General features: G+C 38.7%; 3 protein-coding genes and 1 non-coding gene across 6 annotated transcripts; 3 read left to right on the top strand and 1 right to left on the bottom strand.

Moving 5' to 3' along the window:
* Nucleotides 1–20,162: 20,162 nt before the first annotated feature.
* On the top strand, nt 20,163–20,270 carry LOC130964978 (small nucleolar RNA R71). Its single transcript, XR_009081040.1, has one exon. It is a non-coding gene; the product is annotated as a small nucleolar RNA R71 (small nucleolar RNA).
* A 13,306-nt stretch (nt 20,271–33,576) lies between these two features.
* Nucleotides 33,577–33,924, top strand: LOC130962734 (uncharacterized). The gene has a single exon (XM_057888906.1). The coding sequence runs from the start codon at nt 33,577–33,579 to the stop codon at nt 33,922–33,924; it is 348 nt and encodes a 115-aa protein (XP_057744889.1).
* A 21,648-nt stretch (nt 33,925–55,572) lies between these two features.
* On the top strand, nt 55,573–56,262 carry LOC130959948 (uncharacterized). Its single transcript, XM_057885348.1, has 2 exons — nt 55,573–55,790; nt 55,936–56,262. The coding sequence occupies exons 1-2, from the start codon at nt 55,715–55,717 to the stop codon at nt 56,112–56,114; spliced, it is 255 nt and encodes an 84-aa protein (XP_057741331.1). The 5' UTR covers nt 55,573–55,714; the 3' UTR covers nt 56,115–56,262.
* Nucleotides 56,263–58,097: 1,835 nt separating this feature from the next.
* On the bottom strand, nt 58,098–61,987 carry LOC130960219 (rRNA-processing protein fcf2-like). 3 transcript variants are annotated; one of them, XM_057885554.1, is made up of 6 exons: nt 61,454–61,987; nt 60,134–60,368; nt 59,774–59,834; nt 59,060–59,137; nt 58,784–58,899; nt 58,098–58,550 (listed from the first exon to the last, which is right to left on the bottom strand). In XM_057885554.1, exons 2-6 carry the CDS (start codon nt 60,364–60,366, stop codon nt 58,436–58,438), a joined length of 603 nt encoding a protein of 200 aa, XP_057741537.1. In that variant the 5' UTR covers nt 60,367–60,368; nt 61,454–61,987; the 3' UTR covers nt 58,098–58,435. The 3 variants fall into 3 exon arrangements, with proteins under 3 accessions (XP_057741537.1, XP_057741536.1, XP_057741535.1); XM_057885552.1 differs by having other exon boundaries at nt 58,099–58,550; nt 60,134–60,373; nt 61,454–61,986; XM_057885553.1 differs by lacking the exon at nt 61,454–61,987 and having other exon boundaries at nt 60,134–61,447.
* Nucleotides 61,988–72,089: the final 10,102 nt, after the last annotated feature.

Raw genomic sequence — 72,089 nt, 5'->3', positions numbered from 1 at the left:
GTCTTCTTGTTGAGCAATATTGTTCCATCCGGGTGGCAAGCAGTCTGAATTCTCACTGAAGCGGCTAAACAACATCCTAGACCCATTCAGTTGAGCTCTACACCAACCTTTGCGTTTAAACTTTGAGCACACAACCATGTTGAACCTTGCTTGACAACTCCAACCACTAACCATCTTCCTCTTGCTCTTAATGCCACAAAGAGCTCTAAGTTGATCATCCGTCTCTAGAAGCCCATATTCAAGTGGGAAAGTAAAAGTTAAGGATAAGAATTTTACCCACTTGAATGTTGTATTGGACGGTAATGACTTTGGGAGAGGTGTTTCTAATGATCTTGCAAGCTCCACTCCCTTGTGCTCTTCTTTGACATCTTCCACCTCTTTGCAAGCTTTTTCAATATCAACCTCTTCTTCTTGGTAGCTTTTTTTCAATTCGATTTCTTCTTCATTGTTCACCAAGAGCATGGGAGGTTGTGATTCTTCTTCTTTAAACTCCATATCAAGTCCAATGGGAGAGGATTCAAATGTAGATAAGAATTCATTAATGATTGAATCCATCTCTTGATCATTCCCTTCAAAGTCTTCAACCATGATATGCCTTGGAGGTTGTACGCCCTCCTCAACATCAAATTCAAACTCCTTAGAAGGGGGCTCTGTGACTTGAGTTTCCCATGAAGGTTCCGTATCTCCTAAGTCTTCAACCACTTCTTCCTCATCAACGATTACGGCTTCCTTTAATTGTTCTAATACAAAATCATGCTGCTCACTGTCCACTGGAGTTTCTAGCTTCTCCTTCATCCTGTGTTCTTTAGTAGATTCTCCACATGAAGCCGTGGGGGTTCCTTGAGTGTCCGAACGTCAGGAAGGTAATCGATTTACTACCTCGGTTAAGACAGTCGCAAATTCTAGTACATCCCTTTTCATCTTCGCTTGCCCTTGAAGAAGACCACGAAGGATGTCATCCATTGGAGATTAGGGTGGATATGAGGGTTCATTACTTGGGAGGAAAAATTCATGATAAGAGGGTGGTTCCTCACTCTCCATTTTTTCCACTTGTTGCACCACACACTTCAGTTCCTTGTTCTCAAATTGAGGTTCTTTAGCCATGAGAGCTTTGGGTGCCATTCGGCTTACCGCTCGGTCCAATTGACGAAGGGTTACTTGAAATTGATCCACTATTTACTTGAGACGATTCCTTGACTCTTGTTCTGCTTGGATATCATAAGTAGGACCATAAGGCTCTTGGATTGATGGATATGGATGTGGTGTATATGGAGGTGGTGGTTCATTGGAGTAATTGGGTTGGAATTGGGGTGGATCTATGTATGGCTCATATGGCTCATAGGGTGGTTGATATGGTGAATATGGATTAGGATCATATGGGGTGTTTAGTGGTAAGGGGCTTGTGAGTATGGTGGTTCAAAGCTATGTTGAGGAGGGGGTTCATGGGCGTATGGTGGTGGTTGTTGAAAATCAAAAGAGCGCTCACCATAGCCATTATCTTGATATGCTTCTTGGAATGGCTCTTGGTCATAGTATGTTGGCAGAGGCTATTGCCAAGAGGGTTGATCAAATCCCTATGGCTCTTTCCACCTTTGATTCTTCCATCCTTGATGAATATTTTTATTGTAATCTCCTCTTCCTGCAACATGATTATAACCAAACTCATAGCCAAAGGGGTGAGAGTTCATAGTAGTAAGAGAAAATAAAAACAAAACTAATAAAAATAAGCAACAAAGTCCTAAAACTAACAAAAACTAACAAACAAGCAAAAAAAAGCAAATATTTACAATAACCAATAATAAGGCACACGTTTGCGATTCCCCGGCAACGGCGCCATTTTGACGATCGGATTTCTATCGGTAAAGATATTTAAAAATATAATCGCGTTATAAGTATACTTTCTAAACCAACAAAAAATCCTTTCGTACAAAAGTTTGGTTGTCACAAGTAACAAAATCCAATAAAATTTATAATCGAAGTATTTAAACCTCAGGTCGTTTCTCAAAGAATTGCGGGAAGGTGTGTTTTATTATAGGTTATGGAAAAAGTATCTTTGTTTTGGGTTTTTGAAATAAGGAACAAGTCATTTAAATGATAAAAAAAATAAATTAGTTATTAGAAAATCTCTTAGCAAGGTATGAGAACTGAAAATCCTATCCTAGTTATCCTTATCAGATGTGATGAGAATTGGATTTTGCTCCCACTTAGTTGACCCTTACTAAATAAAAGAAAGTCAAGTGGACTAATTAACTTGATTCCTCAAATTGTACTCAACTCCTATGGAAAGACTAGCTTAGAGGGATCCAAATCAATCAGCAATCCCAATTTTCAATCAACTGCTGAGTTTGATAACTCAAGTGTCACCAATTACTCAACCAAAGCCAAAAGGAAAGAAAATCTACTTGAATGAAAATAATTTGGATTAATTAGAAGCATCAATAACATAAATTAAAGAAAGCAATCATAAATCTGAAATACCTCAATATGTATTAATTAAGAAAATCAAGCCTAACATGGAAAGTTCATAAACCAAATTGAAAAGATAAATAACAATTAAAGTAATAGAATAAATAAAAATAGAAAATAAATTAAAGGAACATTGAACCTGGAATGAAGAGAAGTAGCCTAATCATAATAAAAACCCTAAATCCTAATCCTAATCCTAAATCCTAAGAGAGAGCAGAGAGCCTCTCTCTCTATAAACTACATCTAATCCTAAAAATTATGAATTATGAATGTTGTATTCTGGTTGTATGAATTGATGGATTCCCCCACTTTATAGCTTATAATCTGTGTTTTCTGGGCCAAAAACTGGGTCAAAAACAGCCCAAAAATTGCCCCCAATGATTTTCGGTACGTACAGGTCGCTGCAAAGTCACGCGGAAGCGTCGTCCACGCGTTAGCGTGAATTGGGTTTTTGCCAGGTCACGCGTCCGCGTGATCCATGCGTCTTCGAGGCAGTTATGACAAATTATATATCGTTGCGAAGCCCTGGATGTTAACTTTCCAACGCAACTAGAACCGCGTCATTTGGATCTCTATAGCTCAAGTTATGGTCGATTTAGTATTAGGAGATCAGGCTGGACAGCTTTAGCAGTTTCTTTAGTTTCTTGTATTCCTTCCACTTTTGCACGCTTTCTTTCCATCCTCTAAGTCATTCCTACCCTGTAATTCCTGAAATCACTTAACGCACATATCATGGCATCTAATAGTAATAAGAGAGGATTAATATTAGCAAATATAAGGCCAAAGAAGCATGTTCTTAATCATAGTACAAAGTTAGGAAGGAAAAATGTAAAATTATACAAATAGTATGAATAAGTGTACAAAAGCTTGATAAAAACTACTCAATTGAGTATAAGATAAATCATAAAATATTGGTTTTTCACCGCTTATCGAAGAGATTGTGCTTCCCTTTTCGCTATAAAACCTAGACTTAAAGTACTTTTTATGTTTTGAAGACACTCAATGATATATAAAACTACGTAGTTTAGAGTATTTTCTCTCTCTCTCTCTGTTAGTATTTTTTCAGGGAAAAGACTTTACTAGACTAGATTCTAAGCTAGAGACTTTTTGAATAGGTAAGAATTTAGGGTGTCATACTGTCATATGTCTATAAGTTGTATTATATATATGTAATGTAATATATTAAAGGAATCTAAACTTAGGTTAATACGTCTTATGTTTATATGACTGGAGTTACTTTTACTCTGTTGATGTATATATGAAGTCCTAGCGACACTATATGAGATATATTTGCTTTTACTTTCTTATTTACTGCTATTAAATGATTAACTACTGTTCTTATTTCGTTTGATGTACATTATGAACTTAAACAAAAAACAAAACATATTGGATAGCGCTCACACTTATAACCGTGCAACAGGTTCATATTCATATTTGTATATAATAAATAAAGAGTCTAGAATTCGTAAATTGACAAATTAGTAAACTCAACGATTGACATTGGTCATAACGTGTTAAAAATTGCATTGTTATAGTTTTGTTTTAAATTTTATTTTTAGCTTTTAATTTTATTTTATTTTATTTTGGTTGGATCATTCTAAAAAAATTAGGTAGAATGAAAATTAAAAAAAATCTCTTTAAAAATTATTGTAATTTGTAAAATCAGTTTACTATAATTTAGTAATTTTGTCTAATTAATTAAATTTAAAAAGATAATTAATATTAATTAGGATGGTATAAATAAATTATTTTCAAAAACAATTGACTAAATCATATAGAAGGTACCTACCTCTTTAATTTTTGAAAAGTTGACTAGATATCACGTTAAAATTAAAATTGACAGCACATTTATAATTTGAAAAATAAAACTCTGATGAAATTAATAGTGTCATTCACCTAATTATTAAAAGAAATATAAAGTCGAATTTATAAGTAAACGTTAGCGAATTTTAAAATTTAAAATAAATAAAATAATTAAAAAATTAATTACTGTTAGCTGAAAAAAATAATTCTCAAATATTACTCTCGTTAAAATTTACAAGATTATTATATATATATATATATCAATATAAAATATAACCCTAAGATGTTTTTTTTTCTCTCTTTCATTTTGTTTGTTTCTTTTTATGGTGTGGTTAGGAATGTCAACGAGCTGCGTGGATGCGGAGAGCGGGGTCGGAAGATGCCTTCTATTCCTCATCTCTATCTTTAAATTTGTTTTTCGTCTTTGTTTCTATTTTTTGTTGTGGAGATTATTATTCCTCATCCTCATTTTTCGTAGGGCCTCATTTTTGTGGGAATTCTCTTCTCCATCTCTCTGATAATTCTGACTAATTATTAATTTTTATAGGATCGAGTTAAAAGTATCCATCATATATAAAAACAGCAAAATTTTATACAAAAAATCTAAACGATAAGATGATAACTTCTTTAAAAATGATGCAATGAGAGACACTACTGTGAGCCAAAACACAGAGTGGTGGATGAGGTGGGAGACATAGCGGCAGAGAAGAGAATGATTATGACGATAGAATTGTGGAAAGGAACGCCACGAATATAAAGAACGACGCGATGAGGGTGATAGAACGGTGAAGAGTGATAATGCGGTGAGATGCTCTCTCTCTCTCTCTCTCTCTCTCTCTCTCTCTCTCTCTCTCTCTCTCTCTCTCTCTCTCTCTCTCTCTCTCTCTCTCTCTCTCTCTCTGGAATATGAAATGACCAAAAACATATATGAGAAATAAATTATTAAGGATAATTAAGTAAATTTATGAATTTTGGGGACTAGTGGAGACAGAATGGGAATTGAAAGTCCAGAATAGATGCAAGGATGTAGCTGAGACTTGACACATTTTTTTTCATTCTCACTTAGTTAGTTTAGTTTTTTTAGAGAATTCTAGAAAAACACTTGCTCTCACAAGGTTCTTAGCTTTTCATAATTTTTATTAGTTTTGCTTGGATTGGATCTTGAGAGAGAGTTGCTACTATCTTCGGTGAAAGTCTTCGTCATTGTAGTTTGCCTTTCTCTTACTTCACTCTTGTGCTTTCCCATTCAATTGCTTGGATTCATGTTATGATTTTCTTAATTTTACGTTTATTAATATAATGAATCAATTTCAGTTTTAGTTTCATTACTTGTTGAATTCCTTTCAATTACTTATCATCTCTAATTTTAGTTTTATTAATTTTAATTTTAATTACCATGTCCTTTCTCTACTCCCTTTATATGTTTGTAGAAATGGCATTCATATCAATAGAGTAGGGTTTCCAAATTAACTTTGAAGTGGATTAATAGGGAACCCTTGAGTTGGAATACTCAAGTGTTAATAGGTAATTGGAAATTGCTGCCAATTGAAATATCACTAACTCTAATCCTTCCTTGGGAAGCGATTAGGACTTGTGAATCGAAGTTGGTTACCTACTTGACTTTCCTTTTTTAATTAAAGGATAACCAAATAGAAGCAATAACCATTTCTCTATTATACTTGGAAAAACCAATAAAGATAGAAATTCCTATTAATTTTCTCCTAGTCAAGGCTTCTTATTTTAATTACACAACACATCTTGTTATCATTCACTGCTTTGATTTTCAGTTATTTATTTATCTAATTTCAACATTAAAAAAATTCTCAGAAAAATTCCTGATCAATAATTCGCACCTTGTTTCAACTCGTTGGGAAACGACCTGGGAATTCTACTCCCAGTATTTCATTCTTAATTGTGACATCCTCTTCTAAATTGATAAGTGAAATTTTCGCCGGTTAAGAACTGTACTCGCAATGCTATTTTTATTATAAATTTTTAATCGGCAATTTTTCGTCCATCAATTTTTGGCGTCGTTGCCGGGGAGTTGCAACAGTGTGCTAAATTATTGATTGGTGTAAATATTTATTTCATTTACATAACTGTATTTTTTCTTTTTATATTTTATTACCATGATCTATATGTTTCTTTCATTGAATGGCACGATCATTACTGGATCCTAGCTTAGCCGCATTTGTTCCTGATATTGAAAGAACTATTTCACGTATTAGGCAAGCTCGGCGTCGGTTATTCTCTGAGGGTGGTGAAGGATTTGTACCCAATTCACCAGTCTTATCTGAGAACGGGTCTGACGAGTCATTCGAGGAGGAGACTAGTTCCTCTCTTGTTAATTTTATTGACGCTTCTTCTCTTGATTTGAGTGCAGGTACTATGGCAGAGCCTAAAAGAATCACGCTGAAGGAAGCGGGAGCTCCAGATTTTATCCTGCAACCATATCAAGCACGTCATCCAAACTTGGGTGCAGACTTCGAACTGAAGACCGCTCTGATCAATCTACTACCCAAGTTCCATGGCTTACCTGCTCAAGAGCCTATCAAGCACCTAAGGGATTTTCAGACAGTGTGCTCAACTACTAGACGGTATGGTGCTGATGAGACTACTGTCTGGCTATACGCCTTCCCATTTTCTCTTGAGGGAAAGGCAAAGGAGTGGTTCTATACTCAACCAGAAGTTGTTGTTACTAATTGAAATTTGCTCAGAAGGGAATTCCTGGACAAGTTCATTCCAGTAGAGGTTACAGATAGATTGAGGAAAGAGATTTCTTATATCATTCAAGGTGAATCTGAGACCCTCTAGGAGTACTGGGAGTGCTTGAGGAATCTCCTAGACTCATGTTCCCACCACAAGATTGAACAGTTAGTGTTGATCAACTATTTCAGCCAAGGCATGAAGCCTGGAGACAAGACCTTATTAGATGCTGCAAGTAATAGCTCTCTGATGAAGTACAAGATGGCGACAGAAGCGTGGCAACTGATCACCGATCTAGTTGAGTCTACCCGAAATGCAAACCAAAGGACTCATCACCTAAAGGCTACTGCAGAAGCTTCCTCTAGTGGTGAAACTGCTGCTCTCACCAAGACTTTGGGAGAGATGACCAGTATACTAAAGCAGCTCCAGCTGAATCAACAACAGTCTCCACCTCCTCCACAGTAACAGTGTCAACAGATAGTCCCTCAGAGAGTGTGTGGAATATGCGCTTGCTATTCACACTATACTGATGAATGTCCTCAACTCCAACAAGAAGAAAACACCTTGGCGACTATCCATAATTTTTACGACCGTTCGAATCAAGGATACTATCAACAAGGCGGTAATTTTGGCCAATGAGGTAACTACAATCAAGGTTGGCAGGACAACTATAACCAAGGTTGGAGAAACAATTCCAACCAAGAATGGAGGGACAATTACAACCAAGGAGGCAGAGACAACGGTGGAAATCAAAGGTTGAATAACAACAACTATCAGCAGAACCAAAATCAACAGAATCCTCCATATAGAGCACCTCACCAAAGACAAGCCCAAGCACCTCAATTCAACCAACCACAAGCCCCTCAAATCACTTACCATACCCCTTCCTCTAACCAAGATGAAACACTCTGTTCTATCCTTCAAGAACAAAAAGAGCTTTAGAATTCGCTTACCTCTAGCCTTACCAGCCTTACCTCTACTCTACAAGCTCTTATATCCCGAATGGAACCACCATCTACCCCCAACAACCAACCTTCAAGATCTAGTGTACTTCCTTCTCAACCTTTACCCAACCCCAAAGGTGGAATAAATGCCATCACCTTAGGGTCCGGAACTACATTGCAAGAGAGGAGTTCAGAGGCGCCGAGCTCAAAAGAAGATGTGCAAGTTGAGGATGCTATTGAGGTGGAAGACGTAGAGAAAGAGAATGAGGTACAAGATGCGGATGAAGAAGAAGCTGCTCAACCAAGGAGTGGAGTGCCTAAGAAAGATAGTACTGTGCGAGACGCCATCCCCATCCCTTTTTTGCACCTTGTTAGAAGGACAAAGAAGCAAGTGGAGCTGGATCCCAAAATGGTAGAAATCTTCAAAAAGGTTGAGGTAACTCTTCTCTATTTTGATGCCATTCAGCAGGTACCTAAATATGCTAAGTTTCTAAAAGATTTGTGCATGCATAAGAATAAAATTAATGATCTAGAAACTATTCCTTTATGTAGCTCTATTTCTGCTCTAATAGGTGCTATACTAGAAAAATGTGGGGATCCAGGTCCATGCATGGTTACTTGCATTATAGGGGGTGTACAATTTATTGATTGCATGTGTGATTTAGGTGCATGTGTGAGTATTATGCCATTATCTGTATATGATGCCTTGAGTTTTCCATCCTTGAAAAGGTCGGCATCACGTTTTGTTTTGGCAGATAAGAGCATAATTTCAGTGGTTGGCATAGCGGAGGACGTCCTGGTGAGCATCAAGGGGCTAACATTTCCTATAGACTTCTACATTCTAGAGATGCCCACTAGTGATTCTGGGAGACCTTCATCCATCTTACTTGGAAGGCCATTTCTAAAGACTTCGAAGTTCAAGCTGGATGCCTTCTCAGGAATGTACTCTTTTGAGATAGATGGCAGAGCAGTAAGCTTCAACCTTGATGAAGCCATGAAGCACCCACCGGAAGATCACTCCATCTCCCAATGCGATATTATTAATGAGATTGTAGCTGAAGTTCACCAAGAGACAGCAGATGAAACGACCATCGAGCAAGGTGCAAGTGTGGGGAAGCCCTCTAGTATATTGAAGACACCTTGCCACCTGCAGTGGTTCCAGATGATCAGGTGCCCAGTCATGAGCCAAAAATGGAGTTGAAGCCCCTTCCACCTCACCTCAAGTATGCCTATCTTGAGGACAATTAGAAGCTCCCAGATATTATTGCAAAGGAACTCATTTCCCAACAAGAGGAACAGCTGCTTAGTATGCTGAGAAGACACAAGAAAGTAATTGGGTGGAGTTTGGCGGATATAGTAGGTATCAGTCCTCAGGTCTGCAAGCACCAGATATTTCTAGAGGAGAGAGCAAGGCCTGTCCATCAACCTCAAAGGCGGCTGAACCCCACCATTCTAGAAGTGGTAAAGAAGGAAGTAACCAGACTGCTAGAAGCTGACATCATTTATCCAATCTCGGATAGTGAATGCGTTAGCCCAGTAAAGGTAGTCCCGAAGAAGTCTGGCGTTACAACATCAAAGAATGAGCATGGAGAACTCATGGCCACTAGAGTGCAAAAATCCTGGAGAGTGTGCATTGACTACAGACGTCTGAACCTGGCCACTCGCAAGGATGACTACCCACTGCCCTTCATCGATCAAATGCTTGATTGCCTGTCAGGTAAATTGCACTATTGTTTTCTAGATGGTTACACAGGATATTTTTAAATTCATATAGCTCTGGAAGATCAGGAGAAAACTACTTTTACGTGTCCCTTTGGAACGTACGCATATAAGCGAATGCCTTTTGACTTGTGTAATGCACCGGCTACGTTTCAAATATGCATGATGAGTATTTTCTCAGATTTTCTTGAGAATTGTATGGAAGTTTTTATGGATGATTTTAGTGTCTATGGTGATTCATTTGACCTTTGCTTGGATAGTTTATCTAGAGTATTAGAACGGTATACTAGTTCAAACCTTGTACTTAATTTTGAAAAATGTTATTTCATGGTAAAACAAGGTATTGTTCTAGGACATGTTGTTTCTAATACTGGTATATCTGTTGATCTAGCAAAGGTAGATATTATTTCTGGTTACCTTACCCCTCCTCTATGAGGAAAGTCCGTTTGTTTCTTGGTTATGCAGGTTTTTACCGGCGATTTATCAAGGATTTCAGTAAGATAGCATTGCCTTTACCCCATCTGCTACAGAAGGATGTAGAGTTCGAGTTTAGTAAAGATTGCATGGAGGCGTTTGATAAGCTGAAGGCTGCCTTGACCCAAGCTCCTATTATGAGAGGGCCTGACTGGAGTAGGCCGCTCGAGATCATGTGCGATGCATCAAACTATGCGGCAGGAGCGGCGCTGGCTCAGCGCGAAGGTAAGGACCCTTATATTATTGCTTATGCCTCTAAGACTTTAGACGGCGCTCAGTCTAATTATACTACCACTGAAAAATAGCTATTAGCTATTATTTTTGCTCTGGATAAATTCAGAGCTTATTTACTTGGAACTAAGGTGGTAGTATATTCAGACCATGCAGCCTTAAAGTATCTATTAGCTAAAAAAGAGTCTAAACCAAGGTTAATCCATTGGATACTGCTGCTACAAGAATTTGATTTAGAAATCAAAGATAGGAGTTGTTTCTAAAACTTAGTGGCAGACCACTTGAGTCGCCTGGAACATATTAAAAATGACTCCACTCCTATCAATGATGCTTTTTCACTTGATAGCTTGCAAGCAGTATCTGAGGTGGTTCTTTGGTGTGCACCTGTAGCTAATTATTTGGTTAATCGTACCTTTCCTCCTAATTTTACTAAGCATCAAAGAGACAAGCTGAAAAGCGAGTCCAAATTTTATATATGGCATGACCCATATTTATGGAGATGTGGTGTTGACCAAATAATTAGAAGGTGTGTACCACAATCAAAATTTCAGTCAATTTTAGAGGCTTGCCACTCTTCTGAGAGTGGTGGACATTTTGGACCTCAAAGAACTGCTAGAAAAATTTTGGACTGTGGATTCTGGTGGCCCACACTTTTTAAGGATGCTAGCATATATTGTGACTCTTGCTCCCAATGCCAAAGGTTTGGGAATATATCCAAGAGGGATGAGATGCACCAACAAGTTATGTTGTTCTGTGAGATTTTTAATGTTTGGGGTAATGACTTCATGGGTCCATTTACAAATTCTAATGGTTTCTTATACATATTGCTAGTTGTCGATGATGTTTCAAAATGGGTGGAAGCAATTCCTACCCGTACTAATGATGCTAACTGATTGTGTACTAAAAATATAAACCTTTTTGTACATAAATAATTTTAAGAATGACCTACAAACATGGTCAAACAAGAGTCAAGTTCCTTTTAAAGGTATTGGATAAAAAGGATGGAACCCAAAAGAACACATTGAGGAGTTGAATTTCTCTTCAGTGGAAACTAAATTAGTGGAAGTCGATTGGTTGGATTTGGAGTGTAAAGAGCATCATCTAGTTGAAAGAAAACCAAACTAGATTGTCCCTTCACTAATGTCACATGTCAGGAGCTTTAGTTTAACTTGTGGGAATCAACTTTCTCTATTGAACAGTTGAAAAGACTTAAAGTGACGGAAATACCAAAAGATATTTGGGATAAAAAAGAGTAAGCCAAATATCAGACTAAAACTATTGGATAATAGATTTCCTCTTCATCATGATTTTACACTATAAAAAAGACATGAAGCCACCTCTGTAAAGCACCTTTACCTTCACCTTCACCTTCACCTTCTTCTAGACCTTTCTTATTTCTGAAGCTAAGAAGCTAGAAAACCCATCTTTTTCTCTCCCCAAAATTTCTCTCATTGTTCTTTATTTCATTCATTCATCACCTTCACGAGTAAAAACTGGCATTCCGGTATTCTACCAGAACACTCGACAACCATTAACCAGCCCATGTCCACTTTAAACAAAGCTCATTCATCCTCTTGTGACATTAGTGGAAGTCTCAACACTTGTTCTCTACCTCTATTTCTCATCATTAGTTCTTGTATTGCTTATTCGTCATTAATTGAAGTATTTTTCTCACAAGTATACTTACCATGAATCTCTCATCTTAACCATTTTATTTTTCACTTAATCTATTTTTTACAAAATCACCCGAATCACTTGGCGACTCCACTGGAGAGGAACACTTCGACGTGATGGCTAAAGATCAAATGAGGTATAGAACCCCCTCACCACCTCCATTCGCGAATCTGGAGAATATGGAGGAAGATGAGAACACCCCAGTTACTCGTAGGGAATTGGCGCGTATTCTAAAAGGCAAGGAATCGTGAAGCTGAGTTGCAAGAGTTGGAAGGAAAAAGAGAAGTTGTGGGAAGCAAGATGGAAGAATATCACCAGAAGACCAGCATTAGCTTATGACAAGCACATTCGGCCCAGGGTGTTCTTAGAGGGAGATCTGGTACTAAAATCAGTAGACGCAGTAATGAGGAAGATCTCTTTGCCAAACTGAGATCTGCTTACAATGTTTCTGAAATACACCTCATCGGACACTGCATCTTGGTGGACCCGGATCATGGAACAACCACCGGCCCCATTAATTTCAAGTACGTTAAGAAGTACTATGCCTAATTTCAGCTTTAGTAGTTAGAATTTTAATTCCAAAAGGCTTCTTTATCAAGAACTAATGTTTATGTTACATTATTCTACAAGCATCCTGTAATGCATAAAAAAACTGCATTAGCAATCATACACTTAAAAGATGTGAATGATGCATCTTAAGAAATTTACAGTACAAATAGTTCCAAAAAAGTGAAGTGTCCCACCCTCCAAACTCCTAAAAAAGAGAGAGCATAAATAGGACAAGAAAGTTATGCGTACCTTCCTTTTTTGGCTTAAAATAGGGGGTAGAAGAAAAATAGCAGTAGATAATCCTGCTTAAAATCATACCCTCTATTCATACCCTAGGTCGAGCTGTTCGATCCGGAATGTTCTATAGACAAAAAGACCGACCTCTGTAGGTCAGGACAACCCGACCACTTCTCAAAGAACTCAGCCAAATCACCAGGAAGAGCCCAAAAAAGGGCCCAACAGAGGAACACGACCCAAATCCTAAGGCAGTCCAAGCCTATAGAGATAAGGGCAGTTCCCTTGAAGATAAGATGACCTCACTCAAAGATAAGATAAGATAAGATAAGATAACTATCTTATCTCCAGAAAGGCCACTCCACACCATTATAAATACACTGGAGAACCCAAGTATAACTCATACTCTGATTCTACTCAATACCTGCTTAATACCCTTGCTAACTTAAGCATCAGAGTCCCTTGCAGGTACCTCCCACCCTCCGGGGACAAAGGAATCAGCACCACCACCAAGTCGAACAAGTCGGACACAACTGTTCTGACCAAGCATAGAAGATCTCGTCCGAGATCGACCTACAATTTCAGGTAACCCCCAAAACATTGGCGCCATTACCGGAGACCTGGAAGTCATTCCATCATTATGGCGAACGACCATGACAACGATCACAATTCAGATCTAAAGGATAGAATGCCGCATAAAAATGCAGACACTACCCCAAAGGATTCTCCTCAACTTAACAACAAAAAGAATTCAAATGCGGGAGCCATGGAGATGCTTCAAGATCGTTTAAAACAACTTGAGGAAGACGCCCTACGTCAACGAGAGGCTGAGAAAGACCTACAAAAGAAAATAAGGCAACGCCATGAATTGGAGGACAAACTCCTAAAACTCGAAGCCGATCTCAAAACCAAAGCCAACCGATCCCCTCATGAGGACAGCTCCCGCAAGGAACAAGATCCATTCACCAAGGAGATTATGAAGACCGAAATTCCTAAAGACTTTAAACTCCCAGATATGACTCTGTACGGCGGCACTACAGATCCCAGCCATCATCTCAGCAATTTCAGAAGTAGAATGTACCTCACCGACGCCTTAGATGCAGTTTGTTGCAAAGCCTTTCCGACTACCCTAACAAAGACGGCAATTAGATGGTTCGACAATCTACCTCCTATGTCCATCTCTAGTTTCGACGACTTGGCCAAGAAGTTTTTGGCCAGATTCTCCATCCAAAAAGACAAGGCTAAGCACGCTCTAAGTCTATTAGGAATCAGGCAAGGAGAACGGAAAACTCTCCGTAACTACATGGAAAGATTCAACAAAACATGCTTAGACATACAAAACCTACCAACAGAGGCTGCCATTATGGGCCTCATCAATGGCTTGCGAGAAGGACCTTTTAGCCAATCTATATCGAAAAACTTGGTGGCACAAAATTGTGATCACTACAACTTCGCACAACTAACCAGCAAGTGCACTGGGTCGTCCAAGTAATACCTTACGCGAGTAAGGGTCGATCCCACGGAGATTGTTGGTATGAAGCAAGCTATGGTCACCTTGTAAATCTCAGTCAGGCAGACTCAAATGGGTATGGTGATGAACGAATAAAACATAAAGATAAAGATAGAGGTACTTATGTAATTCATTGGTAGGAACTTCAGATAAGCGTATGAAGATGCTTTCCCTTCCGTCTCTCTGCTTTCCTACAGTCTTCATCCAATCCTTCTTACTCCTTTCCATGGCAAGCTTATGCAAGGGTTTCACCGTTGTCAGTGGCTACCTCCCATCCTCTCATTGGAAATGTTCAACGCACCCTGTCACGGCACGGCTATCCATCTGTCGGTTCTCAATCAGGCCGGAATAGAATCCAGTGATTCTTTTGCGTCTGTCACTAACGCCCCGCCTTCAGGAGTTTGAAGCACGTCACAGTCATTCAATCATTGAATCCTACTCAGAATACCACAGACAAGGTTAGACCTTCCGGATTCTCTTGAATGCCGCCATCAGTTCTCGCCTATACCACGAAGACTCTGATCTCACGGAATGGCTGGCTCGTTGTCAGGCGAGCACTCGGTTGTCAGGCGATCAACCATGCATTGTGTTATCAGGAATCCAAGAGATATTCACTAGAGCTTTGATTGCTTGTAGAACAAGAGTGGTTGTCAGTCACCTTGTTCATGAGTGAGAATGATGATGAGTGTCACGGATCATCACATTCATCAAGTTGAAGAACAAGTGATATCTTGGACAAAGAACAAGCGGAATTGAATAGAAGAACAATAGTAATTGCATTAATACTGAGGTACAGCAGAGCTCCCACCTTAATCTATGGTGTGTAGAAACTCCACCGTTGAAAATACATAAGAACAGGTCTAGGCATGGCCGAATGCCTCCCATGATCTAAGAAGGTAGCTAAAAATAAATAGTATCTATTAGAAAACTAGTAGCCTAAGTGTACAAAAGATGAGTAATGAAAAAAAATCCACTTCCGGGCCCACTTGGTGTGTGCTTGGGCTGAGCAAAGAACATTTTCGTGTAGAGACCTCCCTTGGAGTTAAACGCCAGCTTTTATGCCAGTTTGGGCGTTTAACTCCCATTAGGTGCCAGTTCCGGCGTTTAACGCTGGAATTTCTTGAGGTGACTTTGAATGCCGGTTTGGGCCATCAAATCTTGGGCAAAGTATGGACTATCATATTGCTGGAAAGCCAGGATGTCTACTTTCCAACGCCGTGAGAGCGCGCCAATTGGGCTTCTGTAGCTCCAAAAATCCACTTCGAGCAGGGAGGTCAGAATCCAACAGCATCTGCAGTCCTTTTGAGTCTCTGGATCAGATTTTGCTCAGATCCTCAATTCAGCCAGAAAAACTGAAATCACAGAAAAACACATAAACTCATAGTAAAGTCCAAAAAAGTAATTTAACAAAAACTAATAAAATATACTAAAACTAACTAGATCATACCAAAACATACTAAAAACAATGCCAAAAGCGTACAAATTATCCGCTCATCACAACACCAACTTAAATTGTTGCTTCCCCAAGCAACTAAAAATCAATAAGATAAAAGAAGAGAATATGCAATGAATTCCAAAAACATCTATGAAGATCAGTATTAATTAGATGAGCGGGGCTTTTAGCTTTTTGCCTCTGAACAGTTTTGGCATCTCACTCTATCCTTTGAAACTCAGAATGATTGGCTTCTTAGAACTCAGAATCCAGATAGTGTTATTGATTCTCCTAGTTAAGTATGATGATTCTTGAACCAGCTACTTTATGAGTCTTGGCCGTGGCCCAAAGCACTCTGTCTTCCAGTATTACTACCGGATACATACATGCCACAGACACATAATTGGGTGAACCTTTTAGATTGTGACTCAGCTTTGCTAGAGTCCCAATTAGAGGTGTCCAGGGTTCTTAAGCACACTCTTTTGCCTTGGATCACAACTTTTTCCTTCTTTTCTTTCTTTTTCTCTTTCATGAATCACAAATTCAAAAGACATATGCACTGTTTAAGCATACATTCAGAAGACAAAAATATTGCCACCACATCAAAATAATTAAACTGTTATAAAATTCAAAATTCATGCAATTCTTTTTCTTTTCAATTAAGCACGTTTTTCTTTTTTTCTTTTTTTTTTTCATTCAAGAAAGGTGATGGATTCATAGGACATTCATAACTTTAAGGCATAGACACTAAGACACTAATGATCACAAGACACAAACATGGGCAAACATAAGCATAAATTTTCGAAAAACAAGAAAACAAAGAACAAGGAGATTAAAGAACGAGTCCACCTTAGTGATGGCGGCTCTTTCTTCCTCTTGAAGATCCTATGGAGTGCTTGAGCTCCTCAATGTCTCTTCCTTGTCTTTGTTGCTCTTCTCTCATGATTCTTTGATCTTCTCTAATTTCATGGAGGAGAATGGAGTGTTCTTGGTGCTCCACCCTTAGTTGTCCCATGTTGGAACTCAATTCTCCTAGGGAGGTGTTTACTTGCTCCCAATAATTTTGTGGAGGAAAGTGTATCCCCTGAGGTATCTCAGGGATCTCATGATGAGAGGGGTCTCTTGTTTGCTCCATCCTTTTCTTGGTGATGGGCTTGTCCTCATCAATGGGGGTATCTCCTTCTATGTCAACTCCAACTGAATAACAGAGGTGACAAATGAGATGAGGAAAGGCTAGCCTTGCCAAGGTGGAAGACTTGTCCGCCACTTTATAGAGTTCTTGGGCTATAACCTCATGAACTTCCACTTCTTCTCCAATCATGATGCTATGAATCATGATGGCCCGGTCTAGAGTAACCTCAGACCGGTTGCTAGTGGGAATGATTGAGCGTTGAATGAACTCCAACCATCCTCTAGCCACGGGTTTGAGGTCATGCCTTCTCAATTGAACCGGCTTGCCTCTTGAATCTCTCTTCCATTGTGCGCCCTCTTCACATATGACTGTGAGGACTTGGTCCAACCTTTGATCAAAGTTGACCCTTCTAGTGTAAGGGTGTTCATCTCCTTGCATCATGGGCAAATTGAATGCCAACCTTACACTGGCAAATTGAATGCCACCTTACACTTTCCGGACTAAAATCCAAGTATTTCCCCCGAACCATAGTAAGATAGTTCTTTGGATCCGGTTCACACTTGATCATGGTTCTTGGTGATCCATGCATTGGCATAGAACTTGAACCATCAAGATTCTGACTTGTTAAATGGGGTTGGTAAACACTTCCCAACCTCTTCTTCGGATCTCATGGCGGATCTCCGAATATTCACCCTTTTTGAGTGAAAAAGGGGACCTCGGGATCACCTTCTTCAAGGCCACAACTTCATAGAAGTGGTCTTGATGCACCCTTGAGATGAATCTATCCATCTCCCATGACTCAGAGGTGGAAGCTTTTGCCTTCCCTTTCCTCTTTCTAGAGTTTCTCCGGCCTTGGATGCCATAAATGGTTAGGGAAAACGAAAAAGCAACGCTTTTACCACACCAAACTTAAAAGGTTTGCTCGTCCTCGAGCAAAAGAAGAAAGAAGAGAGTAGAAGAAGAGAAATGAGGGAGAAGGGGATGGCTGTGTATTCGGCCAAAGAAGGGGAGAAGTGGTGTTAGGTTGTGTGAAAATGAAGGAGTGAAGAAGGGTATTTATAGGAGAGAAGGGAGATGGAGTTCGGCCATTATGGGTGGGTTTGGGAGGGAAAGTGGTTGAATTTGAAGGGTGAGGTTGGTGGGGTTTTGTGAAGGATGGATGTGAGGTGAAGAGAAAGATGGGATTTGATAGGTGAAGGGTTTTTGGGGAAGAGGTATTGAGGTGATTGGTGAATGGGAGAAGAAGAGAGAGGTGGTGGGTGGGGTTGGTGGGGGTCCTGTGGGTCCACAGATCCTGTGGTGTCAAGGAAAAGTCATCCCTGCACCAAATGTTGCTCAAATCACGTTTTGAGTCATTTCTGGCGTTAAACGCCGGGCTGGTGCCCATTCCTGGCGTTTAACGCCAGGTTCTTGCCCTTTTCTGGCGTTTAACGCCAGTCTGGTGCCCCTTTCTGGCGTTAAACGCCCAGAATGGTGCCAGACTGGGCGTTAAACGCCCAACTGCTAGCCTCACTGGCGTTTAAACGCCAGTGGGTTCTTCCTCCAGGGTGCTATTTTTCTTCCTGTTTTTCATTTTGTTTTTGCTTTTTCAATGGATTTGTGACTTCTTATGATCATCAACCTACAAAAAACATAAAATAACAAAGGGAAATAGATAAATATAATCATTGGGTTGCCTCCCAAACAAGCGCTTCTTTAATGTCAGTAGCTGACAGAGGGCTCTCATGGAGCCTCACAGATACTCAGAGCATGTGGGAACCTCCCAACACCAAACTTAGAGTTTGAATGTGGGGGTTCAACACAAACTTAGAGTTTGGTTGTGGCCTCCCAACACCAAACTTAGAGTTTGACTGTGGGGGCTCTGTTTGTCTCTGATTTGAGAGAAGCTCTTCATGCTTCTTCTCCATGGTGACAGAGGGATATCCTTGAGCCTTAAACACCAAGGATTTTTCATTCACTTGAATGATCAGTTCACCTCTATCAACATCAATCACAGCCTTTGCTGTGGCTAGGAAGGGTCTGCCAAGGATGATTCATCCATGCACTTCCCAGTCTCTAGGACTATGAAATCAGTAGGGATGTAATGGTCTTCAACTTTTATCAAAACATTCTCTACAAGTCCATCAGCTTGTTTTCTTGAATTGTCTGCCATCTCTAATGAGATTCTTGCAGCTTGTACCTCAAAGATCCCCAACTTCTCCATTACAGAGAGAGGCATGAGGTTCACACTTGACCCTAAGTCACACAGGGCCTTCTTGAAGGTCATGGTGCCTATGGTACAAGGTATGGAAAACTTCCCAGGATCTTGTCTCTTTTAAGGTAATTTCTGCCTAGACAAGTCATCCAGTTCTTTGGTGAGCAAAGGAGGTTCATCTTCCCAAGTCTCATTTCCAAATACTTGTCATTTAGCTTCATGATTGCTCCAAGGTACCATGGTTCCTCATTGGGGAACTCAGAGGAGGTGGTGCACCCATTGAGGTCTTCCTCAGTGGCGTCCACCTCCTCTCTTTCCTCTCCATATTCGGCCATGGTTATGGCTTTGCACTCTCCTTTTGGATTTTCTTCTGTATTACTTGGGAAAGTACTAGGAGGGATTTCAGTAACTTTCTTGCTCAGCTGTCCCACTTGTGCCTCCAAATTCCTAATGGAGGACCTTGTTTCAGTCATGAAACTTTGAGTGGTTTTGATTAGATCAGAGACCATGGTTGCTAAGTCAGAGGGGTTCTGCTTAGAATTCTCTGTCTGTTGCTGAGAAGATGATGGAAAAGGTTTGCCATTGCTAAACCTGTATCTTCCACCATTATTGTTGTTGAAACCTTGTTGAGGTCTCTGTTGATCCTTCCATGAGAAATTTGGATGATTCCTCCATGAAGAATTATAGGTGTTTCCATAGGGTTCTCCTAGGTAATTCACCTCTTCCATTGAAGGGTTCTCAGGATCATAAGCTTCTTCCTCAGATGAAGCATCCTTAGTACTGTCAGGTGCATTTTGCATTCCAGACAGACTTTGAGAAATCAAATTGACTTGTTGAGTCAATATCTTATTCTGAGCCAGTATGGCATTCAGAGCATCAATCTCAAGAACTCCTTTCTTCTGACTTGTCCCATTGTTCACAGGATTCCCTTCAGAAGTGTACATGAATTGGTTATTTGCAACCATCTCAATTAGTTCCTGAGCCTCTGTAGGCGTCTTCTTCAGATGAAGAGATCCTCCAGCAGAGCTATCCAAAGACATCTTGGATAGTTCAGAGAGACCATCATAGAAAATACCTATGATGCTCCATTCAGAAAGCATGTCAGAAGGGCACTTTCTGATTAATTGTTTGTATCTTTCCCAAGCTTCATAGAGGGATTCTCCATCCTTCTGTCTGAAGGTTTGGACTTCCACTCTAAGCTTGCTCAATTTTTGAGGTGGAAAGAACTTTGCCAAGAAGGCATTGACTAGATTTTCCCAAGAGTCCAGGCTATCTTTAGGTTGTGAGTCCAACCATATTCTAGCTCTGTCTCTTACAGCAAAAGGGAATAGCATCAGTCTGTAGACCTCAGGGTCAACCCCATTAGTCTTGACTGTGTCACAGATTTGCAAGAACTCAGCTAAAAACTGATGAGGATCTTCTATTGGAAGTCCATGGAATTTGCAATTCTGTTGCATTAGAGAAACTAATTGAGGCTTAAGCTCAAAGTTGTTTGCTCCAATGGCAGGGATAGAGATGCTTCTCCCATAGAAGTCGGGAGTAGGTGCAGTAAAGTCACCCAGCACCTTCCTTGCATTGTTGGCATTGTTGTTGTTTTCGGCTGCCATGGGTTCTTCTTCCTTGAAGAATTCGGTCAGGTCCTCTAAAGAGAGTTGTGCTTTGGCTTCTCTTAGCTTTCTCTTCAAGGTCCTTTCAGGTTCAGGTTCAGGATCAGGCTCAACAAGAATGCTTTTGTCTTTGCTCCTGCTCATAAGAAAGAGAAGGGAACAAGAAAATGTGGAATCCTCTATGTCACAGTATAGAGATTCCTTGAAGTGTCAGAGGAAAAGAAGAGTAGAAGACAGAAGTAGAAAATTCGAACTTATCAAAGGAGATGGAGTTCGAATTTTGCATTAAGGAATAGTGTTAGTCCATAAATAGAAGGATGTGAGGAGAAGGGAAGTAATTTTCGAAAATTAAGTGAAAGATTTTGAAAACATTTTTGAAAAATATTTCTTAATTTTCGAAAATGAGAGTGGGAAAGAAATAAGATGATTTTTGAAAAAGATTTTGAAATTAGAAATCAAAAAGATTTGATTGAAAACTATTTTGAAGAAGATGAGGTTAAGAAGATATGATTGATTTTAAAAATATGTGATTGAAAAGATATGATTTGAAAACAATTTTAAAAAGATTTGATTTTAGAAATTAGTAACTTGGCTATCAAGAAAATATTTCTTAATTTTCGAAAATGAGAGTGGGAAGAAATAAGATGATTTTTGAAAAAGATTTTGAAATTAGAAATCAAAAAGATTTGATTGAAAACTATTTTGAAGAAGATGAGGTTAAGAGATATGATTGATTTTAAAAATATGTGATTGAAAAGATGATTTGAAAACAATTTTAAAAAGATTTGATTTTAGAAATTAGTAACTTGGCTATCAAGAAAAGATATGATTCAAACATTAAACCTTTCTCAACAGAAAAGGCAACATACTTGAAATGTTGAATCAAATCATTAATTGATAGTAAGTATCTTTGAAAAAGGAAGGGAATTGTTTTTGAAAACATTTGATTGAAAAGATATGATTGAAAAAGATTTGATTTTGAAAAACTTTGAAAACTTGAAAAATTTGATTTGAAAACAAAATTCTCCCCCTTGTGCCATCCTGGCGTTAAATGCCCAGAATGGTGCACATTCTGGCGTTTAACGCCCAAAACTATACCCTTTTGGGCGTTAAAACGCCCAACCAGGTACCCTGGCTGGCGTTTAAACGCCAGTCTGTCCTTCTTCTGGGCGTTGTGAACGCCCAGCTTTTTTGTGCAATTCCTGCTGTATGTTCTGAATCTTCAATTCTCTGTATTATTGACTTGAAAGACAAATTAAAAATATTTTTGGATTTTTAATAATCAAAATGCAACTAAATCAAATAACAATGCATGCAAGATACCAAACTTAGCAGTTTGTATATACAGACACCAATATGAGAATGCATATGAGACACACAAAAACACTCAAGTCAATTGAATTCAAAGATTAGAAACACGAAAATCATCAAGAATATCTTGAAGATCCTTAAGACACATGAATGAATGCATGTAATTGACACCAAACTTAAGATGAGACACTAGACTCAAACAAGAAATTTTTGGATTTTATGATTTTTTTGATTTTTTTGTGTTTTTCAAAAATTAAGTGGAAAAAGATATCAAAATTCTTAATGAGAATTCCAGAATCAGTGCAATGCTAGTCTAAGACGGTCCAGGAATTAGACATGGCTTCACAGCCAGCCAAGCTTTCAAAGAAAGCTTCGGTCCAAAACACTAGACATGGCCAAAGGCCAGCCAAGCCTTAGCAGATCACTGCTCCAAGAGCAAGATTGATAAAAATCAACAAGTTCTTGTGATGATAAGTTGAAACCTCGGTGCAATGAGATTAGACATGGCTTCTCAGCCAGCCAGATTTCAACAGATCATCTTGAAACACTAGAATTCATTCTTAAGAACTCTGAAAAAAAAAATACCTAATCTAAGCAACAAGATGAACCGTCAGTTGTCCATACACGAACAATCCCCGGCAACGGCGCCAAAAACTTGGTGGCACGAAATTGTGATCACTACAACTTCGCACAACTAACCAGCAAGTGCACTGGGTCGTCCAAGTAATACCTTACGCGAGTAAGGGTCGATCCCACGGAGATTGTTGTATGAAGCAAGCTATGGTCACCTTGTAAATCTCAGTCAGGCGACTCAAATGGGTATGGTGATGAACGAATAAAACAAAGATAAAAGATAGAGGTACTTATGTAATTCATTGGTAGGAACTTCAGATAAGCGTATGAAGATGCTTTCCCTTCCGTCTCTCTGCTTTCCTACAGTCTTCATCCAATCCTTCTTACTCCTTTCCATGGCAAGCTTATGCAAGGGTTTCACCGTTGTCAGTGGCTACCTCCCATCCTCTCATTGGAAATGTTCACGCACCCTGTCACGGCACAGGCTATCCATCTGTCGGTTCTCAATCAGGCCGGAATAGAATCCAGTGATTCTTTTGCGTCTGTCACTAACGCCCCGCCTTCAGGAGTTTGAAGCACGTCACAGTCATTCAATCATTGAATCCTACTCAGAATACCACAGACAAGGTTAGACCTTCCGGATTCTCTTGAATGCCGCCATCAGTTCTCGCCTATACCACGAAGACTCTGATCTCACGGAATGGCTGGCTCGTTTGTCAGCGAGCACTCGGTTGTCAGGCGATCAACCATGCTCGTGTTATCAGGATCCAAGAGATATTCACTAGAGCTTTGATTGCTTGTAGAACAAGAGTGGTTGTCAGTCACCTTGTTCATGAGTGAGAATGATGATGAGTGTCACGGATCATCACATTCATCAAGTTGAAGAACAAGTGATATCTTGGACAAAGAACAAGCGGAATTGAATAGAAGAACAATAGTAATTGCATTAATACTCGAGGTACAGCAGAGCTCCACACCTTAATCTATGGTGTGTAGAAACTCCACCGTTGAAAATACATAAGAACAAGGTCTAGGCATGGCCGAATGGCCAGCCTCCCAATGATCTAAGATAGCATAAAACACGAAGGTAGCTACCAAGATATCTCAAATACAATAGTAAAAGGTCCTACTTATAGAAAACTAGTAGCCTAAGGTGTACAAAAGATGAGTAAATGACATAAAAAATCCACTTCCGGGCCCACTTGGTGTGTGCTTGGGCTGAGCAAATGAAGCATTTTCGTGTAGAGACTCTCCTTGGAGTTAAACGCCAGCTTTTATGCCAGTTTGGGCGTTTAACTCCCATTTAGGTGCCAGTTCCGGCGTTTAACGCTGGAATTTCTTGAGGTGACTTTGAACGCCGGTTTGGGCCATCAAATCTTGGGCAAAGTATGGACTATCATATATTGCTGGAAAGCCCAGGATGTCTACTTTCCAACGCCGTTGAGAGCGCGCCAATTGGGCTTCTGTAGCTCCAGAAAATCCACTTCGAGTGCAGGGAGGTTAGAATCCAACAGCATCTGCAGTCCTTTTGAGTCTCTGGATCAGATTTTTGCTCAGATCCCTCAATTTCAGCCAGAAAATACCTGAAATCACAGAAAAACACACAAACTCATAGTAAAGTCCAGAAAAGTGAATTTTAACTAAAAACTAATAAAAATATACTAAAAACTAACTAGATTATACCAAAAACATACTAAAAACAATGCCAAAAAGCGTACAAATTATCCGCTCATCAAAAACACCCCACATCTCTGAACGAAGTACAAGAACGAGAAGAAAAATACATCAACATGGAGAAAAACTCTCGACTAGGAGAGACCTCGAAATCTGGATTCACCTCCCGGGATAAGGACAAAGAATCCAAAAAAAAAGAAGATCGACATAGAGAAAAAATAAAAAATATCACAATTACACCCCCCTTCGGGTGTCTCTCGTGGATGTCTACATAGAGGTATGTAACACTGAAAGAATACCCCCAGCTCGACCACTCAAAGGCCAAAAAGGAGTAGGAAATCGAGCTGAATATTGTAAATACCATCGAATCCACGGGCATTCCACCAATGAATGTTTTGACCTGAAAAATGTCATCAAAAAGCTAGTAAGAGAGGGGAAGCTAGATCGGTTTCTAGCCACCCGGGACGATGAGCAAAGAAAAAGAAGAAGGGAAGAAGATGTTGGACGAGCCGAGAAGTCACCTCGTACACCAGAAAGACACGTCCACATGATACATGGTGGATTTGTAGGAGGAGGAGTCTCCAAATCATCTCGCAAAAGATATCTTAAAGAGGTATATCATATCGAGGGAAAGGGGGAAGCGCCCGACATCCCCCCGATTACCTTCACCAAAGAAGATGCATCCGGGGTAATCTCAGGACACAACGATCCCATGGTCATCACGGTTATACTGGCGAATGCAAACCTCCACTGCACACTGATAGACCAGGGGAGCTCCGCCGACATCTTGTTCGAAACTGCCTTCGTCAAGCTCGGTTTGGAAGAAAAGGAACTCAGAGCATATCCGAACAGCTTGTTCGGACTAGGAGACACCCTGGTTTAACCACTGGGATACATCTCATTGCACACAACCTTTGGAAAAGGAAACCTATCAAGAACACTCAAGATAGATTACATCGTGGTCGACGTAGGTTCAGCCTATAACGCCTTAATAGGCCGGACAACATTAAATCAGCTTGGTGCAATAGTCTCAACTCCACATCTATGCATGAAATTCCCAACTCCAGAAGGGATAGCTACAATAAAAGCAGACCAGAAGACGGCACGCCGCTGTTACAATGAAAGTCTAGACCTCAAAATCAAAGAAAAATAATTCCACACAATAGAGCTCAGTGGAGTTCAGAGGCGGGAAGAATTCCGCCCACAACCTGAAGGCGGAATAGAGAAAGTCCTGATTGGGGATACCCCGAACCATACGACCAGTATCGGCACAATCCTACATGGAGACATAAAGGAATCACTCATACAATTTTTACGAGATAACGTCGACCTCTTTGCATGGAAGGCCGCAGACATGCCAGGCATAGACCCCAAGTTAATGTGCCACAAGCTAGCAGTCTACCCAGGATCTCGGCCAGTGCAACAGAGGCAAAGGAAGCTCGGACCAGAACACTCTCAAGCTGTAGAAGAGCAGGTACAAGCTCTACTGGAGACAGGATTCATAAGAGAAGTCAAATACCCACTATGGCTGGCTAACGTCGTCTTAGTGAAAAAATCAAATGGGAAGTGGCAAATGTGCACCGACTACACTGATCTCAATAAAACCTGCCCAAAAGATCTTTATCCACTCCCAAGTATCGACGCACTGGTCGATGCCTCCTCCGGATATAAATACCTCTCGTTTATGGACGCATACTCGGGATACAATCAAATCCCAATGTATCCACCCGACCAAGAAAAAACTTCATTCTTAACCCCAAAAGTAAACTAGTGCTACATCGTCATGCCTTTCGGTCTTAAGAATGCGGGAGCTACATATCAGAGGTTAATGAATAAAGTCTTCTCATATCGAAAAAATCATGGAAGTCTACGTGGACGACATGCTCATAAAGACACAAAATGAAGAGATGTTATTGTCCAACTTGACCCAAGTATTCGACACTATAAGACGACATGGCATGCGACTCAATCCCACAAAATGCACCTTCGCAGTGGAAGCTGGCAAATTCTTGGGCTTTATGCTTACACAGAGAGGAATCGAGGCAAACCTGGATAAATGCCGGGCCATACTCGACATGAAGAGTCCGACTTGTGTCAAAGAGGTCTAACAATTCAACGGGAGGTTAGCAGCCTTGTCCAGATTTCTTGCCGGATCGACAATAAGATCTCTTCCCTTCTACGCTACTCTAAGGAAGGGAAAGAAGTTCGAATGGACAACAGAGTGCGAGCAGGCCTTCCAAGATTTCAAAAGATTCCTGGGACAGCCACCTATCTTAACTCGGCCACAGGAAGGAGAATCACTCATATTGTACCTCACAGTAGGAAGTCGGGCAATAGCCTCAGCACTAGTCCGAGAAGACGACAACGGGCAGCGACCCATATACTTCATCAGTAAAGCGCTACAGGGAGCCGAGCTGAACTACCAAAAAATAGAAAAGTTCGCCTATGCTCTCATACTAACATCTCGACGACTCCGTCCATACTTCCAAGCCCACACCATCAGGGTCCGGACCAAACAGCCTATAAAAGGGATCTTACAGAAAATAGACCTGGCAGGCAGAATCTTACAATGGGCAGTCGAGTTGTCTGAATTCGATCTTAAATACGAAACACGGACAGCCATCAAGTCACAATTCCTGGCCGACTTTATTGCAGAATTTACAGATACACTGGAAACCCCCACAGAATGGAATCTCTACGTCGACGGGTCCTCAAATAAAACTGGAAGCGGCGCGGGTGTGATAATTGAAAGCGACCAAGGAACCCAAATCGATCTCTCCCTCAAATTCGGGTTCCCTGCCTCAAACAACCAAGTGGAATATGAGGTACTTCTAGCTGGTTTGAAGCTGGCTAGGGAAGTTGGAGCGCAAAAGCTTATCATCTTCAACGACTCACAGGTAGTCACTTCGCAAATAGCAGGAAACTATCAAGTCAAAGACCCCAGTATGAAAAAATACTTGGACAAAACCAGGGAATAGCTTGGACAACTCGGAGAATATGAGATCCGTCACATACCCCGAGAATAGAATGCCCGAGCTGACGCACTCTCAAAACTAGCTAGCACCAAATCAGGGGGCAATAATAGAAGTCTCATCCAAGAAATTCTACAAAATCCATCAATCTCAGAAGAAGAAAAAGTCCTGACCATAACAGGTCAGGATCAAGGATGGATGACTCCCATAATTAACTACCTCAAAACAGAAGCACTCCCCGCAGAAGAAAAGGAGGCAAAGAGGTTGAAACGGGAGGCACAATACTACACTATCATAAACGATACTCTATACAAAAGAGAGATTTCAATACCATTGTTAAAATGTGTACCAACTTCTAACACAAAGGAAGTCCTAGAAGAAGTACACAGTGGCATTTATGGCAATCACCTAGGAGCACAGGCACTTATCAAAAAAGTACTTCGCGCAGGGTTCTATTGGCCAACTCTACAAAAGGAAGCCACAGAGTTCGTAAAGACGTGTCCATCATGTCAGAAACATGCCAACTTTCACATTGCCCCACCAGAGGAGCTCATCAGCGTAACCTCACCTTGGCCATTCGCAAAATGGGGACTCAACCTTCTCGGACCCTTCCCTCAGGAATCGGGACAAGTCAAATTCCTCATAGTGGGGATAGACCATTTCACAAAGTGGATCGAGGTAGAACCCCTAGCTAATGCCACTGCTCAAAGAAGTCGAAAATTCTTATATAGAAACATTGTCACGAGGTTCGGAGTTCCATACTCCATCACCACAGACAATGGTACCCAATTCACAGATGCAGGCTTCAGAAAGCTAGCAGCCGACTTGAATATAAAACAGCAATTCACTTTCGTAGAACATCCCCAAGCCAATGGACAAGCCGAAGCTGCCAACAAAATCATACTGGCTGGGTTGAAACGGAGATTACAGGACGCAAAAGAAGTCTGGGCCGAGGAGCTCCCACAAGTCTTATGGACATATCGAACAATGCCACATTCCACCACAAAAGAATCACCATTCCGATTAGCATATGGAATGGAGGCAATGATCCCAGTGGAGATCGAATAAAGGTCGTCTAGAGTGATCCATTATAGCGAAGAAGCCAACTCCCAACTTCAAAGGGAAGAGCTCGACCTACTTCCGAAAGTCCGAGAAGGAGCCCGGATTAGGGAAGAAGCATTAAAACGACGAATGGCTTCCAGATATAATCAAAAGGTAATACAGGTAGCTTTTGCTGAGAACGACCTCATCCTAATCCGAAATGACATCGGAACAACTCGACCTGGAGAAGGAAAGCTGGCAGTAAACTGGAAAGGACCCTACCGAGTCATAAAAGTACTTGGGAAGGGCTACTACAAACTGTCCGAACTCGATGGGCGGGAGCTTCCTAGGTCATGGCACGCCTGCAACCTAAGAAGGTACTATAGTTAGGGATGATAAAGGATCTTGGGATAAGACGTACTCTTTTTCCTGAAAGGGTTTTTTAACGAGGCGCCAAGCCAAGACCTACAAATCACCCGACTTAGGGAATTGACCCCCGCATGTATATATTTGCATTCTTTTTTTTAATAAAATCTGTTCAGATCTTCTACAAATGCTCAAGCCGCATTAATCTGAAACATTCATCGTCCGATTATAAAGCTATAGATCGACAGAAAGTAAAAGTCAAATTCACTACGCGATCACGATAAAGACCAAAAATGAAAACCAAATTCATTAAAAGGCCGACCAAACGAGGGTTAAAACCCAATCTCTACAAAATCGGCAAAGATGAAAACAGAATAATGCAAGAAGTTATAGAAAGTGATCCATAGAAAGAACCTGACGAGGTCCTAATAAAATGGATTGCTATAAAATAACTTAAAGGCTGACCGACATAAAGAAGTCAGACCATTCACATAAAAATCGAAGTTATAAGTAAAGCTTGGAAAGAGGTCTGGCCAGCCCTATAAAAGAGGATTACTATAACTTAGAAGAGCCCGACAGGATGAAGTCGGACTCCCACAAAACAAGTTATAAATGTAATCCCTGAAAGAGACGTGAACAAAGGTCAAAAAAAGAGGATTACAAAAATAACTTAGAAGAGCCCGACATGATGAAGTCGGACTCCCACAAAACAAGTTATAAAAGTAATCCCTAAAAGAGACCTGAACAAGGTCCAAAAAAGAGGATTACAAAAATAACTTAGAAGAGCCCGACACGATGAAGTCGGACTCCCACAAAACAAGTTATAAAAGTAATCCCTGAAAGAAACCTGAACAAGGTCCAAGAAAGAGGATTACAAAAATAACTTAGAAGGACCCAACGTAATGAAGCCGGCCCACAACATAAAGCTACAAAAGTAACCCCTGAAAGAGACCTAGATGAGGCCCAAAAAAGAGGGTTACAAACAACAACTCGGACAAAAATCGACCTGACGAAATCGGCAACCTCAGCGTTATGCAAAGTAATTCCTAAACAAAGACCTGAACAAAATTCAGATAAAATGAATTGCTGAAAACAGCATCAGGCAAAGGAATCAAGCCAATCAGGTCCGACAAAGTTCCAACACTCACAAAGTCTACGAAGGTACCAAGACAAGTGCAGACAGGCATGATATAAAAACTACTAGTTATGATAAATAACAAACTTCAGTGGCCACCAAAGTCAGCCCCAAAAGCTCGGAAACTACTTTATTTTTCAAATAAAGTTGCTAAACAAGCAACTAAAAAGGTATCAACAGTCAGCAAAACATCATTTACAAAATAAAGAGTTTAAAAGAGCCCACAGGACGGGCTATCTACACAAGCAGTTAGAAAATTTAGTTAACGTCCGAAGACTTCCCAGCAGCATCAACACGGGGTGAAGGAGGACGAGTCTGAAGAGGTACTGCATCCACCGTCCTATCATCCCGGTTCAAGATTTGGCAATCCGGTTCTGACTCAGGGCGGTCGATATCAGCAATGAAAGTCAGAGAAGTTGACGCAACAGAGGTTTTGGTGGCAGGCAATGAAGGACGATCATCATCATCATCATCAGGATCATCAGGAACAATCTTACCGTCCCTAACAATGTTGTCCAGGCTAAAAAGGGAAAGATCGAGCTCTGGCGCAAGAACTCGAACTTGCTCCTTCAGATTCTCATAAGCAGCAGTAACGCTTCCTACAAGATGACTTTGAAGTTCGGTATAATCGGCCCGGACAGATTCCAAACTATTTCTAAGATCCATCACCTCTCTGTAGGTGGTAACATAGCTAGCCTTATGTTTTAGCGCCGTATCCTCAGCTAGTTGCACAGCAGCCACCAGACCAATAGCCCGAGTCTTTTCCCCCTCCAGCTCCTTCTCTAGCTCGGTCACTTTCACCTTGAGCTCCTCTTTCAAACCCTTAATCCGGTCAAACTCCGATTTTACCTCCTCCATAAAGGCCTTTGTAGCATGGATAGGAAGATCCTGAGCGGTCCGGTATAAAGCCGCTCCCATGTGTGCCAGTTTAATGCCAATACGAGTAATAAAATCTAAATGATGAAGAATGGATACATCATCAATAGGCATGACACCATAGGGAGCAATCTGTTGATCTACAAACCCGACAGCATCAAAGTCGGAAGCATCCAGACTAAAAGGCTCGACAGTTCGAGGTCTTTTTGGAGGAGGAGCTGTGGAAGGAGAAGAGGTACCAGCAGAAGTTTGTGAAGAATCAACCAAACAAACCCGAGGAGTAGGGATAACTCTCCTTGGCCCAAGAGAACTCGTAACCAAAGGCTTTGACAAAACCTGAGAAGTCCCCTCTCCGGCCGCCTTGGCCGAGTCATTCTGAGCTGCAGTAGCCTTCCTCGCCCTTTTAAAAGCCTTCATGGATTCGTTGTTCTTAATCATCTTTGCAAACAAACATCACAGCAGGAAACCAAACTACAAGTCAGAAAAAGATCTCACAAGAGACAAACTCGACAAAATGATAAGCAAAACTAATAGAAAAATTGACCACTACCCAGCTCAACTCGGAGGAGAGAAGGGTTAACTAAAAATTTCTTTGTGTCGAGATGAGGAGGCTGCCCCCAGTTTTCTTCCAGCACAGTCACAAAAGCTTGTTCAGCCTCATCTAACATCTCCCACGAATATCTCGATACCACTACATTCATTTGCCATTCTAAAGGAAAGGTGGGCTCATCATTCTCATCCAGAAAAAAAGGGCCGAGCTCCTTCAACAGCTCGGACCCTAAAAAATTAATTTTTGAAATCGCAAAAAGACTCATCAAACATGGAGAAAACCTTTTTCCCCTGGGAAGCTCGGAAAGAAACCCAAGCGGCTTTCTTCTTCACTACACCAGGCTTTGTCAAAATGAAAAGATAAAAGAAGAGAGATTGCGAAGCAGGGATACCAAACTCACGACACAGCAACTGAAAGATTTTTATAAAACCCCAGGAATTGGGGTGAAGTTAGGATGGAGCTACATTACAGGACCATAACAGGTTGGTCTCAAAGGGGGTAAAAGGAAGAGTAATATTCATTTGACTAAAAAAGAAGTCATAGGCATAGAAAAAGGGGCGCTCTCCAACAATCTGGGTAGAAAAGCAAACCCTTTCGTCAGAAGTTGGAGATACGAGCTCATAATTCTTCTCATCACTATCGTTGCCACAAATCCTATGAAACTGCCTAAGTTGCTGACAAAACTCTGAGTCAACCAACGAGACGCACAAGAGGACTGATGAGCGGATAATTTATACGCTTTTTGGCATTGTTTTTAGTATGTTTTTAGTATGTTTTAGTTAGTTTTTATTATATTTTTATTAGTTTTTAGTTAAAATTCACTTTTCTAGACTTTACTATGAGTTTGTGTGTTTTTCTATGATTTTAGGTATTTTCTGGCTGAAATTGAGGGACCTGAGCAAAAATCTGATTCAGAGGCTGAAAAGGACTGCAGATGTTGTTGGATTCTAACCTCCCTGCACTCGAAGTGGATTTTCTGGAGCTACCGAAGTCCAATTGGTGCGCTCTTAATTGCGTTGGAAAGTAGACATTATGGGCTTTCCAGCAATGTATAATAGTCTATACTTTGCCCGAGATTTGATGGCCCAAACAGGCGTTCCAAGTCAGCTCAAGAATTCTGGCGTAAAACGCCGGAACTGGCTCAAGAACGGGAGTTAAACGCCCAAACTGGCACAAAAGCTGGCGTTTAACTCCAAGAAAAGTCTCTACACATGAAATCTTCAATGATCAGTCCAAGCACACACCAAGTGGGCCCGGAAGTGGATTTTTATGTCATTTACTCATCTTTGTAAACCCTAAGCTACTAGTTCTCTACAAATATGTCATTTACTTATCTTTAAGTTATGATATGTTAAAAAAAATTATTATAGCTAAGTTGAGTACAAAAAAGTTCAATGCAGCTTGAGGGAATACTTTGTACCCTCAAAGACTGCATGGGGGCTTATGATAGTGTACTAAAAATATAAACCTTTTTTGTACATAAATAATTTTAAGAATGACCTACAAACATGGTCAAACAAGAGTCAAGTTTCTCCTAAAGGTATTGGGTAAAAAGGATAGAACCCAAAAGAACACCTTGAGGAGTTGAATTTCTCTTCAGTGGAAACTAAATTGGTGGAAGTGGATTGGTTGGATTTGGAGTGTAAAGACCGTCATCTAGTTGAAAGAAAACCAAACTAGATGTCCCTTTACTAATGTCACATGTCAGGAGCTTTAGTTTAACTTGTGGGAATCAACTTCCTCTATTGAACAGTTGAAAATACTTAAAGTGACGGGAATACCAAAAGATATTTGGGATAAAAAAGAGTAAGCCAAATATCAGACTATAATCATTGGACAAGAGATTTCTTCTTCATCATGATTTTACTGTATAAAAAGGACCACAAGCCACCCCTATAAAGCACCTTCACCTTCACCTTCACCTTCACTTTCACCTTGACCTTCTTCTAGACCTTTCTTAATTCTGAAGCTGAGAAGCTAGAAAACTCATCTTTTTCTCCCCCCAAAATTTCTCTCATTGTTCTTCCCCACGAGTAAAAACTGGCATTCTGGTGTTCCACCAGAACACTCGATAACCATTAACCAGCCCCTGTCCACTTTAAACAAAACTCATTCATCCTCTTGTGACATTAGTGGAGGTCTCAACAGTTGTTCTCCACCTCTATTTCTCATCATTAGTTCTTGTATTGCTTATTCGTCATTAATAGAAGTGTTTTTCTCACAAGTATATTTACCCTGAATCTCTCATCTTAACTATTTTATTTTTCACCTAATCTATTTTTTCCCAAAATCACCCGAATTATTAACGTTGTTGTTTCTTTTATTAGAAATAATATAATTTGTTGCTTTGGATCATCACGAGCAATCGTGAGTGATCAAGGCACTCACTTTTGTAACATGAGAATGACAGGACTGTTGAAGAAACAAGGCATCATCCACAAGGTGGCAACAGCTTACCATTCCCAGACCAATGGGCAAGCCAAGGTGTCAAACAAGGAGATTAAGCCCATATTAGAGAAGATTGTGAAGCCTCACAGGAAGGACTGGAGTGCTTTGCTGGCAGATGCACTTTGGACTTATAGGACTGCATACAAGACACCTATCGAAATGAGTCCATTCCGCCTCGTCTATGGGAAGACTTGTCATCTTTCAGTGGAGGTGGAACACAAGGCATACTGGGTGGTGAAGGAATGCAACTTTAGATTGGAGAGAGCCGACATTGAAAGGAAGCTGCAACTACAGGAATTATAGTGCCTTCGACTGGAGGCATATGAAAACTCACGGCTCTACAAGAAAAAGGTGAAGGCGGTGCAAGACAATAATATCAAGAGAAGAGAGTTTAGAGTTTAGGATCTGGTCCTTCTCTATAACTCAAGGCTGAGATTCATGCCAGGAAAGTTGAGATCAAGGTGGGAAGGATCCTATAGGGTGGAGAAGGTTGAGCCTTATGCCGTTTTCCATCTGAGTCATCCGTCAAGCCCCAACTTCTTCAAGGTGAATGGTCACCGCTTGAAGCTATATCATGGTGAGAAGTTGAAAAGGAACAAGGAGCTGGAGATCTTTCTCTTGAAGGATCCAGCACATGAAGAGGACTAAGTTCATGGACTGTCCAACTTAAGGACGTTAAACAAAAGTGTTAGGTGGGAGTCAACCCACTATGGTATGATCTTCCCTTTTTATTAATTTCATTTCATTCGTACTAGTATTATTTTCCAGTTCTGCATATTTATTTATATGTACAAAAAAATAAATAAAAAAAAGCATCCACACGCAAGCGTCTATGATGCGTACGCGTCGTGCGTATGTGCGCAAAAATAAAAATAGGCAGAGAGTTGCGCTGAAACGGCGCAGAAACAGTGCCTCCCACATGAGCCATCCCACGCGTATGCGTGGGCAACGCGTACGCGTGGGTCAAAATCGGCATAAATGGCTGGTTTGGCCGAGAGTTATGCTACCTTGGTGCTGGTACTGTACATTTAGCACAACCAGTAGTCACGCGTACGCGTGACCGACACTTACGCGTCGCCTGTAACTTCCACAACCCACGTGCAAGCGTGAAGTACGTGTATGCATGGATGTCCAAAACGGCGTAAATGGGTACTTGAACAGAGAGTTACGCTGGAGTGTGGCTGGATTCGCGCGTTTAGCATGGATCCTGATCACGCGTACGCATGGCTGACGCTTACGCGTCCCTCACCTATTTTCTCACCCACGCGTACGTGTGGGCGACGCGTGCACGTCGATAGCGCCGTGTCACTTAAAAGCAGCGCGCCGCCTGTTCTATTTACTTTCAATTTTCTTTTCTTTTCAAATCCTAATTTTTTTTCTTCTTCTTCTCCTTACTATCTTCTTCATTCTTCTTCTTCTCTCTTTCTTAATTTCTTCTTCCTCTATTCTTACTACTCCTCTCTCATTCTCACTCCCAATTACCTCCTTATTTTCATCTTTTTCTTTTTAAGGTTCTTTTTCTTTCTCTCTTCTACCCCCTATTTTTACATTCTTATGTTGGTGTTAGAGATTTATTTGGGTGATTATTTTGCTATATCGTTGCTTGTAGATATTATGTGAAATGATTTAACAATTGACATTTTATTATAGATCTCATACATGCTTGGATTAATTACCTTACTTTCAACTTTAAAAAGTACATACCAAGTGTTTGTGAAAAGGCCCTCATGGCATTTTGTGCTTTCTTCTATTTTATTCTTTCACTTTAATGCCTCTTTTTCACAACCCTCGAATTCCGTGTAAGTTAAGTATATTAGTCATTAATTGTCAACATTCAAGTGCTCATTATTTTGTTACATGTGATAATTATTTTTGCTATTGATGCTTGAGCTATGCTTCTCATGCTTTTACTTGCATGCTTTTAATGCTCTTGCCTCTAGTTGTTATGATATGCCTTCATGATGTTACTTGATGTCCTATTTGCATGTTATCGCAACCATGTATTTAAGACACTATCTTCTCCTTTGGCATTGATTATCACTTGGATTTTCCTCCTCCCGGTACTAGCTATTTGAATTTGATATTCCTTTTCTTTGTTCCTTTTACAGGATGGCTACCAAAAAGGAAAAAGAGAAAGCTTCTAACAAGACACTGGTGAAGAGAGGAACTAAAAGAGCACCGGCTAAGGAACAACCCTCCATAACAGTCAAGCCACCCACTAAGAGGGTGAAAAGGATTATCCGAGTGGATGAGATGGAAAATGCATTTTCTGCATGGGATTCTGCACGGTTCACCAACCGTTACTGTGAGCGGATATTCCCCTTTCTAGCAGAAAAAAATTATAATAATGAGCACATTCTCATCCTTCCGACACATTTTGTTGACTTTGTGGAGCCCCGCATCAAAAGGAGACAATGGGGATTCTTAAGAAGGCAGTCGCAAGAGGCCAACTTGTCTTGGGTAGTTGAATTCTACTCCAACTTTCACTCGCCTATCCTGTAGTATGTCTATGTTTGTCAAAAACAAGTAACTGTCTTCGAAGGGGTCATTCAGAGACTATTGGATCTTCCACCTAGCCCAGAGGGATTGGAAGCCTATCAAGAGGCCTCTCTCAAATGCCAGACATACCAGTTTGACTGGGATAACGTCCTTGGAGTCCTAGCACAACCTGGCAGCACGTGGATCTATGGACCACATCGGACTCGACCTAAGAGCATCTCAGCTCCTGCACTTACCTTGGAGGCTCGCATGTGGGCGCAGATTCTGTCCCATTATGTCTTTTCAAGCACTCACGAGTCCATCTTCACTGCAGACATGGCTGTTCTCATCTGGTGCATTCTTACAGAGCAGCCCATCAACTTACCCAGACACATCCGGCAGGCCATAGGACATGTACAGATTACGGGCAACCTACCATTTTCCGCATTGGTTTTGGACCTTGTCTCTACAGCAGGAGTCTCCTATAGGGCTAGGGACACCAAAGTCATGATCCCAAGGGCGGATCAGTATGTCCCGAACGGGAAGTATACCAGACCCCCAGTACCCTCTGCTAGCCGACATCCCGGCCCATCTTTAGACACTCCTTCCACGTCCGTCCCACCATCACCCACGCCTCATACACCATCCACTACTCAGATGTTCCTTCAGATCTTTTAGAGGTTAGACCAGCAAGACCGACAGATGGAGTGAATGGAGCACCGCAACAAGCACCGATACACCTATCTGAAGGAGCTCATTATTAGTACTCACCCACCTCCAAAAGAGAAAGATGTCCCAGACTCTACTTCACCTACCAACACTGGGAGCCATGACGAGCCCAACAGTGGAGGTGATGCTACCAGTCCCATCTTGCTCCTTACTGATGGCACGGAGGACCGTGCCAAGCTTTTAAGTGTGGGGGGGGTCAGTACCTGACTTCCAGAGGTAATCTCTCTCTCTTAACACCAATATGTTTTTTTTTTGTTAGATAGGATAGATTGCATGATAGTAGTTGTTTGCATTTAGGTACTACTTGGTTGACTGATATATTCTTTCTCAAGACACTATTCTATAGTATTCCATTAATTCAAATTAAAAATTTTGTTAAGCTTGTTTGAGGATTTTAATTTGGAATATAATTTAGAGCTAAAAACACACATTCTGTGAGATTTTGAGCTTAATTATACGGTTATATTATTTAACCATGATTTTTTCTTCTTGTGTGTTTTCTTCTCTATGATTGTAATCTTTGCTTTGCTCCATTCTATATGTCCATTGTTTAGTGTATAGTCATGCATACATATGACTGAGGCCATCATTTGACATTAGCTCACTTATCCCAAATAGCCTAACATTTTATTTATCTTTGGTTGCCACTTTGAGCCTTTTAACCCCATTTGTTCTTTATATTACCACATCACTAACCTTAAGCGGAAAAACAATTAATTTTCCTATTTGAATCTTTGGTTAGCTTAAGATAGAGATTGTGCGTCAGCTAAGTGTGGAAAAATGTGAAAACTATGGTTGAGGAGAATGTATTTTTGCTCTTATTGACAAATATTGAGAATTTGGGTGCTCACTCGTGTAAAAATTAGAGAAACCATATGCATTGATACAATATGCTTTCAATTATAAAAGTAGAATAAAAAAACAAAAGAAGAAGAAAAAAATAATTGAGTAGGGGACAAAATTACCCCAATGTTAAGTTCAATAAAAAAAAGATCAATGCATATGTGATGGAATTAAAAACTCATACATGAGTGTGTGAAAGTTTGCAAAAAAAATGAGAATTTATGTAGCTATGCATAATTTGAGAATTCTATAGAGTGTGTGTATTTGTTAGGTGTGAACTTAGGTTAGGCAAAGATTCAAATTACAGTTCACTTAGCCATACATATATCTTCACCCTTACCTTAACCCTATTACAACCGTGAAAAGCCCTCATGAGGTCTGCATTAGTACACTAAATTTTTGTTGATTAGTTAGATGAAGGACAAATTTTTAGAAAGCATAATTAAAGGAGACTAGAGTGGAATAACCCTAGACACCTGAGCGATTAGAGTGCATATACACTTCCGGTGAGGGTTCAATGCTCCACTCTATGTTCTCAGCTTTCATGAGCTTTCTTCTCACAAGTTTATTATCATCTTATTGTGCAATTTGAATTAGTGGTATCTATTTATGTTTGTCTTGGAGAGTTTGTTTGTTTTTAACCAAGTAGGTAGAAACATTTTAGCATGTGGTTGCATTGTATAAGTCTCACCCTTCATCCCTTACTCTCTTGGTTTCCTTGACCTTAGCATGAGGACATGCTAGTGTTTAAGTGTGGGGAGATTGATAAACCACTATTTTATGGTTTATCTTGTGCTAAATAGAGTGGATTTTATCAATCTTTTATACACTTATTCATATGAAATACATGGTTTTACATTTTCCTTCCCAAATTGATGCTATGATTGAAAACATGCTTATTTGGCCTTTAATTGACTATTTCTTAAATCCTCTTTTATTTTCATTCGATGCCATGATATGTGTGTTCAGTATTTTCATAGACTACAGGGCAGGGATGGCTTAAAGGATGGAAAAGAAGCATGCAAAAGAGGAAGGAAGATAAGGAATTAAAGATCTCATGGGTGAGCAACGACGCGCACGCGCGAAGCACGCGTACGCGTGGTTAAAAGACAAAGCAGCGACGCGCACGCGTGTAGTATGCGTACGCGTGATTAGAGGAATGCAAATCGACGCGCACGTGTTGACGGCGTGCACGCGTGGAAGGCCGTCACGTGCTGCATAACAGAATTCATCGGGGACAATTTCTAGGCCTCTTTTTTACCCAGTTTCAGGCTCGAAAGTCCAGAATAGATGCAGGGGTGTAGCTGAGACTTGACACATTTTTTTTCATTCTCACTTAGTTAGTTTAGTTTTAGTTAGTTTAGTTTTTTTAGAGAATTCTAGAAAAACACTTGCTCTCATAGGGTTCTTAGCTTTTCATAATTTTTCTTAGTTTTGCTTGGATTGGATCTTGAGAGAGTTGTTACTATCTTCGATGAAAGTCTTTGTCATTATAGTTTGTCTTTCTCTTACTTTACTCTTGTGCTTTTCCATTCAATTGCTTGGATTCATGTTATGATTTTCTTAATTTTATGTTTATTAATATAATGAATCAATTTCCGTTTTAGTTCCATTATTTATTGAATTCCTTTCCATTACTTATCATCTCTAATTTTAATTTTATTAATTTTAATTTTAATTACCATGTCCTTTCTCTAGTCCCTTCATATGTTTGTGGAAATGGCATTCATATCAATAGAGTAGAGCTCCCAACTTGACTTTGGAGTTGATTAATAGGAAACCTTGAGTTGGAATACTCAAATGTTAATAGGTAATTGAAAATTGCTGCCAATTGGAATATCACTAACTCTAATCCTTCCTTGGAAAGCGATTAGGTGTGAATCGAAGTTGGTTACCTACTTGACTTTCCTTTATTAATTAAAGGATAACCAAATAAAAGCAATAACAATTTCTCTATTATACTTGGGAAAACCAATAAGGATAGAAATTCCTATTGATTTTCTCCTAGTCAAGACTTCTTATTTTAATTACACAACACATCTTGTTATCATTCACTGCTTTGATTTTCAGTTATTTATTTATCTAATTTCAACATTAAAAAAATTTTTCAGAAAAAGTCCTGATCAATAATTCGCACCTTGTTTCAACTCGTTGGGAAATGACTTGAGAATTCTACTCCCAGTATTTCATTCTTAATTGTGACATCCTCTTCTAAATTGATAAGTGGAATTTTCGCCGGTTAAAAACTGTACTCGCAACGCTATTTTTATTATAAATTCTTAATCGGCAATTTTCTGCTCGTCACTGCTCGAGTCCCCGCGCCTGTCTCAAAAAAATTTTGCCTCCCGTCCTCATCTTCACGGAAAATATTCTCCATTCGAGGCAATTTCTACAAAGATTTCCGCATCTCGGAGAGTTTTGTCATCCCTAGATATGGCAACATGAGAAAAAGGAGATGGGATTAGGGGAGATATTTAGGGATAACAATGGGTAGAGTAGAATAGGGTTTGGATCCAACCCTAATCTTATTCGCGAGTTGAGTTTTTTATATAAAATATTTCTTACTTTATCCACGGATTGAGAATATTCCAACTCAAACTCTATCCGTTCTTAACTCGTAGGTTACTAAAAAGATAAAATATTATTATATAACTTGATGATAATTTAAAATAAAATTGATTTTTATATAAAAAATAATATATTAAAATTATCAATTAATAATTTTTTTTAATGGTTAAGAATCTTTTACATCCTATTCTATTGCTGGAGATCGAATTAGCAACTCTACTTACCTAATTAGATTAAGTTAGAACGGATACTCGCGAATAAAATACATGGTGCCATCTCTAAAGATTTTTTTCTTTTTTTTGGTGATACACCCTAAAGATATTGTTGATATTTGAAAGCCAAAAATGTTGGCAGGTAGCAGCAGCATGAGACCAATGTTTCACTAATTAACTATTGTTGTGTGTGACATTGTAAATGATGAAGGTGGCTTGAGACAAGGTTTGGTATGATGCTTCAAAGTGGCAGGGTAAATAGGTTACAGGCATGACATGTATGACCCCGCACACCACTTGTCGCACCCTTCATGCTGCTATTACCTACTTGTCTCTATATTCCGCCACAAAATCTAAATCCAATGCCCAACCTCCACATCTTCATTTCATTATTTTCCAATCACCAATAATTTTCAGTTATATATATATAACCATATTAGATATATATTAAAATTAATTAATAATATAAAATATATATATTAAAATATAAATTAAATAATATATATATTCATATATATATAAATACATAATAACTGATTTTAATATATATATATATATATATATATTATCATTCAAAGAACGGTGGCATTATAATTAATTAGTTTCGTGTTAGTTTTATGAAATAAATTGAAATTGACTTTGTGTATGTGATTTTGAACTTTGTAGCCAGAGTAAAAAAAAAATCAATTTTGATGAAAGAATAATTTAAATAAAAAATTAAAAAATTGATAATTATATATATATATATATATATATCATTCAAAGGATGGTGGCATTATAATTAATTAGTTCCGTGCTAGGTTTATGAAATAGATTGAAATTGGCTTTGTGTATATGATTTTAAACTTTGTAGCAAGAGTAAAAAAATCAATTTTGATGAAGGAATAATTTAGATAAATAATTAAAAAAATGATAATTATATTATTGATAAACTAAAAAATAATACAAAAGCATTCGAAATTTGATGTGTTTAATTTTTTAGTTTATTACAATAAATTCTATGATAATTTATTTATAGGTTTCTCAAGTTAATTTATTACAATTTTTTTATAATTTTATGTTCTGATCTAGATATTATTTTAGATATTTTTAAAGATATTTTTAGATATTATCCTAAATATTTCTAATACGTGAATTATTGTTTTCTAGATTTTTTTTACTATAATATCTAGATATTTATTACAAAAATAAAATCATGAAAAATGTAGATTTTTCTATAAATATGTAGTATGATTAATATTTCAATTATATCATTAGAAAAAAATTATAGTCTTAATATTATTACTACCGGCAGTTTATATAACTTTTGGTTTAATAATAACCGTTTAATTTAATAGTTATATTATCCACATCTAAAATTATATACAATATATCTACTACACAGAGTTTAAGAATTCAAATTAAAGTAGTTGCTAGCTAGTGCTCCAAAGTGAAAAAGCAAATACATACATCAATATAGCTGTTATCAAATTCAACATCACAGTCCCAAAGAAAATTGTTAATTTATCTTTTCGCACAGTACCATCCGTGGATTATAAGTACAACTGGATGAATTTTGCGCCTCAATTTTTAGAACAAAAGCTAGATTTCAGCTTATCAATGCAACTACGTACTGCTCATGAAATAGCTCATATAGTATAAAGAAAAATCATGGATTTTTCTACATGTTAGTTTTGTTTTAAAAGATACAAAATCTTATGTTTTTAACTTATATATATATATGTTCTGTGGTCGGTTACCGGACAGTTCGGGTGGTTGTTAAGGGGGTGAGGACGCTTCAATCGCGATCGTGTTGGGTCCGGGTAGCCGGGCTCTCGTTGTGGAAGGAAGAGGGGAGGCCACCTGCAAAGACACTCTGACGCTCTAGTCAGCTAGTGTGCAGGCGGGAATATGTTAGGTGGAGAGTGTGACGTACCTTGGGGGAAGGGCAGGTCCTTCCCCATTTATACCATGTCAGAGGTGGGCCCTGCAAGGATAGGCCCACCTTCCTCGAAGCTTCCTCACAGCTGCTGTGGAGAGCTGTCAGGGACGCGTGTCCGGGTCGCGTAGTGGATTGTACGTGCCCAACCGCTCGGGTCAGGTCATCAGTGGGTCGGGTTGACCCGCGAGTGGCCTGGGCCAGGCCGTAACAGTGCCCCCACGCGCCAGTGGTAGTTGTGGGAGCTATCAATGGCGTGTCGTCTCGCGTTTCGTTCATTCTCGTCAGGTCGGCCGCCCGTGGGAGGAACATGCCCCTAATGCGCGTGTCTCTTGGTTGCATAAGCAACCGTTTCGTCGCCTCGTTCCTTGTGCCGAGCATTGAATGCTCATAATGGGGTGAAAAACCCTGTTCGCAAAGACTATTTTGCCCCCAGGTTTTTTGCGCTTCTTGGGAGGCAGTTTTTAAACAGTCAGTTTTATGCTTCTGCACTTCTGCATACTCCCATTTCTTCTATCTTCGTGCTACTCTCTCCCCAAAATTTCAGAACGTTGTTGCAGTGCCCTCGCACGTCCCCCCTTCATCCTTCTTCTCTTACAACTTCATCCTCCTTCTCTTACAACCAATTCAGGTAATTCTTGAATCCTTCTCTTTTATGTTTCGTTCTTGCATGCTTGTTGCTTGTATTTGCTTGATTTTTGTTGTTATGTAGCCTTTCGATGCTGGTTAGATGTGTTAGGGGAGGGGTACCATTCCAGGGTAGGTTTTTCTTGAACCTTTTATGTTTTAATTGTGTTTAGCCTTAGTTGGGGAGTAGTGGGGGTAGCGTCTGTATTCGGCCTGAGCACCCGACCTCTTAGACTGACTGGATGGTCCCCCCATGTAGGTATGGCTCGCACGACCTCCCGGGCTTCCCCTTCTCCCGCGGCGTATGACCCCTACGCCTGGGTCATTTCCGATGTAAAGGACTCTCCCAACCAAATGGGCGAGGAGGAGCTCACCGAGTTCCGTCAAGCCGAGTACCTATGCGGAGGGACCGACGAGGAGGCTAATTATGACGTCTTCGTCCCGGCTCCTCAGGAGCGCTTGTACGAGCTCAACATCAATGCTCCCCGGGTTCCCGATTGGATATGGTTCTATAAGTCTATGTTCACCCAGGTTGGGGTCCGTATTCCGTTTTCCGCCTTCCAAATGGCGCTTCTAAGTCGGGTTTTCGTGGCGCCGTCGCAGTTGCATCCGAACAGCTGGGCTTCAATCCACTGTTTCGAGATGGTTTGTGAATATCTCGAGCTGCCGGTGTTTGTAGATGTCTTTCTTTTCTTTTTCAATCTTACAAACCCTTCGAAGGAGGGAAAACATAAGAAGGGGTTCATGTCCTTCCGGTCTGCCCAAGGTCGGAGGATTTTTGGTTTGTTTGAGGACTCCTATCACGGATTTAAGGATAAATATTTCAAGGTCCGCCCTGTCAAAGGTCGTCATCCCTTTTAGTTGTCATTGGAGGGGGTACGCCTTATCCCGACCTATTGGAGCTTCGGGGCAGGGTCCAATGCCTTCGTTAAAGTATCTTATAAGGGCATGTCTGCGGTGGATAGAAAGATTACCGATGTGTTGATGGCAGTCTTTGGGAGGAATCATGTGAATCCTCACCTCCTCATGGGTGATCGGGAGGCCGGTCGTAATTATATTTGTGAGTAGCCTTTGCTTGTTTTGTCTCTTAGCTTCTTGCTTTTCTTAACAACTCGTTGTGACTAACCGACTTCTCTTTCTTTTTACAGTGGGGATGTCTGCCGAGATAACGGGTCTCCCTAACTTGTTCCAAACCTTCCTTTGCGCGAGTGACGACGAGGGAGGTAATGAAAAATCTACTGCTCCTCCGGAGGATAAGGCCAATTCCAAGCAAGGGGCCACGGTCGAGAAGACCGGCACCTTGGCTCAGGATGCCCTGGTTCATGGCGACACGGCGGTTCACGCTTCCCCGATCCGTGAAGTGGTCGGTACTGGGGGTCGACGTCCAACCCTACTGCCGATGAAGAGGTGGAGGAGGTTCCAAGCTTGAAGAGGAAGAGGAAGATGTCCAGTAGTCCTGAGGGGGTTCTTACTGTAATGGAGAAGAATTTTGATGCCGGGAGCTTTATCGATTCTCAGCTGATTCCCGGTACTGAGGAGCATTTTCATGAGTCGTCCCTTGCCGGGCAAGCGAGGTGGATGTACCGTACTCTCTTGCGCGGCGCAGTGATAGCTCAGAAAGCCGAGTTTGAACTGTCCGGGATGGAATCTTTTCACAGGAGGTTGGAATCAGCTGGGAAGGCTAATAATGAGCTTAAGGGTGAAGTTGAGACTCTCCGGGAGCAGCTGACCCAATCAAATGAGAAGCTCGACGCTGCCGAGAAGAGAGCCACTACCGCCGAGAAGAAGGCCACTACTGCCGAGAAGAAGTTGGAAGAGTCGGCCGCCACGGTTTCACGTCTTGTCGAGCGCAAAATGGCTTTAGAGAGTCAGGTCGACGCGGCACAAAAACGGGTGGCCGAGATCGAGAAGGAGAAGCAAACTGTGGAGGCTGAACTGGCAACGTTGAAAATAAAGTATAAAGACGTCGTCAAGCAGGGGAAGGGTGCGATCCTGGCGACCGAGGAGGCCCTTAAAGCTCAGGTCAAAATTGTTGCTCCCGATTTCGACACGTCGGCGATTGGCGTCTTCAAGGTCATCAAAGATGGCAAGATTGTTGACGTTCCCAAGAAATGAATCCTCTTTTTGTGTAGATGGGCAAGAAACTTTTGGCAGTTGATGGGCTCCCGGGGTGATCAGTCCCGGGGCCGCGCATCGTTGTCGAGTTGTGATGGAGCGGGTTGTCTAGAAAAAATGTGAACAAAACAAAAGAGAGAAAATTTGCACAAGTATATCTTATTCTGTAATCGCATAAAGGGCCCATAGGTCATAACGAAAAGTTCAAATCCGCGAATTAACTACTTAGCTCGATTGGTCGGCATGTCGCCTCGTGCGCTAGGAGTAGAATCTTCTCAAGTTGTTCGCGTTCCATGTTCTTGGGACTTCCTTGCCATCGAGCCTTTCTAACTTGAAATTGCCTGCTCCAGGGGTCGGTGGGCCGATGTCGTTACGCCTTAGGACGAGATCGTTCAGCTCGAACTCCCTTTTGAGCACTTTGGTGTTGTAGCGTAGGGCCATTCTTTGTTTTAGCGCTGTCTCCGTCAAATGGGTCATTTCTCTGGCTTCATCTATTAGGTCCTTCTCCACGGCTTCCTCCACTCCTTTCAAAAGTAGCCAGGGGCTCGGTTCCCCGATTTTCACGGGTATTACCGCGTCTAATCCGTATGTTAGTCAGAAAGGAGTCTCCTTGGTGGAGGACTGTTCAGTTGTTCGGTAAGACCAGAGCACCGAGGCTAGCTCGTCGGCCCAAGCACCCTTTTTATTATCCAGTCGCTTCTTGAGCCCTAGCAGGATAATCTTGTTCGCGGACTCCACCTGTCCGTTTGTTTGGGGGTGCTCTACCGAGGAGAACTTCTGTCTTATGCCCAGGCCGGTGAGGAACTCCGTGAACTTTTTGTCGGTAAACTGTGTGCCGTTGTCCGAGATAACGACTTCTGGAATCCCGAATCGCGTTATCACCTGCCTCCACATTAATTTCCTGCAATTGGATGAGGATATGCTGGCCAGCGGCACGGCCTCTATCCATTTGGTGTAGTAGTCAATGGCGACTATGAGATACTTGACTTGCCCGGGACCGACTGGGAAGGGCCCCAAGAGATCGACTCCCCATTGCGAGAATGGTCGGGAGGACGTTAACAGGCTTAACTCGGAGGCCGGTGCCTTGTGGAAATTGGCGTTCTCTTGACATTTTACACATTTTCTGACGAATTCTTTAGAGTCTGCCATCATCGATGGCCAATAGTATCCAGCTCGGATCAACTTTCTTGCTAAGGCTTTTCCCCCTATGTGGTGTCCGCAGCAGCCTTCATGGACTTCCTTAAGGACGTAGTCCGTCTGGTCGGGATGTAAGCATTTTAGTAGGGGCTGGTTGAGCCCTTTCTTGAATAGCTGTCCCTGAATGACCGCGTATTTGGCTGCTTCCCTTCTCAGTTTCGCGGCACCCTTTTCGTCGTCGGGGAGTTTGCCATTTTCCAAGAAGCTGGTGATGGGGTCTAGCCATGAAGGACCCAGCCTTGATAAATGCAAGGTGACCGCCGGCTCCCTCGCCATGCCTTGGATGAGAGACCGGTTGCCTTCTCCGGGTTTAGTGCTGGCCAACTTTGATAGGAGATCTGCCCGTGTGTTCCTTTCTCTGGGTACGTGGTGGACCGTGACCTCCTCAAACTTTTGGCTTAAATCCTTGACTTTTTTCAAGTACTTTTGTAATAATGAGTCTCTGGCTTGATAGCTCCCGTTTACCTGGGAGGTGACGACCTGCGAATCGCAGCATATTTCCAGCCTTGTTGCTCCGACCTCCGCTGCTAGGATTAAGCCCCTATGAGGGCTTCGTATTCTGCCTGGTTGTTTGAAACAGGGAACTCGAACCTGATCGACTGCTCGTATACGACTCCAACCGGGCTTTCCAGGATGATCCCGGCGCCCCCTGACGTCTGGTTGGAGGCTCCGTCCACGTGGAGCCCCCACCGTGTGCTCGTTTCTTCGGTTGGGTCTCCCGTTACTTCTACTAGAAAATCCGCCATTGCCTGCGCCTTGATGGCCTGCCGGGGTTCGTATCGTATGTCGTATTGGGAAAGTTCAATGGACCAAGTCATCATCCTTCCCGCCAAATCGGGTTTCTGAAGTATTTGTCGGATTCCCTGGTCTGTTCTTACGACAACCTGGTGACCTTGGAAATATTGCTTTAACCTCCGTGAGGAGGTCAAGAGCGCCAGAGCTAGCTTCTCCAGTTTTCTGTACCTTAGTTCTGCCCCTTGCAGGGCTCTACTAACGAAATAGACTGGTTGTTGAGTCCTCCCTTCTTCTCGCACTAGAACTGCGGCCAGGGCCTCTCCTGTTATGGCGAGGTATAGATATAACGTCTCCCCGTCCTTTGGCTTCCCGAGCACAGGGGGTGCCGCCAAGATTTCCTTGAAGTGTCGAAAGGCTTCCTCGCATGCGGGCGTCCATTCGAATGCTATCCCTTTCTTCATGAGGTTAAAGAAGGGTAGGGCCTTTGTTGCCGACGCTCCGAGAAATCGGGATAACGAGGTCAGTCGCCCTGCCAACCTCTGGACGTCCTTGATACAGCCTGGGCTCTTCATCTGGAGTATCGCTTGGCATTTTTCCGGGTTGGCTTCTACCCCTCTCTGAGTTATCATGAATCATAGGAGCTTTCCAGCTTCTATGGCGAAGGCACATTTGAGGGGATTGAGCCTCATGTCGTGTTGTCGGAGAGACGCGAACACTTTTGCCAGGTCATCCAGGAGGTCGTCGGGTCGCGTTGTTTTCGCGAGGATGTCGTCTACATAGACTTCGACTGTCTTGCCTATGAGGTCACAGAATATCTTGTTCATCAGCCTCTGATATGTTGCCCCTGCCTTTTTTAGGCCGAATGGCATCACCTTATAACAGAAGGTTCCCCCTGGCGTTATAAACACCGTTTTGTCTTCATCTGGTCGGTGCATCGGAATCTGGTTGTAGCCGGAGTAGGCGTCCATGAAGCTCAGATAACGGTAGCCCGCCACAGTATCAACAAGTGCGTCTATGTTAGGGAGGAAGAAACAATCCTTAGGGCACGCCTTGTTAAGGTCAGAGTAGTCTACGCACATTCTCCATTTGCCGCTGTGCTTTTTTACTAGAACTACATTCGAGAGCCATGTCGAGTAGTCTACCTCTCGTATGAAACCTGCTTCTCGGAGGCTGGCCGTCTGCCTGGCCACCTCCTCTGCCCTCTCCCGTGACATTTTTCTCTTTCGTTGGGCTACCGGGCGTGCCTCCGATTTGACGGCCAGGTGGTGTGACATAATTTTGGGGTCTATTCCCGGCATGTCGGCCGGTGTCCAAGCAAACAAATCCCTATTGGCCCTAATCATTTCGACCAAGGGCTCCTTCAGCTCATGTGGGAGATTCTTGTTGACGAACGTGAATTTTTCCTCCGTGTCACCGATCATGAATTTTTCTAGGTCCCCTTCTGGTTCCGGTCTGGGTTTGTCGTCTACTCAGGCGTCCAGGTCCGCTAGGAACACGCCGGCCGCCTCTTTGGATTTCTTCCTTAGGGAGAGGCTGGCGTTGTCGCAAGCGACTGCCGTCTCAAGGTCTCCTCTTATGGACCCTATGGATCCGTCATCGGTAACGAACTTCATGACTAGTAGCTTCGTGTTGATTATTGCTTCAACATCGTTGATCGTTTTCCTTCCCAAGATGATATTGTAGGCGGTGGAATCTCGGAGGATCACGAACTCGGCCATCGCCGATCTTCAGCCTTGAGTCTGTCCCACAGAGATCGGCAGGGATATTACTCCATCAGGTTTGATGAAGTGGTCGCCCAATCCAATGACCCCGTGCTGGTGAGTCGTCAGGTCGGCGTCCCTAAGTCCCAGTGCATCAAACACGTTGCGGAACATGATGTTCGAGTCTGCCCCCGTGTCGACAAGGATTCGCTTGACGAGGCCGGTTCCCACTCTGGCCGTGATGACCATGGGTGGGTTTTCAGGGGCGTCGTCGAACCATTGGTCTTCCGAGCCGAAAGAAATGGAGGGGGCTTCTTAGAGTTTCGCATCAATGAGGAGGAGACCGCCAAGACCTTGGCATCCTTTTTGTGCGCCGATCGTGACCTTGGCATGGTGTTTTTGGCCGTCACCACGTTTACCACGGTGAGGCCGTGATCTCTGTCTTCTGGCTCTTGTCGCCGCTTTGCCGAACGAGTTTTGCCTTCTTCGTCTTGGTCGCGATGGCGCCTCCTCGGCTCCCTGATAAGATGGGAGAATTCTGCTAGCTTACCCTCCCTTATCGCTTGTTCTAGTGCATCCTTCAGGTCAAAGCAGTCTTGTGTTTGGTGACCATAGCCCTTGTGATAGTCACAATAGAAGTTCTTGTTTCCTCCTGTACGGTCCTTGAGTGGTCGGGGCTTCGGCAAAATTCCTTTCTCGGCTATTTGCTGATAAACTTCCATGATGGGAAGAGTGAGCGGAGTGTAGTTGGTGAATTTCCCGACCCGGGGGAATGGCCTGGGTGTCTTGCTTGGCGCTCCTTCCCTGGCTTGTTCTTTTAGTCTTTCTCCGCTGACTTGTTGCCTAGGTTGGCTGTAGCCGGACTGCCGTTTATTGGCAGCCACGACTTGACTGACTTCCTCGTCGTTTATATACTCCTTGGCCACCGTTTGGATCTCGTGCATCGTCCAAACTGGTTTCGTGGTAAGGTGCTTTCGAAAGTTCTCGTTGAGGAGGCCGTTCGTCAGGCAGAGGCTGGCCACCGAATCGGTTAGGCCATCGATTTCCAAGCATTCGTCGTTGAACCGATCCAGGTATTTTCTAGTCGGCTCTCCTTGTCTCTGGGTTATCCCCAGAAGGTTGATCGGGTGCTTTGCCTTTGCTATTCGTGTTGTAAACTGGGCCAGGAAGGCACGGCTGATGTCCGAAAACCCATAGATTGACCTTTGCGGGAGGCCGTTAAACCATCTGATCGCGGGTCCTGCTAGGGTTACCGGGAAGGCTCGGCACCTCACCTCGTCCCCTACTCCCTCCAGATTCATCCTTGCTTCGAAGGCTGTGAGGTGCTCCAGAGGGTCTTGAGTTCCGTCGTACCTCATGTCCGTTGGTTTGTCGAAATGCTTCGGCAACCGGACTTCGAGGATGGATCGGTGGAATGGGGTGGCGCCCATTATCACGGTTTGTCGTGTCCTCTCGGGCCTTTTTTTCCCCATCTTCGCGATCTCGGCCCGTGTGGCACGTTTCCTTGCCTCGGGAGTAGATGATTGTATCATTTCGTCTTCTCGGGATGGGTGACTCTTCGCGGGTGCTCTCCGCTTCCGTTCGGGATGCGGAGGCGCGTTGCAGACGGCTTCGGTGGGAGTCTCTCTCTTGACTTTCATGAGATGGGGTGTAGGTGGGGTCGGTGGTTCGTCGCTCGCGCTCCTGGTCGGCCAGTTGCCGTTCCAGGTTTTGGACCCTGTGGCGTAGCTCCTGCATTATTATGGCGCTGTCGCCGCCCGTTCCCCCGAAGGGTCGCGTCCTTGTGTGTGGTTCAGTGTGTTGTCGGGGGACCTTCGTCGTCCTCTTAATGAGGCGACGGAGGCCGTTCCCTCTACTACGGCTCCTCGGCCTTGGTCTCCGGGGCCCGGCACGACGTCCATTTAGGCAGATTCCCACAGACGGCGCCAATATTCTGTGGTCGGTTACCGGACAGTTCGGGTGGTTGTTAAGGGGGTGAGGACGCTTCAATCGCGATCGTGCTGGGTCCGGGTAGCCGGGCTCTCGTTGTGGAAGGAAGAGGGGGGGCCACCTGCAAAGACACTCTGATGCTCTAGTCAGCTAGTGTGCAGGCGGGAATATGTTAGGTGAAGAGTGTGACGTACCTTGGGGGAAGGGCAGGTCCTTCCCCATTTATACCGTGTCAGAGGTGGGCCCTGCAAGGATAGGCCCACCTTCCTCGAAGCTTCCTCACAGCTACTGTGGAGAGCTGTCAGGGACGCGTGTCCGGGTCGCGTAGTGGATTGTACGTGCCCGACCGCTCGGGTCGGGTCATCAGTGGGTCGGGTTGACCCGCGAGTGGCCTGGGCCAGGCCATAACAATATATATATATATATATATATATATATATATATATATATATATATATATATATATATATATATATATATATATATATATATATATATCAGTTTTCTGATTGGCATATAGAGCCGGGCAAAGTTAGACTAATATTTAAAGAGGGACAAAAGTTAATTTTGTAATATAAAAGAGATTAAATTAAATATTTTAGGGAGGTTAATTAAAATTTTGGGTAAACCACTAAAAATACATTCGAATAATTTTATCGTTGACAAAAATATACTCAAATTTTATTATCGATAAAAATATTCTCAAATAGTTTTAAAATACGATAAAAATGTCCAATATTAAATATGTATTCTCAAAAAATACTTTAGAGATTGAATTTTGATATGATTTTTTGCAAGCAAGCATGATTAAAGAAATGAAATATTTTTATCATTGAAATTTGGTGATCTTTTCACTAAGTATATATTTTGTAATTTTTTGTTAATAATCAATAATATTTTAAAAAAAGTACAAAAAATATATAGTTAACAAAAAATTACTAAATTTTAAGAACAAAAATATTTTTTTTTAATTTTATTTGTAGAAAGTTGTATCAAAATTTAATTTTTAAAATATTTTTTAAGAATTACATATTTAATGTTAGTATATTTTTATCATATTTTTAAATTATTTAAAAGTATTTTTATTTATAAAAAAATTCGAATATATTTTTATCACTAATAAAATTATTTAAATATATTTTTATTAGTTTATCCTAAAATTTTTATATAATATATAAAGAAAAACTAAGATTTTGAAGAGCTATTGCTCTCTTTTCTTTACATGAGGTTCTGATTTCTGACTTTATGTAGAGAGGTGGTTAATGATGATCAAGAATTGACCTGAAATAAATTTATGACATGTGGCATAAATGTTTATCATTGAAAAACTATAATTGAAAGGTTGAAGAAAATTATATAGAGAAAGTATGAGGAGCTAATGAAATATTTATAAGAGTTCGATCTTTAGTGAATTCCAAAATTAATTTAATTTTTTGGGAAGATGTTTATTATCTCTAGTACTCGGATGGTTATTCCAGATAGTATGGAGGATGTTTATTTTATAACTCAATAGCTCATTGTACACATTATACAAATAGTTCATTATCTCTCTAGCGGGATCCAATTATATAAAGTCAAATGCGGTAACTTTTTAATTTTAACTGCATTGATAATTAGATAATTTTAATACCCAAAGTACAGTTGTTCATGTGTGCTGTAGATGTAGATTATCGTCAGATTGAGGAAACAATTTAATTAAAGTTTTTTTGAAAAAATAATTAAAATAATAAATATTTATATTAAAATTAATTTATAAATAAGTTATTTTTTATTTAATTTTTTAATTTTAAAAATATTTATTTTAAAAAAAATATAATAAAAAAATTTTATTATAAAAGAATTTATTTTTTAAATTTTTTTATAAATATTTAAATAATTTCTTAAAAAATTATAATTTAATTTTAAAAATTGTATGAGATATTAATATTACTACTTTTCATAACTCAAAATTTTAAAAAATTAAAAAAAAAGTTAACCAAAAAAAAACACTCTATAATAATTTTTTTTTTTTTAAATAAGGGGCAGAAATTGTTGCGGTTCCCCCCCCCCCCCCCCTTCTCCTAATGTGTGGCGTTTGAAATCCCAGAATATGTTGGTCTTTTTCTCTTATTAATAGCCAGCCTTGAGTGGTCGTGGAAGATGAAGCCAGCTTCAATATAACCATCGTATGCGTCGTCTCTCATGGCCTTGCCTCCCCTTTTCCGTCGTTGGTGTTCCTCGCTCATATTGGTCCAAGCCTTCTTCGCTCAAAGTCCAACCTATCACATGTCGAGTCTGCATTGGCGACATCACATTCGCCACCTTAGCCACATAAAAATTTGACCCACCATCAGTCAATCCACACAATTTTTACTGACAACAAAATATACCTAACATAATAATAATTTTTATAATAAAAATATTATATATATATATAAATTAATTATTAAATTATTTATTAATTATTATATATTTTATATAAATAATTATTTTTTATACACATATAACATAATTATTGTTATAATTGTATTTTATTGTTATAAAATATGATTAATTTTTAAAATATTTAATTTATAAATTAAAATACTAAAATAGTATTTTAAATAATAATATATAATTTAAAATTTTATTTTTTAGGTTTTATATTTTAAAAAAATTGAGTAATCTTTTTCATAACAACACAATTGAAATATCTTTTTTTATATATTAATAAATAATTATTTAAAAATCTACTTCTCATACAATTAGAAGTCAACTCTTACTGATATTTATAGTTAAAAAATTTTTTTTAATTAATGTAGTTGCTATCAGAAAAACTAAAGTTAATTTTAGAAAAAGATATACAATACTCTTTCGAGTCGATTTCTAAAAACAATATCAATCTCATTTAAATTGAGACTTGATTATTCTAATAAACATTTAATATGAGTTTAAATTCTTAAATTGATTATTAAGTACCAAAAATTGAGTAAAATTTTATTATAGAATTAAATTTAATAATTTAATAAAGACAAATAAATATTATTATCATATACTACTCAAAAAAAATTTAAATTGTAGTGAAAATGAAAGAGACGGATTTTTTAAACACATGTGATACATTGAGTTGAAATCCATACTTTTTTGTTTAAAAAAATATTCACATAATATTTTCACATAAAAATAATATTTTGAACTCTTAATTAAATAATTCTATCGAATATATTCAATTAAATATATTAAATCATCTAATTATCAAATATATTCAGACATTCAGCCAAATATAATTAAATTATTTAACGATTTGTCATTTACAATATTATTTTTATGTGAAAATGTCATCCTGAAAATATCGACCTTTCTTTTAATCCTAGGGACAAAATCGATCACAAACTAAACATGCATGAAACAGTTAGGGAACAATATTAAAACAGATGTGTATACAATGGGCGTATAAGAAGCATATCACGATGAAATGAAACTTGTGATGGCCCAAATATATACACAAACTTATTCAAATTGATGATGATATAGTTTCTTTCCCCTTCCAGGTTTTCATGTTTAAAATAATATTTTCCCTATAATAATAAAAAAATACTAAGAAGTTAACACTTTTTATTAATACTATTTTATACTTTTAAACACTTTATTTTATATTATAACTTAAAATTTAGTATTTAAAATATAAAATATTAATTAAAAATAATAAATTTTGATGATTTTTATCCAATCTTTTCATAAATAAAAAATTGAGTATCTTTTATTACTTATTCAATTATTATTAAAGATTAACCCACACACAAATATATATGTTTTAATCTTTTGGTTGTATATAAGGTCCTAATTATTTAAACTCACTGTCAAAGAAGTATAAGCAGTGTATGTATGATCAATATATCTCTAAGATGTCGACTTATAATTCCCCTGTCCATGTTCTTGGTTTCCAACTTCAACTTCGTTATTGCACTTTTTAATTTTTAATATTGAATTAACAATGGTATTTTTTTAAATTGTGATCAATGTGGTATTTTTTTAAAATGTGGGAGATGATTTAATATATGGAGTATAAATCGGACCGTCCGATTTTTAAAAGGTACAGAAATCAAACCGTCCGATTTTTAGGTACACAAATCGGATAGTCCGATTTCTGTACTCGGACTGTCCGATTTGTGTTGAAAAATTTAAAAAATTTGGAGTACACAAATCAGACTATCCGATTTGTAGAGGTACAGAAATCGGACCGTCTGATTTGTGAGAGGTACACAAATCGGACCGTCCAATTTGTATTTAAAAAAATAAAAAAATTTGAGGTTCCTCCGATTTGTGTACTTCCACAGATTTAAAAAACACAAAAAATTACAATGTTAAAGTATATCACCACTTCTACTTCCATAACAAAAAAAAATTAGCCTCGTTATTGTTTTGAATTTTTTTAAATCTTTATTTTATTTTATTTTTATAGTCGGAACACATTAAAGAAATTGGGTAGATTCAGAAATTTGGAAAAATTGCTAAATAAGACCACATAAAAACTATTGTAATTTATAAAATAGATTCTTCTATGATTTAGTAATTTGATTTAATTAAGATTATAGAAATGATTAGTTTTCATCATAATAATATAAATCAAATTCTCTAATAATAATTGAATAAGTCATAAAGGATATCAAACCCTCTATTTAATTATAAGAGAATTTTTATTACTCATAAAATATTGTTTTAATAATAATTAACACAGATAGAGATGGAGCCATCTATTTCAAGCCAGAAAATAATGATGGTGACCCTAGTAGACCATGGCTCATGTTATGTACAAATTAAAGTTATTACTATAGTAGTAGTGGCCTATATGGATACGTACTCAATAATCACAATGGCACATGCCAATTAAATTAAATACTATAGGTGTCAAATCTTGGTCTATATATAGGGGAGTGTAATTGGCATATGTTGTAGTATATGACTATATTCACAAAAACTAGCGAGATATAATACCTAGATTCCTAGAGAACAACCTAAGTCTAATTTATTTGAATATATAAAATATAAATAATATATAATTGTTCCAGTTATATATAACAATAATGGCTGCTTTAGAAAGCAAGCGTGTTCTTCTTGCAGTTTTAGTCCTCCTTTGCTTCTTCTCCATCCAAGCTCGAGGTACTTAGCTTCCCGTTTGGTCTCTAGTACGAAAAATAAATTTTAATTTTATTGACTTTAATTTTATTGCAGGTTTCTTAATTATCTCTCAGTCTTCTTATTATCTTTTTTTTTTTTTTTTTTTGGCCTCTCTCTATATGTGCAGCACGAACATTGAAAGAAATTAGTAACTTAACTAATAGAGGTGCTCATGATAACAAAGAGGCGCACAATAGCAAATTTAAGGCGGAAGAACATAATCATCATGATGAGGTTAATGGTGGAAGTGAAGTGTTCTCAATGGATTACACTCCAGCCTCGAGGAAGCCACCGATCCATAATTAATTAAATAGTTTCCAATTTTATTATATTTTTTGGTATAATTAACTAGCTAGTTTATATTATAATATAACGTTTATCGTGATGTAAATATTACCCAGATCTAAAATATAAGCCGCAATAAGAAAAGTATCAACTTTTTGGCCTATTTATCTTGCTGCAACGAAAGACTCTCTCCGCCGTTAAAACCATATGTATAGTGTTTTTCCTCCTCTATCTTCTTGCATACAGAAATCAATTTTGCTGCCCGAAAACCATGAGAGGTTTTCTCCAAATTAAAACTTCAAAACTACTTCATATGGATTCATGTATATATATAGTGTGCATGTGTGTGTGTGTGAGAGGAGAGTCTCAAACAGCTGAATATAACTCTCCAAAACCATGCATACACATATACTAATATGTAATTATTATGTTTGACTTTTACGTATAACACCACTCAAAATATATAAATGAATGGTTAATGTTAATAATTAAATGGCACGATTCAAATAAGTTGTGGAAAATATATAGTTATAATTTTATATTTATTAGAATAGTTTTGGGCGTTGATTATGTGTTAGGCTCCATATATGGAGTGCAATTGCAGTATATTACAATCTTTTACTATATATTTCAAATGTTATTTTTTAATTAATTTTATTATTACAAAATAGGCTGAAAATAAAGCACATATATGTTATATTATAACTACATGTATTTTTATTTACATGTTATAAACTATTTTATATTTTTTACAAGAATCAGCTAATTATATATGAATACAAGTAGAGTAAATAAGCACGCACCTACACTTTGAAGTTTTATCAAACCTCATCCCAGTATCAGCTGGGGTTCGTTTTATCAAACCTCATCCCAGTCTCAGCTGGGTTCGAATTTGGTGCAGCTTGTTTAAGAGGCAATATAATTGTCACTTAGTCTAGGCCTCCGCTGCCAAAAAAAAAAAAAAAAGAAGGCTTTAAAATCTTTAAACTTTTCTTTTATTGTATAAGGTGGGATTTGAATATTCGATATTTGTTTAGACGTACAAATGAGTAGACACTTAACCAAATTAAGTTGGTATTGGAATTTTCAACTTTATTAAAAGATCATGATGATCAGCAAAGTTCATATATAACAATTGGGCCGTTACTATTGACATCTGAAACTAATTGGGCCTAAAGGCCCAAAAAAGTTTCCACGTTACTCAAAGAAGGGCTTGGCTTGTTGCCTTGTTCCCACTGGCACGTTTCCTTTTTGAGCAGTAGAATCGGTAATCGGCGACGTCGCTCCTGTTGGAAAGGGTTAGCTAATAGATCTCTCAGCTCAGCTGACATCCATGGTCATGGTATGTATACGCCTCTCTCGATTCCTCAACAAACTAGACAACATGGGTCAAAGCCAAAACCATGGCTGACATCTCCTCCTCCCTATTCAAACCTGGGAATATCATATGCATTGATGATGACAATGTAGAATTGTTGTTGTTTATCCTCTTATCAACTTCCAATTCCCTCTTCTCAACAACCTTGTTTCCTTTTTCTTGAGGATTCGCCACCTTTTCAATACAACACCAATATGAAGACTAAATATTTCTTTGGCCAAATGTGTTCTGTCTTTGGTGTTACTTAACAGGTGGAAGCATTCGTTTATTGATGAATTATTGTGGAATATTACATTCAAAACTTATGTTTAATTCAAAGTTGTCGAGTAAAAGTAGCTTATTGAATATTTAAATTTTAGTTTGATGATGGCTTTGCATCTATATTTCTAGGATTAGTTTTGCTAACTAACCAACTAGGGATCTTTGTTCATGTTTACGAAAGACAATGATCTCTCAAAAAACACTATTTTTGTTTTGGGACAATATGAACTTTCTATAAAGAAAATCCATTAAATAGTGTCGCAATTACTTTTGTAAGAATTTTATTTGTATTTTGTAAAAAATTTTAAACTCCCAATAAATTCTTTTCAACATGACCACTACTACCAGTCTACCACCACCTTTTTCATTCTCATCAATATCACTTCTACCTTTATTATTGATTTTGCATCAAAATGTTATACGTCTCTTCATTCAAAATTTTACTCTTGACAACAATTTATAATTTACAAAGTCTCATCAAAGAAATTCTAGTAATTACCAAACATTTTAAACACGAGCATTGACACACAAATGCTGTAATTCCCTCAATAACTTAAAACTGTAACAGAGCATTATCGACTATGGCAACGGACAAGAACTAGCGTAATCAAACCCCCCCCCCCCCCCAAAAAAAAAAAAAAAAAAAACCCACCCCGAAAAAAAGGCAAAATAGCATCTATGAATTTTCCAAAGTGATTGAAATTCAATAAACCCTCCTTTCCTTTGCTCGCTTCCAGGAATTCTGACCCCTAATCTTCCACTTGGTATTATTCCCCACAGTTCGATTTTGTTCTTCAATTTCACGTACCTTTCGCTTCCTACAATGAAGATGAATGAGGTGAGTAAATATCCCAAAAAGCATAGCAACAAATACAAACAAAACGAACAAACTTAAGAATGGTATTTTTTGAATGGTCAAGACTTTTATGACCCAACTGCCTTATTTTGGCAGATAAATTAAACGGTCCAGCCGATTGGTCCATTTTGACAACCCTAGTATTTTTCTGATTAACCAGCGAAATGTGTCTTTTACTGCAAGTGCCTATTTTACCTATATGCCGCAAGCTTTTGATCAGAAAGCAACTCATCTGCAATGGTTGCTTTCCTCTCCTTCTTTGTTAATCTTTCCGAGTAGAATTCTGATGCATCTTCTACAACTGTTCCCACCTGGTCATATTCAAATGACAAAAATAAATAAATAAATATAAAATAAAATAAAGTAAAATTGAATGCTCACCAACAGAGATTGTAATTTTATACCAAGTAACATCAATCATATGCTTGCCTATGATATATATACAGATTGGGTATACAACAATGAACTTGCCTGGAAATACTTGGGAAGTGCCTTTGAGTTAGAATCACCCTTCTTATAATGCCGTTTTGGATCTAACGCAGACCTCAACTGTAACAATAAACACAGTAAGAGTGTAAGGATCCCTTTCCACTTGTGAAACTAAGGGATAAAAGTGTGTGTTGTATAAAAAATAAATGTTAGGCGACCAATATTTTTCTTTTGTATTTGTCTTGCATTTGAGCCAACACTAATCAACTCTTTTTTTTTTTCACTGAAGGTATTAATCACCTAACATTCTCCTAAAAAATATTACATAGCTATTATCATGATTCAAATAACTGGGAACATACAAATTTGTTATTAATGAATATTATATACATGCCTACACATTTTACTCCCCAAATGCTAACCGATCCCATTGGACTTTCAGCTGCCTGAAAGTTTGTCTTCCCATTATAAACATATACAATATTATTTACATCAATCAAGCTGAGAACACCAGCAAAGTTTTCAGGAAGCATCAAACACCCCACAAATCATTGAAGATAGTTAAGTTGGCCCAAATAAAGGGGTAAAACAGACTATGAAAAGGGATCTTGTTAGGCAAAAAGACTAACATGAAATAAAGTTAACTTGACAAAGAATCTAAATCTGAGTAACTGTTCTTTCCATTTTGAATGTAGGTACATGTTGCCAATCCAAGGAAAATATAAAATGGCAAAGATATCAAAACTCAAAAATCACCTTCAACAACTTTAGATCTGTCTGCAACTCAGGAGTGATGGTTTGAGCAGGCATGTCAAACCTGACATACATACAAATAAGATCAGATAACTATATATTACATAATTTCTTTTTATAGTTTCCCGAAAAGAGAAAAAGGGGGGGGGGGGGGGGGGAGAAAGATATAACTAAACAATCTCCTAATTCTATTTGATTAAAAATGGAAGTCACCACCCCTATACCCAGCCCAGCTAGTCAGCTGTGTAAAACTACTTAAACAAGTAATAAAAATAAGATTTTTTAGTTTTAAAAACAAAAAGAAACTTAACCATGGTTGCATTGCAAAAGAAAATTTGCTCCAGAAAATATATTATTGCATACCAATCTTTTCCGGCAGTATCTTTAGCTTGTTTTCTCAGTAATTTGTTTAACTTTCTAGGATCATTAGGAGGAACAAAAAGGCCATCAACAAGCTCTGTATTGGGTTTCCAAAGACTACTATTAGATGTCTCACTTTGAGGTTTGTTATGACAAGCATCTGTGGCTTTTGATGATGATGGAATCAACAGCTGTGGTTGCCATGAAAGTCCAACCAGCAGTTTACCCTCCGGCATCCCTATACTGAAGCAGATTGCACAATCAAATATCCAAGAGTTACATTTAATCTCTTTTTTAAAAGAAAAATCGACAATCTAAATGAGATTTGCTAAAAAATATATTCTAAACTACAGTAAATTTCATAAAACATCATGGAAATTGGAAACTATGCAAATTTTTACGGCAAACTTTGAGAATTGCAGCGGGGTCTAACAAAATGAGCATGGTGGGGGACAAACCAAATTAAAATTAGGTAATATTAAGTTAAAAAAGGCATAAAACATAATATAAGGTTGGAAGTGCAGCCACATAACTCAAACAAAGTTTATATTTTCCACGTTGGGTATTTTATACAACTTGTTGAATTTCCATATTTTCTATTTCACATGTTTAAGTTTGATTTTTTATTTTTCTTATTTTCATAATCACATTATCTGGCATTTTATACCTATTCATTGGTTTTGGTTATTAACGATGTCAAAATTTTGTGGCGGGTCTTTCACTATAAAGACGACGACAAAGGAAAAATAAAGCGAGAATTATGCAAAGGATAGGAAAAAACGAAGGTTGCTAGAACCGGACCGGTTTAATAGTGCCCAAACAAGCACTGAACCGGTTTAATTAAATATATAATAAAATTATTAAAAAATTAACTCTCCATATGTGAATTTCTGTAAGTCAATCAAGTCACTCTCCAAAACATCCAAAACATCCAAAACATGTATCCAACCTAAGAATCATAAGCATAATTCAACCAAATCATATGAAGCCATATAGTAAATTCAATGCAGAATTGTGGGAATGTTTTTATTTTGAATCAATAACAGCAAAACAACCATTCACCAAAACAAATACAATAGATTGGATTTAAAAATCAATCTCAGCAGAATTAATAAATTAAAAATTGAATTTATAACTCAATCTCAGCAGAATTAATTCACTATGAACGGACTGAATTCAAATAAAAATTCAAAACATTCATATCTCAAAATTCAGCAGAATCATCAATAATACATCATATGCATGTTCAGAATAAATTTCAAATTTCAGAGGGATAGAGTCAGGAGATAGAATCAGGAAGACTTAGAGACTGAGACTTGAGACCTGAGAGGGTTGAAGGCTTGAAGCAGAGAAGAAGAGACTTGAGACCTGAGACCTGAGACCTGAGACCTGAGACCTGAGACCTGAGAGGGTTGAAGCAGAGACCAGAGACTTGAGACACGACGAAAGGTAGAAAATCAGCGACTGCGAGACTCCACGCGAAGAGAGAAGCAACGACGACGAGACACGGTGCGGAGCAGAGAAGCAGAAACGACGCCGGCGAGGAGGGGAGAAGCAGCGACGACCCACGGCGAGGAGCACAGAAGCGGCGACGATCCACGACGAGGAGCAGCGAAGCAGCTACAGAGAGAACTCGGACAGAGAGGGCGACAGAGAGAGAAGGGAGAGAAAGGCTCGGCGATGAGTTTGAGCTCTGAAGTGGAATGGTGGGTGGCGGCTGTTATTCGAATTCGAAGAGAAGAGAGGATTATGGGTGGGATTAGGGTTTTCTGCTGGGTCTGGGTGTGAGTGTGAGTGAGAGTGAGAGTGAGAGTGAGAGTGAGAGAGAGAGAGAGAGGGAAAGGGGTGGGGTAGGGGTGTTATAATTACTCGTTTATTAATTGGGAAATTATAGCGTACAGATTTATCTATACAGATTAATGGAATATGTGAAAAGTTTGAAAAGAAATAGGCTTAGCAGAGACATTTGTCGGACTTACAAGGAGAGCCACGGCTTAGAGGAGAATAACCAGCTACTTGTAAAGAAGGTGACCCATTATTTTAATATTTGGTCATGAACCGTTCTTTTTGGTTATAGAATTTTTTTTTTTTTTGGTCATGTAGTGGGTACTTAATTAGATAGGCTTTTTTCTTGATTTTTTTTTATTTGGTTAGATTGAACTTTATTTTAAAAAAAATATATTATATTAAATGTGTATTTAATTTTTTGTTATTTTTTATGAAATTTTAAAAATGCATATAAATATTTAAAATGAAATGATGACAAATTATTTTATTTTAAATTAAAAATGTTAAGTTTAAGAAATTAAAGAGGCTTTAACGAATTCTCTTTTAAATATTATATATATATATATATATATATATATTATATTAGATATTCAATACAAAATAAGTATTTTTATAAAAAATAAATCAATCACAATTATTTTTATGCTGAATAAATAATTTTTACTGAAGTAAAATATCTTAAAATATTGGCTAATTGACTAGTTCTTCATTTATATTTTATTTTGATTTAATAATGATAATAATAATATAAATAATAATAACAATAAAAGTCAGATAGTAATAGTGTTAAGAAACAAAAAATAATAAGATAATAAAATTATATTTTTGAAATAGCATAAATGAAAGAGTAATAAATTATTTTAAAAAAATAATATAATTAAACTCTTATGTCGTCTCATTCAAAGGAACAAATGTAATCTAATAACTATATGAAAATATTTTATACTATTAGTATATCAAAATTAAACTATAATTTGTATCTTAAAATATAAGATAAAAATACATATTAAACCAAATTTAATAAAAAAATTGAAACATTATTATAAAATAATGAACTTATTTAGTTGAAGTTTATATGAATGAATTTTTTTGTTCAAATTTATTATTATGCTTTCTCTAATTATAGTTTGAGGTATAAATTATTATTGTCGTCTTCCTCCGTATCGGAGAAAGTGTAACTACAGATCTTTTTTAAACTCTTTGAACCAGACTCCTCCTTTCCGCCGCTAATTAAAACTAAAGTCCATCTTCAATAATACAGCAATTCAGTCACCTGTCACGGTACAAAGAAAGCAAATCAATATGATATACCACTAAATGAACCTAACTGTAGGCACGATTCCAAAATTCAGATCAGAGCATTAACGATGACACACCATATTACAGTACATCACACTACAAGCGACCACACCTACTCAACAATCATATCATATACTATTCTTTTTTCTTATTGTAACACCCTAATATTCAAATCCTTATGCTCGAGTCATAAGTCAATGATATTACGGTGGTACGACTCTCAGGTGGATTTTTAATATATAAATATAGGTAATTTTCGAAAGGAGTATTAATCGAGAAGCCTAAAAAGAGTAGAAATAAAATCGCGAAGACATATCACTCACGTTTCGACAACGAAAAGTTAAACTGTTAAGCTGAACGCGATATACGGACAAGGCATAAAGGAGATTAAGAGATAGATAACAGATAGATATTTATAGCATAAGTAAATAGCCACTAGTCGCGACCCGCGAAGTTTAGGCCGGCTAGGGTACAGTATGAAAGTAGTTGACAACAGTATATCCTAATCTCTCCCAAAAAAACATAAGAGCCTCTATAGGCAAGTTCCAAAAGAGTTCAATACATAATATAATCTTTTCAAAGCAAAGGTGGAGAGATTCTAAGCAAAACACAAAGTAAAGAAAATAAATATCTTCGCCGTCTCTCAGGTGAACCACAGCTCACTTCTGAGCACCTGGACCTGTATCTGAAAAACAAGAGATATATACAGAATGAGAACCCTGGCCCAATGGGTTCCCAGTATGGTAAAAGTATCAAATAAATACAATGCACTGCAATAAAAACTCACTAAGTGCATGTTTGGGTGCCATTATTTTGTTAAAAAAAGATCTTTTTTTATTTTTTAACGTGTTTGGCAAATTTCTAGTAGTAAAAGTAAAAGCACTAGTAAAATCAAAAAAAGATCTTTTTTGAGAAGCTGTAATTTACATCTTTTTTTAAAAGATCTTTTTTTCTTAAAAAAAAGATGTTTTTCATGTAATAAATAAACAAAAAAGTACTTTTATATTGTTATACCCAAACATAATTGATAGATAAAAAGACCTTTTTACATGAGATATCCAAACATAAAATTACTTTTACTTCTTTATAAGATCTTTTAAAAAAAGATAACTCGAAAAAAGATCTTTTCTTATAAGCTCACCCAAACAAACCCTAAGCATCCTAAACTCCTTTTCACCCAGTATCCAGCCTAAATTCTCACTAATCCATAAATAGGCATCTGTCGTAAGGGGATACTAAATCTAGTTCATATCTCATATGATTCCCAACTCGCTGACTCTCCCACGAATCAGATTCAGAATCATAAACAAAACCATCATCAGTCGTACTGTCTCAGCAATTCTATGTCAATACATCATACCCTCACCTGGAGCTAGTGAAACCACATCAATGCATCTACCCAGGGAGCTCAAATCATCTCAACCAATGATCATCATCATCATGCAATCGCATCATCAATTCATCTCATCAAGAACAGCCCTCAACCTCCACCGACACCAACATGAGGGGCCTCTCAGTTGTACAAACACAAGCAATACAGGCAAGTAATACACAATTAAGGTACAAGTAGAACAAGCAGCACATAATCAGGTAACATAGCACATATAATGTAGAAATCCAAAACAAATAGGCAAACCCAAACAATTCAAACATATGCAAATGATGAATGCCTGCCCTATGGCTGATGATATCATCTGTCGGTTATCAAGCCAACCCGACGTGTCCGGTAGCTAACCCGGGCACAGTCTCTCTTAGGGGTGTTCAAAACCGATCCGGACCGAACAAAACCGACTAACCGAACCGAAAAAATCGAAAACCGAACAAACCGAAAATCGAAAAAACCGATAAAATCAAATTTTGCTGTTTTTTTTGCGGTTCGGTTCGGTTTTCGGTTTTCACATTGAAAACTCGAACCGAACCGAACCGAACCGGTCAACTTAAAAACCATAAAAACCATTAGACCATTATCCCACCCCACCCCCATCAGATAACCTAACGTTCTCCTAACCTAGCGCAGCCACTTTCTCGAAGAAGCCACATTACCCCAACCCCTCCTAGCCCCTCTCAGCCCCGCCTCCCAGCGCCTCACAGCCTCTTCCAGTCCAGCCGAACCATCCCCTCCCAGCAGTGCCTTCCAGCAGCGCCTCCTAACCTCTCCCAGAAGCGCGAACCGGCGAACCCATCAGCGACGTTCAACCCCTCCCTACAGCGCGACCCGTCGAACGCAGCCCTTCCCAGCAGCGCCGGACCAGCCCCTTCCAGCCCCTCCTACTCTCCTAGCACTGAACACGAGATATAGAGCCTCCAAGTCAGGTATTAATTTGAATAATTTCTATTCGATGTATTATGTATTTGTTGCTGATTGTTGTTGATTGTTCATTTATTTGTTGCTGATTGTTGATGATTGTTGTATTTGTTTATGCTGTTTGTTGTATTTGGGGATTTTAGCTTTTGAATGTGTATTATTTCTGATTGTTAGGGTTCTAGGTTCTGATTGTGGTGTTTTTAGGAGACGTTCTTGAGGCACACTAGTCCAATCAGCCGATGTTGCTTCTCTGCTTCCGGGAACAATATTGCTAGTGCTTCTCTAGATGGAACTGTTAGGTAAGCTTGACTGGTGATGAAGACAAACATATCAAGATTATTACTCGAAAAAATGGAGCAGTCTTGATAATTTCAGTTTTGATTGTACCCATTCTAATACATGTGGTTTTGCAGTGTCTTGGACATAAAGTGCAGTCATGTGGAACCTATTTTTGTATCTGCAGCAGCATCTAGAGGGTATTTATAAAATTTTATATCATTTTTTGGTTGACATATTGATTTTTTTGTTTGGTCATTTGATATTCTATTTAACAGTATTTTACTCCAATTTAGTTTCGATATGTACATTTACTGGTTTGTTCATACTGAAATTGCTGTTCATACTGAATTATGAAACTGCCTATGGGTTGTTCATACTGAATTACTGAAATTACTGTTCTGTTTGCTGTTCATACTGAGATTATTGTTCTGTTAGTTATTATCTGATAATATCCGAAAAATTGATCTGAAACTGCTTCTGGTTTATTATTATTATTAGTTATTTTGAAAAAATAAAAAATTAATTTTGAACTGATTTAGTATGATTTAGTATGATTTATTACTTTTGTTTCCAATTCTATATATGGGGAATTGGTTTGTTATCAGCAGGATAAAATAGCACAATTACAGGAACATATGCAAGACAATTCTATATATATGAATGCATGGCTCAATGTGGTTTAGTCAATTCAAATTTCTTTTGCACTCATTCCACTTCTTCCATTGGTGTCTAAAGAAGAGGTCATGGGTACTTTTAGAATAGGCCTATTGTAGAGGAAAGCTTTGTTTGCATTCTAACTTTTGTAGAATTGATTTTGATGTATACTAATAATGTTTGGTAATTCGTCTAAGAGTGATTTCTTCCTTCCAAAAAATAAATGATTCGAAATATATCATGTTATGACTTTGTGAAGTAGTATAGTAGTATTTTTTTTGAATTGATTAAAAAAACCGAACAAACCGAACCAAACCAAACCGATTTTAATTGGTTTGGTTTGGTTCGGATGGCTTCGATAAAAAAACCGAACCAAACCGAACCGCAGTTTAATTAGACAATCGGATCGGATGACTTTTCACTCAAAAACCGAACCAAACCGCACCGTGAACACCCCTAGTCTCTCTGTTGCGTATTAATATCATTAGAGGGAATATGTGCCCTGTCACCATTAGAGGATATCTGCGCCCTGTCGCCATTAGAGGGTATCTGCGCCCTGTCGCCATTAGAGGGTATCGGTGCCCTGTCACCCTTACAACCAGAGAGAAAACACAAGCACGCTTACATTCAACATTTTTCATCATTATTCATTTATCATATATGCCTTTATACTCAGCCATAATCCATAATGGCTTTGCCGTAACTCGGCAATAACTCAGCCATCCGGCTCACAGTTCAATCCAGAACTAGCCAATTTATCAACATGGCTCCGCCGTATCCGGCAATAACTCAGCCATCCGGCTCATGGTTCAATCAAGAACCAACCATTTATCAACAATTATAGCCCTTCGGCTCATGGCATACACGGTACTTCCACCGCCATCCTCCATATCTCATATAATCATCTTTGATCATCACTGATCACAACTTTTTCCCTTGCTTCATTCGCAAGTTACCACATCCCCTAGCTCCTTCCTCTTTGCTAGGCATATCATAATGATTCAATATATAAGGGGTGAGATCGAAGGCTTAAAAGTATGAGATTTAGCTTTTAAAACTCACAAATCAACTTCGGGATGAAAACAGGGCTACGCGCACGCGTACTTCATGCGTACGCGTGGATGGCCACAAAACTCATCGACGCGTATGCGTCATACACGCGGACGCGTGGATTGAAACACATCCAGACGACGCATACGCGTCAGCCACGCGTACGCGTGGGTGCATTTGCGCCCCATGCACAAAACTGGCACAACTCTCGGGAAAATGGCTGGGCATTGGGTGCAGCGCATCGACGCGCACGCGCACACCACGCGCACGCGTGGATGGTGCCTTCTTGAAGAACGACGCGTACACGCCAAGTGCGCCTACGCGTGGGGGTCATTCTGCTAAAAAATTTTCTAAGTTAAAAGCTGCAGAATTCACAGATTCAACCCCCAATCTTCCGACGGACATAACTTTCTCATTTTAAATTGTTTTTCACCCGTTCTTCGAACGGCATGGACATCCTGGATCCAATTTCACTTTTATAAATTTTGGCACAAAATAGAAATCCACAGTCCAAGTTATGTCCCGTCAAAGTATGCCCAAAAACTATGTTTTCACTCAAAACCGCAAAGTGCCATTTTCAAAACAAGCCGTTTCCAACTCTTTTCAAAATCAACCAAAACATGCCAATTTCATCCCTTTTCTTTGAAATCAATCAAAGTATATCAAAATCGACAATAAGCCTCCTCAACTCATACACTAACACATTACCACAATTCACAAAACCGCCATATAACCATTTTTACCCATTTCACACAAACGGCTAAATTACAAACACATTAACATGTCATACATCCTTCCTCATCCCAATTTCTAACAATATTATTCCCAATCAATCATCATTATACATAATAAATATCATACTCACTATCACATGGTTTCACCCATAAATCAACCTTAATCATTTCTCAAGCATATATCACAACATACATATCTCTAATGCATCATCATACCATCAAGGCATCAATAATCATGATCACATATATGACCACATAACATACCTCAACCAAAACTAAACATACCTCATCTATACAATTTCACCCAAAATTACCAAATTCCACACTTCAACCCCTCAAACCTTATTATTCAATAACCAACCCAATCATTCACATATTCATTATCTGAAATTCATCCAATCACTTGTGTCATCATACAATGCACACATCAACTTACCTTCCTTACCTCTTTCCGGCCTCCGGCCCAAAATTTACGGCCTCTGGCCCAATTTCACAATTTAAATGCATAAACCACAAATCAATACTCATTACCCAGTACATCAAATTTTCAATACACCAAGCATACAAGGCCACACAATTCTCAACCCAATCATTAATTCACATTACATACCAACTATGCATATTAGCACCAACCATTTACACAATCCAAACTTAATCCTAGGGCATCTAGCCTAGGAATTCTCATCACACCACACGGTACTTAAATGAAACTTAAACCGTACCTCTTGTAGCCAAATCAATTGAGCCTCTTCTTTAGAAGTCTCTACCAATCTTAGTCCCAAGCCTCACCAAAGCTCCTCAAGCAACACCAATCTCCCAATTGTGCACCAAGATCATCAAATACACTAACATAACCAATATCACATACATACATCAACCCAGGGCTCATAAAAATGACAAATCACAAGGGTTTAAGTACTTCTTACCTCAGCCCATATGAAGTAGGGATAGAACCCACTTGGAATCCATGTTGGAGTATCCCTAAACACCCAAAATCACAAGATTTCAACACTAACTACCCAAAAACATGTAACAGTAGAGAATTTCGAAAACTAGGCAGTGATGAATAAAATACTCACCACAAAACTTAGATAGAATTGTAGAGGATGAGAAGAGCGACGCGTGACCGTGAACGGCTCGTCAATCGGAGCTTCGTAGCTCAAGTTATGGTGGTTTGAAGATCAAAGAGAGTTAGGTTTTCTCTCTTCTCTTCTCTCTTCCCAATTTCAGCGCCCAACACCCCTTCTTTAGGGCAAAATGAGCTGAAATGCTCATAACTAATGTTTATATATATTGGGTCTTGGGTCCACTTAGGCCCGGTTTACTTATTTTTGTCCGTTGGCCTAATTTTGGACCAAAACCTTTAAGATTAGCGCTCTAAATCGCACTTCAAATATTTCTACCTCCCCTAATTATAATTCCTCATTTCTTAATCTTATTTACTCATAATCAATTTTCTCAGCTGTAGTACCAGACAAATCTCAGCCGGTACTTTCGGTCAAAATTTTACTGCGCGCTTTTACGCAGAAAACTATGTTTTCCGACTCGGAAAAATTCACTGAATCCAAATATCATATTTAAATCATCAAATTCCAATTGCCAAATCTTCCAACCATATTCGCTCCTACTTAATTTATTATTTAATTAATTTCGGTTAGACCGGGTATTAGACTTATCATTCTTTATACATGTATAATTATTATTATCTCACAATTAGTCCGTCATTATTATGTTGCCTTGTTTTATTCCCTTTTCTTGTTTTTTTTTTATCTATTCACCTTAACCGCAATTAATTATCACCATACTATTATTATTCTTTTAGACTTTTTAATTTTATTTTTATTATTCTTTTTCTTCTATTCTCTATATACATATCTATCATTGTCTCACGACTACTGTTATATTGACTTGTTCTTTCTTCCTTTCTCTTTTTCTTATTCTTTTTCCACCTTCTCTTTTTCGATCCCAACTAATTACCACCATGTATTAGTTTATAATTATTACACTAAAAAATAAATACTACTTTAAAAATAAATTAAAAATATCATAACTCTTATGTGAATTATCTATGCTACTATAAATGTAATGAAAGAGTAAATTTAATTTCTTCTACTATGAGTATTTTTTTACATTTATCTTTATCTTTGTAATACAAATGGGGAGCTCTTACACTGATGTGGTGCTCATACATTGAGTTTGGCCTGTTTGGGACTTTATTTGTTTAGGTATTGTCATTAGAAATTTTAAAATTTTATTTATAAATTATAAATTATTATTTACTTAGGTGGTTATTTTTTAAATTTTAAATTATATTTTTTTAGGTTGTTAGATATTTAGTTTTTAATGTTGTTGAACTAATTATTTGCTTAGGTGTCGTCACTAGCAATTTTTAAAAATTATAAATTTTATTTGCTTAAGCTACTATTTTCAAAATTTTGAAGTTATTTGCTTAGTTGTTACTTTTTAATTTTAATTTATTTGCATATTACTCTTTTGAAATTTTAAAATTTTATTTATAAATTATAAATTATTATTTGCTTAAATTGTTACTTTTTAAATTTAAGTTATTTGTTTAGATTGTTATTTTTTAAATTTTAAGTTGTTTTATTTAGGTGGTTATTATTTCAATCATTATCACATGTAGGGCTTTATTTGCCAAAATCATTGTTCATCTATGGACAATTTTACGTTGTTTTGTCAAGAGTTAAGAGTCCTAGTAGTTTCAAGATTCTAATTATGGACGAAGACGATAAATTAAAATATAAGTTTGTGCATCGCACGGGTTTAACACTAGTAGTAATACAAATAAAAAGTTCTTTTGGTAACATAGTGCTCATATGTTGAGTTTGGGGATTATTTTCTTAGGTGTCGTCGTTAGAAATATTTGAAACTTTGTTTACAAATTAATAAATAATAAATTATTTAGTTAGGTCGTTAGATATTAACAAGGATTTAGTTTTTGAATTTATTAGCAAAGTTGTTAAAAATTTAATTTTTATTTTTAATATTATTGAAATTAATTTAAAATGCTGATATGACGCTCATATATTAAGTTTAAGAATTATTTACTTAGATGTCATTATTATAATTTTTTAAACTTTATTTATAAATTAATAAATTATTTGGTTAGATTAATAGATATTAACAAGAATTTAGTTTTTGAAATTACTCGCAAGGTAGTTAGATATTTAATTTTTAATATTATTAAACTAATTAAAAAATTATTTATAAATTATTAATAAATTAATACCATTAGTGAATCTTAAAGTATTGATTAATAAAAATAATTTTTAATACATTTAATTTAATAAATCATTGTGTGCATTTTTTCTATAACAATATAAACTAAAATCTTCTATGTTTTAGCAAAAGCTTAAAATTAATTGAACTAATTTAAAAAAATTATTTAATTGAACTGAAATGCCCTTCTAAAAAGATGGATTGCACTTGTTTTTGTTCTTATTATCAAAATCAAAATTACTTCAAGTTCATTTTTGTTTTTTTCGATACCCAATTCGATGATCCATTGTTGCTAAAGTCCATTTTACAAGTTTAGTAGCTACCATTTCCATTCATCAGGCTTGGCTTAGCCATAGCCATTATCCAAGTCCTGTCGAGATCTATATCTACCAATACCATATGTTGATATGCTATTGAAGCAGATGAAATATCTATAAATCTGTACCAAATAGCATCTGTACTATAATGCGACCCTTATTAATTTACTGGTTTATTAATTTATTGGTTCAACTGTTATTCAATTAAAAAATTTGTTTATAATAAAATAACAAGTGTAATAGTATTGAAATTATAATTTTAAATTCTTTTGTTAAGATTAATTTAAATTATA

Source organism: Arachis stenosperma, chromosome 2, assembly GCF_014773155.1.
Source record: "Arachis stenosperma cultivar V10309 chromosome 2, arast.V10309.gnm1.PFL2, whole genome shotgun sequence".
Lineage (NCBI taxonomy): Eukaryota > Viridiplantae > Streptophyta > Magnoliopsida > Fabales > Fabaceae > Arachis > Arachis stenosperma.
Note: the sequence above shows the minus strand (reverse complement) of the source record. Positions and strands in the feature narration are given on the sequence as shown.

Coding starts and splice junctions, on each gene's coding strand:
- LOC130962734 (XM_057888906.1), top strand. CDS start 33,577: ATGACAGGACTGTTGAAGAAACAAGGCATCATCCACAAGGTGGCAACA.
- LOC130960219 (XM_057885554.1), bottom strand. CDS start 60,366: ATGCCGGAGGGTAAACTGCTGGTTGGACTTTCATGGCAACCACAGCTG. Junction 59,138..59,773: donor CAGATCTAAAGTTGTTGAAG/GTGATTTTTGAG, acceptor TTATTGTTACAG/TTGAGGTCTGCGTTAGATCC. Junction 58,900..59,059: donor CACTTCCCAAGTATTTCCAG/GCAAGTTCATTG, acceptor GAATATGACCAG/GTGGGAACAGTTGTAGAAGA.
- LOC130959948 (XM_057885348.1), top strand. CDS start 55,715: ATGGCTGCTTTAGAAAGCAAGCGTGTTCTTCTTGCAGTTTTAGTCCTC. Junction 55,791..55,935: donor CTTCTCCATCCAAGCTCGAG/GTACTTAGCTTC, acceptor CTATATGTGCAG/CACGAACATTGAAAGAAATT.